The following is a 72,089-nucleotide window of genomic DNA, read 5'->3' as shown; positions in this document are numbered from 1 at the left end:
GTTAAGTGTCAACACAAAATCTTAAGGAACGAAAGGGGAATAGAAAGATTGTCCTTGGTATCAGCACTATTTACTAAACGTCACCGCGTGTGGTTGGTCAAGGAAATAAATATTGAACTGAGCCGGGGGTAACGAAAATAAACAAAAGTTTACTCGTGTCACATCCTTTGATATCAAGTTTCTGGAAAGCTGTACATTCGAATTATACGCATTTGTTGATTTTTGTCCCGAATCCTCATTCAAATGCCGCACTGTGGAACGTGGAAACGTGGTCTGCAAACGTGCGAACGTCGCCTGCGAACGTGGACTGCGAACCTGCGAACGTGGACTGCGAACGTGCGACCGTGGCAAACGTGGTCTACGGACACCACCAGCAAATTTTGATTTTTATCCCGAATTCTCATTCAAATGCCGTGCGTGTCATTTCCATTAGAAATAAATCATATCGTATTTATATTTGCAAAAATTAAGATTGACCCAATTAGAATGTCATCGTTAGTTACTAATTCTGAAATTATAAATATTCTTGGCTAAGAGACCAGGACGACAGATTAAACAGGTCAAATAGACGGATTAACAAGTTAATAATACGAAAAAAAAAAAAAAACGAAATCCCATTTATTAATACATTCAAATCATTTTCCCTTGTCAGAACTCGCAAGATATATGAATTTCGATTGATAAGTTGACGAAATACGCGTGAAGCATTTCCGTGACGTAGCGTTACGTCACTGGGAAACCCGGAAAGGATAGGGCGGTATTCTTCCGACGAATATTTCCGACAGTATCCCTTTGACGCAAAAACCAGAAAGGAGATCCGGTAGGCTGGTTGTTTCGTCGAAGGACAAGATTTTTGCGTCGGCGTGCGCTGCCGTTAAAACGACAAATTATCCATCTTGTAGTACAAGGTTCCTCCACCTAACCGATAGAGTAAAGATTTCTGAAGCAGAGAGGAGGGCAGATCCATCCCTTCCAACGTTCTGCGGATTCTTCCCGGACAGATTTGGTGGGAGAGATGGCTGTCGAGTGGGAAACCCGGCGAACCATCGGAGGGGAAGTGGATTGACTTACGAGAGATTCTTGCACAAGTGCTCGCAATGCAACGACGAGAACCTCCCGCAAAAGGATTTACGACATTACTTTCATTCTTCCTCTAGAGATTTTGTCCGGGCCGATTTCTAAGGGCTCGTGTGCTTCTCACCGTCAATGACTACCTGTTTCCATTTCTGACAAGATTTAATTAACGTGCTACGAGGCTCCGATTCCTTAGACACCGTTTTAATACCGACGCTTGTTGCTTAGAATGACACGTTGAAATTGATATGTGTGATACGATTGTAGTGGAAAAGTTTAGAATCTGATTTGGGTTGGGTTTGGGTTATCGAGACGAAGTATTGTTTATTTCAATTATATATCTTCTACTTCTTGCCAACGATTTCATTTCGTTCTTTAAATTATCCTCGAATATATAGTATGATAAGTAATAAAAATGTTCTAATTTAACCAAGCATTCTTATTACCTCTTATTGGTAGTTTTAAAGTATTTTCAAATGATAAGATATGACGAGTAGTGAAATTATTTTAGTTTTCTAAGCAAGTAAAAGTATTCGTAGCTCTGTCCGTTATATTACTATACTAAAAGTATCCGTTATTATTTTATTTTCTAATTTTTCACGTCATACGATAGTTGGTGTTTTAATAGAAATGTAAAGTAATCTGAGTAAACGCAATCGCAACTACCATAAAAATGAACAGGAAGTTTCATTAATCAATCAATGTTGAAGTAAAGTCTCAATCAAAACTTATGCCAGAGAAGTTAACTCAAACTTCAATTTGCTTTTAAAATTGCAACATTTCGAATCGTAATAGCGTGGTACCAAAATGGCGCACGCAGTGGGACGCCGCTAAAAATTATCGGATACGGATTCTTTTATAACTTATAATAGTCCTATGATGAAATGAAGTATTAACATATCACGGAAATATTCTATCTCGTGCGGTGATCACGTTATATGGAAGAATTCGATGTTTAGACATCTGGGAACTTGAGCAACATTGAGGCTGAGACAGACTCACTACCGACAGGGTCGATGTCCGGCGAAGGCCGCTAACGACGCCTAATCTTTTCCAAGAAGTTGTCACAACTCGCCGCTCTTCTGGTATCGAGCTACGTTCAGGATCAGCTTAAGCTTCTCGATGTACTGTACTTGGAGTAACTTATAACTTATCCAGTGAAAAACTAGCAGCGATTAACGTAATTTTCAAACGCTATTAATATATCGATTTCGTTCTTTTTTTTTTTTTTTCTGGAAAAAATATAAAAATTGACGAGAATAAGAACTTAGAGCGTCGTTTCATTTCAACAATTTAATGGTACTTTCTTTTTAGAGAAAGTGCAGCTGTTCTCTGAGATGCGAGGTATATAGTATAATAAACGGAAAACAATGCGTCTGTTATATGTATTGTATATTGTTCCTGAATCGACATAATTCAGATAAGAGTGAGTGATTGGTATTATATCATTTTTATTAAATAGTTTGAATATTAAAGAACTGTATTTACTAATTTCATCTGCTAATTAAAATTTTGTAACGATATTGTATTCCAAGATCTAAAATGATTATGATTTATTATAATAAGTTTTTATAATATTATTTTCAACGTTTATTAAAGAATTTAGCGCCTCAAATTGAATTAAATTTTATTTCAAATATTATTAGAGTAGATTTCGAGTAAAATTTTGGAATTTTCTAAATTAAAGACGCGCTTAAATCCATCGATATAAAATTAATATAAAACATTAATTACGAACGTTACCAAATCTATTTTTTCACGTTACTATCCTAAATCAAAATAGCGGATTAGTAACATCCTCATGGCAACTAATGTCTTGTCATTTCATCCCTAATCTATTCTACATGTGTATATCTATTTACCTTTTTTACTCTTTGCAATCCATCAACTGATTCGCCATTTTGTCGCGATGTTGTAATAATAATGGCTACCTGTTATACATTTCCAGTAAGCTCGCTACTGAAAAAGTATGGGCTGCACTTGGAATCCTTGTGTTGAGATTTCATTTGCATGATACCGTCTTGGAACACGTCCAACATGTAACAGAATTCTGTAAGTAATAGAAACTGGACACTCATAGATATATTCGCTATTTTCAAAGGATACACAATACAGATTGAAGTGGTTAGGACAATTTCAAATCTGCCTTTCGAGCATCCTGGTCCAGGTACTGATCTGCTGGAGGCTGATGGGGCGTGGCACCAGAAGATGCGGGTTCTGCCATTGGCTCGTACCTGTTAAACCATTCACTGGTACAATTGCTCTCTCTACTACACCGATACTGTAACTTTATCGATCGCTTCACACTCAAATTGAAAGGTCAAATAGTGCTGCTGTTCCAACCAATGGTGATTTTTATATCTCTTCGAAAGTGTAATTCTACAGCAATTCATCTCAATTTGTATGGAATGAGACGATATATAAGATATTCTTTTAGACCCTTAATGTTACCAGACTAGTTTTCGTTCTTTATCTGCCTTACTTATCTGCAGTCGTGCATAAATACAGCAGATAGATATCAAGAGAAAAAGTAGGCAAGTGCTTATGTATATCTTCACCTGCATCTTTTTAGTGCACGTTCAACTTTTGAAAGGAATTCGTTCCACGTACGAGAATGAAATCGTGGAAGGCATAGCCTGGTTCCGCGTAAAGTGTCGCCAATTCCAGCAAATCATGAAAATTCATAGGTATCGCTTTCACGGAACGAATTACGAGACAGCCTGGTAGTTTTTCCACGAACCAGCTCGAGTGAAAGAATCGAAGGCAAACCTGTTGTAAAAGAGTCGTAGTAAATATTATTTATTTATCGAGTCTGTCACTGACGATCGGTTGATGGAACTTTAAAAGATAGCGTGTAGGCTAAGAGGTAGATTTTGTCATCAATATCAACAAATCCATCGTCTTCCTCTATAGTCTTGTCTTATGGACTCCGGAACATACAGAGTGTCCCAAGTTTAAGCGATCAGGAAACAAGAAGAAGAAGTTGCATAAACATGTGTCTGTAAACGTTTTATTACGTTAAAAGAAGTTGATTTGTATTTCCATTTCAAAGTGCCGCTCTTCGTTTCAGACACAAGCTTGTCATCATAGGGAAATCGAGTCCATTACACTTCGAATTTCATGTTTATCTTGCTGTTGCAATTGTGAGCAAATTTATTCAATGAATGAACCATTAATCTTTTCTATTGCTTCTTGTCGCGAATTAATTCTTGTACGATACACAATCGCTTTCACTATTCCCCACTGATAAAAGCCTGACGATGTAAGATTTGACGACCTCGTGGAACAAATAATGTGTTTACCCCGACCAATTTTTCACGATGTTCTTCTAGTGCCTTTAGGTTTCGTATTTTTGTTATAACTTTTTTATAAAACGTTAGCAGACCTATGTTTATATAATATCGTTTCATATTACCTATAGAACCTACTGGAGACATTTGATCGTTTAAACTTCTGGGGCACGCTGCATAATTTAAGCTTGATATAATCATACGTTTTACGACTGATAATAATGACAGATGTTTATTTGACAACGTGTAACCCCGTTGAGCAATGAAAGGAGATACATTACGTGATATTGATTAAACAAACAACGAATCTTTGATTTCTGGTAGTTCCCAAACAAAGTTATTCTCAAAGAGGTGTTTACATGAACTGCTTCCTGTTTGACCTCTTAATCATGCTGTATCAATTTGGTATTAACTCTTTGGATTATATCGCGCGTGTATAAATATGGATTAGAAGAAGTCATATAATAACGTTAGTATAACGTATTTTAATAATTTAACTTATGATAAAGGATACACAATTTTTTGATGCAACATAAAGTATAAAAAATGAATTCTATGCAACATGATATTATGAAATTGTTACTAACAGTATAATAATAATAATAATAATAAACAGAATAATAGTTTTAGTCCTATATTTGTTAGTTTAGGATTTTATAAAACTAATCTTCGAAAATTTCTGAGAAATTTTATCTTTATAAATAAAGTTTCTAATTTTAATTAAAGAAATTATAGTAAATTTTAAATTAAATTACGATTAACACGCCTATTAATTTCCAGCTGTCTGTACTTAGAAATGTCTTTCGTTTTAGTTCTCGTGCACGAATTGTTAGGTATCTGCAGGTTCTTATTAATAGATACACATAGAGTCGACCGTAACAGTTTAATTTCGAACGAACTCTTATAGTTTACGAAGTACTACGATAAAGAAAGTAATTAAATAAACTTAGTAAAATTAATACTATCCATTTACTACTTATTTTTTCAAATACATATATTTTATTAACTTTTGCATGACAGTACTAATACAAAATATTTTGATCATATAACAAATAACTAAACGGATCTGAAAATTTACGATTACTTTAATATTCTAAATTCAAAGTACTTCGCATGTAAAAATCACTGAGACAACTAAAATATTGATTTTATCAATATCAAACTTATTTCTCTCATATATGTGGTGCGTGACGTGATAATCGTCCCTCTGAGATGCATCATTGTATGAGTATTGAACTTCTGTTAAGATATCAAACGTTTGATTAAGTTAAAAATAAAACTAATCGTCAACATAACTTGATGCAATTTCCGTAACAAATGTTTTTGGCGTAGATAGTAAGTAAGGAGCTTACATCTTGCTCCCTGATCGTTATATAAGTCACAATTTACATCAACTTGTATCCAATTGATACAAAAAATAAGAATACGTGATATGTATAGAACATTTGTAAAGAACCTACTCAACTTAATACGTCATTTAGCAAAATGTGCTCTTAGTTTTTAATAATGAATTTTCAAAAATTTTATCAGGAATCTAATAAGAAAAAATTAAACATGATAAGATAAAATCATAATAACCTAATATGTAGGTACATTACAACACTACGAAGTTTAGCAATTATGTTTAATGACAAACAAATATATATATGTAGGTACATTCCGTAAGAGCTGACTCAAATGGCATAATTTAGTATCCTTATCTGTTAGATTCTTATCTGTTAGCATTGTTCATTAGCCATGATTTGTAATTTATACATGTGATGTAAAACAAATTTTACTTATCATATTTCTGCCGAATTTATATGGAATTTACGATATTGTAATATTATGTAATTCAATCTAAAAATAATCTTTATTCCATCGAGAATAAATTTTACAGGTAAAAGCATATATTTTGTTAGATATATATAGCTGAAAGTAAGACAAAGATCAAGAATAATGAAGTTACGTTGGAGGCTTCATTTTCATATTTGGAAATATCCAATACACGGGAATTTGCCAAATTCGCAACCAGATAGGAATGTACAGGAAATTATTCTACGAAAGATTTATGATTTTCTCGAAAATAAAGCCTCCAACGCAATTCTGTTGTTCCTGGTTTTCGTCGTATTTCGAGACATAAAATCTGCCTATCTTCGTTTCTACTACAAATTCAGACTGTGTTCATATACATATTTTTAGAAATAGTTTTTCAAAAATAGACTAACGAAACGTAATTCTAAAATAGTTCACACATTTAGTGATCTTTAATCGTAGACATGAAACAATCTATCAGATTCTTAAAAGATACGAAAAATTGAATGCGTAATATGATACATCAGTCCAAACTTTCTTCTTAAAATTACACAGTGAATTATAGTTCATTATTTATTACCTAATTAACAATAATTATTACCTAATTAATAATTAACATAATTTGACCGAGTAATTGATGCAACATTTAAATATAAGAAAAACCCAGAAAGACACTTTTCACTCGTTTTAACCCCATAATTTTCCTATGTTCCTACTTCTATGAGATCAGCTCTATATTCCTTACCCTAAAAACAAGAAAGTCGAATTTTCAACTGAAATAACGATATACAAAAAATGTTATCATATCGCGCATTTTCCTAATCACAATTCATGATTCGATAATTGTATCGTCGCTCAGATACCGTTATATTAATCAAAATAATCAGTCGCGATAATTCAATGTGTACCTGGTAAGTATCAAGGTTTAAGTAGATAAAAATCGAAAGGAAAAGGATGAAAGAAAGGGGGGAGGAAAAATAATTCTCGCGGAGTTCAGGAAAAGCGTTCACGTGAAAGGCGCACGCTCGATTTACATGGAAGTAATAACGCCCGCGCACTAATTTGCATGCAAATAAAGGTCGCCAACGAGAGAGCGCAGACGCCCCACTCTCACGCGATTCTGAACACGGTCGCAGCAGAACACATATCTACATAGTGGCGCGGAGGAGGCACCTATGTGTACGTTGTTACCAATACGACGCTAACTTAGACCGATATGCACAACCGTCCGCCTTGTTCTCGGTGATCTTTCACGACGGCAGTTCGTTTCTAGCATCGTTCGCAACTCAGCTACGCGTGATCTTCCAAAATTTTCCGGAAACCGCGTCGCGACACGTGTCTCGAGCTTTTCGCCGGATATCCGTCAGGTAGGACAAGACAAGCCGAAGTGGTGGCCAGCCGTTTAACCAGCTTAGTGTGTCGTTCGCGCTTCTGGCACCGTTATTCCGTCCTTGAAAAGATACCAGTCTTACAAGAAGCATCTAGACATTGAGAAGCCGCAGTGTTCGCGCGATCGTCAGATTCCATTGATCCGATCGATTCTTGGACATTTAACCAGAAACACCGGTGTTTGAATACGTGCTTGGGATTTATCGATCTCGCTGTTCGGATCTCCCATCGAACAACTTCTCACGGTTCCCAACGGTATGTTGTCTTTAATATTCAGTTTTATTGATTCATTCGTGTTTTGTTTTTATTACATGTTCTACCAAGAGATATATGAATGAAGGTTATGAAAGTAGTATTATGAATGCAAGTCTTTATGCACGCAAGTAACGATCGAATGTTCTTGTTCATAGTAGATGTTTGATAAAATTATCGCCTCTGAATACAAGATTCAAATAGTAAGTTTTAATAGATAAGTAATTTATTTCATATCGTTGTGTTATCAAAGAGAAGTTCAATGAAAATCTCGAATTAGACATTCCATAGTAGGCTTTATTTACTCGAAAGGAACGCCCAGCAAGTTTTAAGGTTAGGATTGTTTTATAAGTATAAGGATAGATACTTCCTGGTAGTTAATTTGTTTTTAGATCACAGCCGTGTAGTTTATTCTGTCTAGTATGTTTAGCAACGTGGTAGGTGTCGGTTCACATCAAACGAACACGCAATAGATATTAATAGTCTGTTCCTCGTTATCGAAATTCCTGAACTAGAAAATCGTCAAACACGATTCCATTCTTTGTATAGCATCGTAATAATTATTGCTACGTGGATAGCGTAGCTATAACAGTGTGAACGTATTATGTAAGAGAAAGTCCTTGACTGCCGGCTGCAAATAACCTCTACTTCCTTCTACGATCGTTACGTTACGTATCGTAAAATCGAATTTATCAACGCTGCCATTAATTGAACTAGATTTGGCTTGGTGAGAGATTCTATGCAAGATATCAACTATCGATTGTATAACAACTACATTTTCGTGGTTCTTTGCCAACAGGTATCGCGTACACTTTCTGTCGTAACATGTGACGCAGAACGCCGAACGCGTTGGAATATTAAACGAGTGTAGGTTTATGAATTAGTTTCGTCATATGTTTTTATACGGTGCATTGTACTCTAAGTTTAATACCAAAGCTATGATTTGTTAGACTATAGATCCTGTTTATTAAGCATTTGAAAAGCGAGATGCACGCTGCTGCGATATTAAATTTTTTTACTATTTGATATACCATGTATTACGCAAAAAAAGAACTATGTTTATTGAATAGATAATATTTATTAATACATAAGTGTTTTGATATATTAGAAGAGAGTAGTACAAATACGAGAGAATTCCAAGTAAAGTGAATACGCGAATAAATAAAATAAATCTCTGTTTAGCTTTTCTTTTTTTCATTATTTTCATGACATGAATATGCATAAACATGCACAGATCGGTGATTTTTTATATTAAATTTTTAGTATCAAATTTGTACCACTTCTTTACGACCAATCCAATAATGCTTTTGGATATTTCACTGATGTTTTTAGATGTTTATCTTAATTTGGATCTTTAGATTTTTTTATTATTTATATCAATAATTACTACTTATTTTCTTATCAACAAACTGTAAATTTGAAATGCCGGACATTTATATCAAAAATTATTTCTTCCTTTTTTGTTTGCAAAAGAGCGTAGATTTGAGATTACATGTTTCTAAAATATTTTACTGGCAGTCAGCTGCGTGTAACTGCTTCCACACGAACGTCACAAAAGAGACATTTATTGTGCTAATAAAAATGGCCTGAATACCAACACTAAATGAGATACAGCAATTAAATGCAATCGTCTTTTTTATGCTTACATAACGCGGCGTTCTATATTATACAGATTAATATTTGTGTAATATTGTACATTAACATCGCAGACATCATCGATATCACGGATTAACATTATCACCATTGCATACGTAGTACATGTGGTATACTTTTGAAAAGTGCGATATTGTCTATATTTCTACATTTCTACGTACACATACCTATCTTAACCATTATCGATCCACGAGAAATAGTGAGAGAACTAGCCACCTAAATGTAGTTCGATGTATATAAATAGAAGCATAACAGAGCGATTTGTCAATTATAAAATTTTACGTAATTTTTTTAAATGAACCGACACTTTTATTCAAATACATAGGTATACTGTTACGTAGTATTTTTACTATACTATTTTATATATTGGTATATAGTACTTTTATATCATGAAATCGTTGACCAAGTTTAAAACGATTATTGTTTTCTTTCTTTTTTAATATCATTCAATATCAATATACAAATTTATGTCAGTATTAGAACTGGAAATATAAATAGGAAACGAAGTACTTACGTAAATTTTCAATACACAGAAATCAGTCGGGAAATGTCGTTTAAATCTATGTAAATTAATGTCGAATACGAATTATCTATGACGTAAACAAGCCCTTCCTCTTCCAATGTTCAAATTACGTAATTTACATATATCATATAATCCTGATCGTCTTTTTCCTTCTGTTATGGTTACTAGCATAAGCATCGTAACCTTGAGTTGAAGCAACACTTACAAGCAACATATTTTCTACTTACACTTACACTTTAAATCACTGCCGATGATCAATCACTTAACCATCACTATTACACTATGTACATACTTCCATTGAGAAATTACACACTATCGAATCGTCCACTTAAAGTCTATAACATCATCGCGTTTACTAGTTTTTATTTCAATTCATGACTATTATAATAATTAGTGTTACAATGACGTTTATACATTATTATACATGGACTATGGGAACTATTGAACTTCAAAATTAGTTAGTCCTGCACTTTGCAAAATAGTCATCACAATTATAGTACTAAAATTTTTAATGCATTAATAATTTTTATAATAAACTGCTTATAATTTGCTTATAATTCGAAAGTAAAAATTCAATATATAAATAATATATATTGTATACGAAAATGAAAAAGTTATTTTAATAAAAGGTGGTAAAGTACAAAGTAACTTGAAACAAGTGTAACAATCTATCTTTAACATTCTTGTGAGATCATGCTATTTCGTGGTATTGTAGGACAGTATCTATCGATAAGAATAATCTTGAATAAGTCTTCATACGTATAGGTGTTTACGTAATTTATTGTAACAATGTTAAAGAACTAAGAATATTCATTGTGTATTATAAAGTCTTTTACGTAATGTAGATATACTGAATAATTTCACGTAATATCGATAACATGCTTTTTGAAAAATTTGTATTTCTTATATTTTTGGTAAAAATGGTACTTTTGAAAGAATTACCTAATCGAGTTAATTTTATTTTTTAAGTACTTCGAGCCTTATATAAATACTCATAAATAAATTATTGTTGATAAAATTCATCTTGCAACTTGATTTGTTTGTTAGAAATCAAAATAATGTTATCTAAAAATTTGATAAACTTTGTATATGTATAATACATATAACGATAATTAACATAATTAAGATAATTAAAATATTAACATGAAAAGAGTTATGTGCACATTCCTCTGAAACTGATGTACTCAATATGATTGCTAAAATTGGCTCAAACTCTTTTAGAGGTCGACGCTAAGTCTGAAATCGATAAGTCGAGCCTGACGTAGTTACGTTAGTTGTGTCAGTTATCGAACTGCACTTTAATTTCAGTTTTACTACTGCCAAATCACGGGAAATATTCTTTTGAATTTGTGTACGGCCACAAAATGTTATATAAAGCGTGTTGTATTGTATTATATTAGCTAACGAACAGACGTAATACTTCAGGTAGCTTTCTACGTCGTTTCCTGTTTCCAAAAGGCAGTAAAGTTTTTGCAATACTTAATATATATTATTAAGAACTTGATACTTTCTGAAAATCAAAATTGCACTTATTTTATGTCAAATCAAAGTACGTATTTGTATTACATTGAAGGGTAGAAATTGGAAAATACATTACAACAGGGCAAATATCGTGCTAAACATTTTTAGTTAACATTAAAATTTTTTTAATAAACGAGCGTTAGACTAGATGCAAGATATTAAAATGATATATGTATATATCTATGTACATCATTTGTATTTAATGACGAATTTGTTTTTCTATGTAGCGATAAATTGCAGTTGGAACTGAAACTAAATTTAGTTACAAATACAACTTCCTCTTGTCATTATCATTTGTCAGAGTTGAAACTATATTTCACGTAAAGAAAGCATTTGGAAATGAAGAAAAATAAACATTCCACATTCATTCTCTATTTTCAAGTTTAACTTTAAATTCAGTATAAATCATGGCATTGAAAGAATTTTTTCTTTTGGGCGAATATCCATAAATATCGTGCTGGTATAATATAGTGCAAGCAAAATATTGTTCTAGTAATGGAATTTAACTATTATGTACAAATTTAGCTGTAAGCTTACAATTTAGCTTAATCTTACGAATAGAAGCCAAATAACATTTACACGGTAATGTGATTTACACGATATTATATTTAAATTACGTTTATTCTTTGTAATTGAAGGCAACATAAAGCTCAATCTTCAATTTTTATATTATGCAACATTGAACTGACACTGTATCGTGTTATTCAAATTATATATTTCTAGAATCCGCTCATAATTAGGTATATTTATAAGCGAGTTATTTCTAGGAAATTAATCATATTTTAGTTTTACCTTTTTCATTGATAAAATATGCTAGAACTAGTGCGCTTTCAGTGCAAGCATCTATTCAAACTCATGTATGTCACGTGCATACACAACCACGTGGTTTTTTCCACAGTCGATACAGAAGAATCAGTCAATCGGTAAAGAAGTTCGCTATAGTTCAAATTATGTGCACTATCATTTATGCTAATATGCGTACCTTCTGACATAGTATGTATTTGAATCACTATTTCTGTGTAGATATTCAAGCGGGTTAATCATTTCTTCTACAGATGTCTCCATACATGCGATCAATGTGATTAAGCTGTTTTTTATTTTTATATTTGTATTTTAAATTACACGGTAATATTTGTTAATGTAACAACATTGCGATTAACCATACAATTGCTTTTAACTTGTCATAATTTATGTAAAGAAAGTATATCTTAACCATAAACATAACTACAATTTAGTGGGCTAAACTGGAGTAGTAAACTAAACTAGATTAGAAGATAAACATATTTTATTTTTATTTAGTTTATTTAGTTCTTTTTTTTGTTAAATAAAAATAAAACGATATTATTAAATGAAGATACAGATAAAAATAGGGACAAAAATTAACGAGAAGTGTCGTACGGTTTTTAATGACACAAAATACATACTTATTCCATTTTCATATATATTTCAAAATATCTTTTAATATACGATAATTTTCTAAATTTGAAGTTTTAAAATTACATATAAATTACACACACAGAGAATGAAAAATCTTATCCAACAGAAGATGACTGACAAATGATCTATCTAACGTTTGGAGCTATACTTATTTTTAGTCGACACAATTTTGCATGCATAATTTATAAGAGTTCAGTATAAAGTTTAGAAACAGTTAATAGTTGCATGAAATTAAAGACTATTATATCACTTATTCTTTTCTCTCTCTCTCTCTCTCTCTCTCTCTCTCTCTCTCTCTCTCTCTCTCTCTCTCTCTCTCTCTCTCTCTCTCTGGATCCGTAATTGAAGAATATAATATACATATATAAATACTTATAGAGATGAAATTAGTATTAATTGTGCTATATTTATCACCAGAAAATATGTGCCCAGCTATTTTAAATATCCACTCATTCCTGTTTTACCACTGTCCTGCAAATAATGAGACACGTGTGCCACAGGATATCACGGTAACAGGATAACAGTATACCGAAATATACTGCGCGTACTACGATGAAATTCAACCGTGTATTTGTATTTTATTCACGGAGATGTAATGCGAGAAATAAAGCAGGACATTAAAGAAACTAACCATCGCATAAACTTGTGCGACAAGTTTCGTTCACACGACACTGACAACCTCAAGTTCAATGTAGAATTAAAAACAGCTAAATTTTCGTGGATATCTTCGTAGCTTATATTTCGATACAAGCTTTGCGATTTACTTACAATCCAAATTTTTATTAATCATTTTATACGAATTAATATCATTTAAGAAAAAGTATTCTCTTTTCTCTTTTTTTAAATAGATTGCTTACTATAATACACTATTAGCGATGCAGTTGAAATTACTGATTAAATTTCACAATTTTTAAAAAAGATTGATATGTTTTACAATGTTCCTCAGTTATAATACTTCACAAAAATTTGTCAAATTATCCTTTACCGAAGAGCAACTAATATCAAAATATGATCTAGCAATAGAAATCAGTAAAATATTATTTTACAATTAAAATTTCGAAAGTTTGCAATTGCCTTTTATGTTTATTGTTCTGGGACTATGTATACAGAAACCTCTTCTACTACTCGAGAGAAAAAATTAAATGAATCATGCCGTAGAAACGCGCATATCGCACAAATTCCTATTGCATTTGCTTGCCATCGAGCAGGCCGTGGAAACTTAGGTGATAATTCTTCAAAACGTATAAATAGATCTATATACGGTTATATGTAAGACTGTAGAGAGTATAAACAAGTAACTTAAGGAGATCTTGAACTGATGAAAATAAGTTGTACAATATACATATGAACACTGTTATTACTTAATCAAATTGCTGACTTCATCTGAGCATTTCTGCAATCTTAGATGATTCTACATCTCGATTGTCTCTAATCCTAGTCTCCGGTTACGTCCAGTATCCAACTGATGCATTCTTTTCAAAAATATCACTACTGTACAATAAGTTTTATTATATGTGTGATGGAGATTATGTAATGAAAAATTTGCTATTATTAAAGTATGTAATATATTGCTTTCCGTTAAAATATATAACGATTAAGAATTCATACTATTACATATGCATGAATTTTACGTGTTTTACGAGTTTCTACTCTACATTTATCTCGTGACTCATTCTTCGTGATAATGACTCACATATGTTATCGTATGGAGACACAGATACTTCGAACCTGCTTCATTCTAATCTAATTCATGAATTTTTTTATTACATATTGTTGTATCCATATCTATGTTCTGTAAATACTTTCTTTGATATTATTCTGCTCCATTTTTAGCAAAATAATCGTATTACATAGATACATAAATATTTATAAGATTGCTGTAATCAAAATTATCATCTATCTATTATGTATGTCATATCCTGTAAAATTCCAATGCATATTGCTATTATCCACGGTAGATTTCCACGTTCGTTTTCATTCGTTTCTCTAAATCTGTGCCCTCTATTTCGTTTTAAAAATTTGTTACCATATATTTGATAAAAATTGGCGTTATCCAAATTTATTTATTTCAGCTTTATCTATTGGCTTTAACACTAGGTCTATTGTACTTGATATACATATTATAAACTCGTTTTAGAAATTTCGAACCTTATGACTATAACTTAATTTACACGTATATTTAATGTTCTTATTTCACTCTTTAATATTTCTTTAGCTCCTTAACCTGTTACCTATTATTTTCTCTTATTCCCTATACTTATAGTTAACTATAATTTATAGTTAAAAAATTCCACTAACTGAACGTTTATGCACATTCGTATTTTTATGGATGCAATGAATAAAGAAAAAAAATAGAACCCAAATAGAGATTAGTTTCATTTTTTGAATATTATAACGAATACTATATTAGCTTAAGATATTTTGTATATCTTTAATCTTTACGTGTTGTATATATTCTGCATATTTTAGCATATGGTATAAATGCATAAATCTTAAAAGCATGAGTAGTCTATTTTTAACGTGCGCCTTGTGCACAAACTTCATGCTATGTAAACAGAAAAGCGACACATGTTTTCGTGTCAATCAGCAAGTCAAACAATCAGCCGTCTGTATAAGAAATCTCCTAACATTTCGCAACAAAGATAAGACACTTTCCTCGGGGAAACACTCGAGCCTTACGAAGAGAAGCTTAAACTTATAATACTATCGGATAAAATTCGGATTTATAAGCGCCTATAGAACTTGATCTTGCCGGTAGTTTCGGCTATTAAACGCGTAGAGCAAGCAAGCATCGATGAAGTCCGCGAATACCTGGCAAGTACGAATACCGTAGCGCCCTCCTACCAACGTAACGAATCAAGCGGCCGACACTCATGGTCAGCAGGCCAAGGTCAGCGGTCTTTGCCGCATTGTCAGATAGAGAGACAGAGAAAGAAAAAAAGGGACAGATAAAGAGGCAAAAAGTAAGAGAGAGGAAGCAGGACACGATACATAAGCGCGAGACACGCGTCGTGTGCACACGTATATGATACGCGAGCGATGTGTGAGCGTGGAGGGGCATAGTTGAGAGAGACGCACACGAGCGCAATCGCGGCCTTAAACTTTTCGCACGCACGATTCCTTCGTGTGTCACTGACCACATGTTGCGCGCCAGTACACACGAGCGCGCGCACCCACGTGTACGAGTCTCCGCTCTTCCACGCTCGTGTCGCCAGTGAATAATACGCAGTCCGCCTTAACCGTGACCGAGTATCAATGATATTCGGTTGATTCTTTTCTTCTTTCATGCACCTATAGAGTTTCCTTCGATTAGAGATAACTAATTTAGTAGTTGGATACTTGTATTGTGAGAAATTAACTAATACACTTTGTTACGTAAAGTGACTCTATGATGGTTAATTATATATTTTACTTATCAGTTAATCGGGTTATCTCTTAACGAGAAACCTTTATAATTGGACTGCGTTATAGGTATTTATATTTGCATTGATATCTATGAATTTTCGCATTTTTTATGAATATATAAAGAAATGAAATCTAAATAGGAATTTATTTCATTCTCTGCATGTTCTAACGAATGTTTTATTTCGCATATTTTTGCAATTTTGTATCCCCAAATTTCCTGTAAACGGATAATAGTCGTCAGTCTATTTGTGATCATAGTATTAAAAGTTTTAATCTTCACAGATGTAAATGTGATATAACTTATTATAAAAAAAGAAATGTGTGTCAAAGAATATTGAGTCTGTAAGTAAAGAAATTATTATGTACGGAGACTGGAAATCCGGCTGATGAATTTACTCGTCTTTCTTGCTTAAGGGGGCATTCTCCTGTGAACGTTGCAAAATTTAACAGTTTTCACGCGACATTTTTTTCATGACGGTGGTAGGATCTTTTCAGATACAATTTTTAAATAAGTGATTATTGCGGGCGAGATAACACTGTGAAAGGTTAAAACCTTAACAGGTTAAAAATGGCAATAAATAATAGAAAAATACTGAATATCGAAATCAGAATTATTCTCTTACATCAGAAAGAAACAAAATATTCCATACGGTATAAGGAAGCCTAATTACGTAAACGAGTGAATAATCCCGTACAATTAAGTACATACGTATACGTATACGTGTATGCATTTACTCATCTAGACACGTAAACTCTCAAAGGAAACTTTCATACATCAACGCAAACAAATCAATAAGAAGCTTTTGAATTTGCTTAATCATGTAGGTAAAGTTCTTTAAATTACGCTAAAGAATTACGCTACGTTCCATTAAAATTTATAACATTGAAATAATATCGTATAAGATGCTCTAATTAAACATTACAAACCCTTTTATCCGAAATCATAGCAGTCATTGACATTAACTTTTCTTTTTCGTCAAGAACTATGTCGTGTCATTTTGATGGTTCGTTAGTTCTATTATCAAACCCTGGTAACCTTGAATTATAAAAATGCGCTAGTTTTTGTAGAATTTTCCATCATGCTCGTTCGTGCGATGAAAATTATGCTCGTTAAAGACATTTTTCTGTTATGAATGAAGCAGTTTTCTATTAGCGAAGGCCAATATCACGAGTTCTAGGTACTAACTATTATGACGTTTGCAAACGTGACGTTGACATCATCAAAATTTCCACAAAGGCCAGCAGCAAAGGTATAGAAAAAATAGACCTGATTAACAATTCTTAGAGACGTTTCTGTTCGAGATCGCGATCGATCTTCCATTCACAGAATCATTTCCAGAATGAAATTCCTACCGCGTTATGTGCGAAGATGGAAAACTTCGATTCATTGTTTAAAGGCATAAGTGAGAAAAATTAAGCTACCATCTGAGATACATGGAACATAGTTCATGAAAATAGTGGAAAATTATGTTTTTGACAAAGTTTACATTTAAATAACATACATATATACAGTATCGTTGTATATACCTTTCATTTTCATTAATTTAAATATTTGTGTTTCATTCATAATGTTATCATTATTCATATGTTATGGAGGAAATGAGAAAAGACATTTCAATAATAATATAATATTTCAAAATTATAATAGCAAGGGAATTGAACTTAAAATACAAAAAAAAAAGGAATCTTATACTTCATTCAATTTCTTAAAAAAAAAAGTATCTTATTTCTGTAGTCATTATTTTCTTTTACGTTTGAGAAGTTACATATTATAGAAGATACGTATGTAGGTATATTATTTTTCGAACACAAATTTGCACGTATTCAAGATGCAATCGATCGATTTATTTCTCATGTCGAAGAGAAAAGATCGCTCAGTGTGTGAATTTGGAAACCAATGATTCATATTGGCCTTATTACGTTGCACTTTCACTTACTCGCAACTGTCTCCACTTTCACGCTGAAAGGTGTGTTGCAGTGATTCTTTCAGGCCATGTCTCGCAAGTGGCACTGCTCTTAGTGACGTCACAACGATTGCTCTTACATCTTGCTATGCCATTTTTTCCCGGATTGTGTCAAGAATCTGAAAAATCTATTAACGTCGAACATATGATTTTCCACTAATAAATCCAAAGTTTTGTTAGAATTATTTGAAGTTCTACCAGAAACAGAGAGGATTCGCGGAAACGTCTCATTTTTCCTTTACATTGTTTCATAATGTGTAAGAATTCGCTTTCAATCTGATTATCTGTTATGAAATTATCACAACATCTTAGAGAATAGATATAATAGTATGATAGATGAGAAAAATCACTTTTTAAAATTATTTTAAAATAAAATATCGGGTTAACGTTCTCAATCTATTGTAATTAGTATCTTAAATCATGTAATTTTATAATATGAATTAAGTCAGAACTATGAAAGAAATTTTCTTCAAACGGAACCAGATTTCTGAGAAAAACGTCATTGAAGATTAATCGAGTACGCATGAACTTAATTGACATCACAGATATTCCACGATAAGTTGCATATCAAACTTTTATACTTATTCCGACAATTTTGTGTGTTTCTCAAATATATCTACTTTTAACGTCATTGGTTAATGCAAAGACGCGTACGTAAAAGATGATATGAAAAGTATTGCAAGGAATACCTTGGATCCGAAAGATCAGCAATGGGAGTAATATTCGCTTAGTTAGGAAAGATCTCCGGTAATTGAAATCTTTTTAAAACGAACATATCTAAATCAAACTTTAAAACCACGAAATCTTCTATTCTGCATGTAAGACATTGTTCACCATCAAATGCGTCGTCGTATTCATTAAAATGCTGTACTTCGAATATCACCAGAAATAAATGACTAATTTTAAAATAACAAAATGGAACGATTTAGTGTTCCGTGATGATTAGTGTGTCGTTCGAACGGTCAAAGGAACAAATTCTGAATACTAAATCTGAGCGTGATTTGTGTTCCATCTCCCAAGCGTTCATAGGAGGATCTAGAAATCGATCGACCGAACTAACGGTTGGAATTACCGGCGCGCTTCGTTGTGCAACCTTCTTGACGTCACTCGGTCGTTACACTTGCTTGCGACTGATTCATACACGTCATGGCGTTGCGCGCCGCGCTCGTCGTCTTCTCTTCCTTCACGTTGCAGGAATATCGCCGCGGAACGTTTCTTGTATCGAGCACCGATTTAGTTTGTTTCTCGACGAGCTCGTCTAGAAACGCGCGCGCTATTTCCGCGTAAACGGAATACTGCGAAAATCGAACGTCCCTCTGACACTGTAAATGAGACAGTAATTAATTGGAGATGTCGTTATCAATCTGTTCATTTTTAATTAACCTTTTTTTTTTCTTTTTTAAATGTTAGGTAATTAGACAATTTCTGAGAACAATGTTCTGTATAATACACACGGCTAAAGTAGAGAATTATTATGAAAGTATATATGCCTTTAACAGCTTTTTAAAGAGTTTAGAATAAAAAAAAAAGGAAAGTTGTTATTTATATAAAATACCAATCCGTCTTTGGAAATAATGATTTCAATTTAATTATGACTTGATTGAAGATTGAAATATTTGATGTTGGAAGCACAATATAATATTTTATTTCAATTGATATTAGAGATTTCTATTATTATTATTGATTCTATTACGAGTCAAAATACTGTATACTTTAATTCTATGTTAGAATGTTAGTACAAATTGCAATGCTTTCGTACTTATTGTCACTTTTATGTGAGTGTCAAAGTATTAATAAAGCATTGGTGGTGTTGGAAAATAGATAGGAATACCTATTTCTTATTTCGACAGCTTAATTTCGATCACAAACTGCAAAAACGCTTTCAAATAGGCTGATATAAAAATATCAATAAGTAATCAAAAAATGCAGAACATTTTTTATGACTACATCGACAAGGAAGGTCAATGAATCAATTGACTTATCGTCAATGTAATGGCGATTTAATTCGTGTAATTCCTACAGATAACACGTACACATGTATCAGGCACTTGTTCGATATGTTTTTAAATTCACGAAAAGAAATCAATGATAAGTGCTCTGTCTGGTGTAGGAAGTATCTGTTTTTCTTAGTCAAATGAAAAAAAAGAGGTCAGTATTGTGAGATAACGTGCGTCAGATCACGGACGCCGTTAACGTAATAATTTATCCAACATATTATTCAACTCTCGTGCGTATGCGCGCACATAGGAACGTGTCTGTGTGGAAAAACTCGGGATTTACCGTGGCGAACATTTACTTGCACTTGAGCTCCCTAGAAGATTCTTACTGTACTTGTACTTTGTACGACATTGCATAGCATACCGGAAAATTATGCATTTGTGATAGAGGAAATGTACACTCGAGATGTGTGGCATATTCGAAAGATATTGTCATCGTTCGAAACAAGATTGATAAATTTACTTTTCGATCATTGTTGTGATTCATGTAAAATCCATTTGTTTAAGTCCTTTGTATATATATGACAAGTGGTTTCAACATTTATTCGTTTTTTTCAAATTAATTGAAAAGTAATTAGTTGTACGTTACCTTCTTTCTTTTAATTTTAAGTTTCTTTCTTCTTTCTTAAATTTCTTTTAATTTTTTCATACAAGGAGAAATGATTTTTCTTCGAATTCTTTTATTATACGATTATCAGATGAAGGTATGCTTTTTATTATTTTTATTTGAATAAATAATTTCTTAAATAATTTCTAATTCTATTATGAAATAGGTACTTACAAATGTCCTTGGTTGAAATAAAAATAAGAGCAGATGCTAAGGAGTTGTAAAAGAACTTAGATTTATTGTTTATGGTTAAAATGTATAAAAATTTAAATTATTTTCAAAGTAAGAATCTTAATGATCGTACATTATTGTTGCCTTTAAAATCATTAAACGTCATGTTCGCTTGAATGGTTGAAGTGAGTTGTAGCGTTTACAGAATATCCGTCACCAGAAGAACGATTATTTGCCCAGCATAAACTTAAAATATCTGCATGCGTATGTTATTTGTCTTCGGTAATTCTACTTCTAAACTTGTAATCGCCCGACAGTATTGCATGTAAACAAACACTTAATGTGTTATCATAAGTTATCTGTTAGAACTCTTCGATGTATAACTATGAATAAAAAATAAAAAATATATAATGATAAATAGGAATAAATGATACGATAAAATTTTACAAAAATAAATTTTTGCCACAATCAAAAAAATAAAAGAAAGAGAATTCAGTTCTGAAGATATTAAATTTTCTATAAGCGTATAAACATCCGCAATTTAATTACTGTATCATCGATATATCTGGATAAACAATTGTGAACTGCATGCAAGTGTAACTGCAAGTAAAAATAGCCATTTCGAAAGCTACATACTACTTAAAATGAAAGAAAGAGCTGAAGAATTTAGGTTAACGTAAGCGAGACATCTGATGCAATACAGACAAATGTTTTGATAGACAGGTTTCCTATTAAGCCTTCGGTTTAGTGTACAAAGCATTCGCTTTTCCATTGAGAATGCAATCTGAACCGAATCCTACAAAAAGAAAGAGAGAGAGAGAGTGATGTGACAAACAAGTGGAAGTAAAGAGAAGATCGTTTTAGGTGAATATAATAAGCATTCACCTGATGAACGAAGGTGCACAGGGAAACGGGTCAAAACCTGCACAGACGTGCGTAAGAACAAACGAGGAACCAAACCCGGTATTCCAAAGTAGGTCGATGGTATAGTGAGAGTGTCCTCGTAGATCGATCGTGTAACGCCAAACTTTTGCTCTCCGAAGTAACGTTATTGCCAACGTGGAATCAAACTGATTATCTTATGCTTCTAAACACAGTGATTTTGATAATCTTGGCTAATTTGTTAACTAATAATATTAGTGAATTAACAAATAACGATAGTAGATTTCTATGACCACAAATAGCTTCTCATTATTTTATAATTTAAAGTGGAATAAGGCAAGCAATTGATTTGTATAATTTGAAAAATTCACTTGTACTTTTTTTCACTGTTGTATATAAGAAAATGTATTAATAATAATAACTTTTAGTCAGTGACTTGTCAAACCTCGCTAATGACTAGGCTGCGGACATATATGCAAATTCATATTTTTATGAATATTTATATTTGATTAAAAAATCGGAACTTAGGTAGAAGATTGTTTTCTACCTATCAAATATTGTAAGAGGTATCATACTTTGGATGTTTGATATGTTTCTGCTTGTTATTAGCTCTCTGACTATTTTTTGAATTTTTAAAGTTCCCATAAATTCATAGAATGCCGCAGTTTACTAATAGTATTAGTTCGGTTGTGCAAAGGAGTTTGGCAAACTCTATTCACAACCTAAGAAAGATTTCGAATTCTGAGTTAGAAAACTGAGAAGATTGCATCTTCTTGTCTTTATGTGATTTCTTATCAATTATATATATATATATATAATTATATATAAAAGTATGAAATGGATGAGAAAAACTAATCTTATTATAATTGACGATAAACGATTTATTATAATTCCGCTATGTATCATTCTCTGTCGTGTACATTTTTTCTTTATACAGCACATTAAACTACTGTTTAACTAATCGCAAGACTTTTATCAACTAAAACAAGCAGCTACCCATTCCGCTGCCTTATCTACATAATATAATGTCGTTTATAGACCGTAATCGCTTCATTCAATGGATAATCATATGCGCTACGTTCAGTTTAAGAGGAAGATGATCTGGTTACTGAGAAACTCTGTAGTTGGCTTCTCGGAGTCGCATAATGACTCAGCAATCGCGTTGGGGTTTACCTATGGTCTTCTTCGGACCGTGAAGCTATTATCCGCGGGAACTCGACGCACGTACGAGCCGTTTTCACACTCGTTTAATCGCCAGCCATCACGCGGGTCAATTTATAGAAGTTACACTTGCATAAATATGTTTATATTTTAGCATCGATAAAAAACCCTTTGTTACACAATAGAATTTTAATTTTTAATTTGTATTCTACGTCAAATATTATATGCATTATGGAATGGATTTAACGATTAGCTACAATCAGCATAACAGGTATAATTATGGTAATTTCCTTATAAAGGATAATATATAAACTTTTTGCCCGGTTCTTATAACTTGTCATATGAAAAGTCTTAATTCTTAATATGCTATACACGTATATACATAGTTAAATAAATTTTCAACAATAAATTGTATCTATGCTATTTATTTGAAATATGTACATAGATAAGAATGTATATATACATATTCTTAATGTAATAATATTCCTTTCACCAATGACATGCTAAATGATACTATTTTTTTTTTTTTTTTTTTAATAATTATATTACATTTACAACTGGTGCTCTGTTGAACGAATCAGCAAATTTGATAATGTGGATATTGTGAGCGTGCGGATAACACTCACTAGTGACATGATATTAAATTACAAGTTGTACAATTCAAATTTACTTTATCTTCTGATAAAGCTGATATGTATTTGCATAAACTTCCCGATATGTGTAACCAATTTTACCTTATAATTACACATACGCTTATGTCACACACACACTTCTACATGTATTTATAATTACACATTTCAAATAATAATATGCAGTGTGTGGACATGAAAAACTAAATATCCAAAATTTCGAAAATAACGTTTTATTAACACAACAAGTCTGCTGTTACTATAAACGTTAACATCTTTGTGTTCCTGCTTCGGAAGTATTCCAAGCATAAGCACCCAAACATTTAAGAACATTAGGCAGTCCTTTTAACATAGCGTTTTCGGTCCGCTGTTCCTTTCCTTTTTTTTTTTTTTCTTTTTGTTTTTTTCCCACAAAAAACTAATTTCGAAGAACGCGAAGCTCGTTTCTCGTGAGATATACATATTGCAAGCAGCTCTCTTCGGGCATAACATGACTGGGCTCACGTTCGCGACAAAGTTTATGGTCGGACGAAAAAAATGATACGGGTATGCTAATTCGCCACGCGAACCAGTAATATTGAAGTCAGGATCGTCACGCGTCACTGACCGAAACGGTTCGGTACGAGACTCAGGATGTTAGAACGGCGATAATTCTCGTTGACACGGGACGTCGCGGTCGTCGTCAAGTGTGAGAATCGTGGTTACGATCGTGGATCAGTCATTCACGACGGTAAATACATTTTCGAGACAGGAAAATATCGTTGCGAATGTCGTTAAATATTCTTACAGTCGCGTCGTAGACAACGACAAACGGGAAAGATCCTTGTATTTTTTCCATGTCACCTTCGGCCGAGTGACTGGTCACCCAGAAATTATTGCAACTTCATATCGAGAATGTTGTAACGCTATAACGATGGGACGTAACCTCGATCGAGAATCGAAGGTGAGTTTCTTCGGAAGCGAATGACTCGAACGGAGCACCGTTTTTCCGCTGTCGACCTACGAGACGAGTAAGCCGATCTAAACTTTAAGTGTACTTTTTATGATGGTCGAGAAAATTATGGTTATAAATGTATATTGCACGATTTCCTCCTTCTCTTTCACCTTGGTATGGAAATTATGTCGTCGAATAGAAAAAAGGCTATACGAATGAAGTACAAATAGATGCAGTCCAATTCCTTGGTATTAGGGCATTATGAAAACCTTTAAAAATGATCATCTGATTCAAAAAATTTTATTATGAAAGATTAATATTATAATAGTAATTTTATCAATAATATATCAACGTCCATACAACGAAGTTAATTCTCTTCGTGTCTATGTATGACTGACTCGTCTTTTGATCATCGTTTTGATCAATTTCGACATTCGTATTATTATTATATATTAATCGTTTCTCTTGATTTTACAGTGGAGATTCAAATTTTAAGTAAACTACTTGTAGTATTCATCTACTCCATACATTTTGTTATATTCTTTATACACAAAATATCGAACAACTCTCCTCTCCACTCAAATTTCCGACTACGTTTTCAATAAATTTGTTTAATTTAACACTCGTTTAACACTTTTGTACATAGAAACAATGAAATTATAATCGTGCCATAATCGTTAATTATTTCGGTGCGATCGTTTCAAAGTTAATCGTTAAAAGTTAGTAACACGCGCAGCAATGATATTGATCATGCGAAGAGAATATAAATTGTATTAAATTATATTTTATTCGTGTACACATATCTTGGTCAATCGGTGAGTTGCACAAAATGAAAGAAATTGGCGTCAGGCGGTCACACCGGAACAGAACTGTTCAGGACACGAAATGTTTGTAACGGGACCTGATCTTGCGCAATAGTCCAAAACGAGAGCCGATCATGACTAAACGTGTACCGAACGTGGGCCCAACACGTGGACATTCCGGACGACCGCAGAATTCACTTACAATGATTCAGAGCATACCACCAAGATCCGGTGTATAAATTGCGAAATGTTCCATTTTGATTTTTGGAACATCTAAAAATAATAAATTTTTGATCTAATCAAATAATCAACTTGTTTCTCTGAAGTACGGGCAAATGTTTAGAGACGTTACTGGCAAACATTTATTGAGTGTATTTTTCGCACGTTAAGCGCACGTAAGCGAATATTCTTTGGCGAAACCATTAGAAGATGCCTCGTAATCGTGCTTCGTAAAGCAAGTTGATATATAATATGAAAGAGAAATTGTAACAGGTAGTATATTTATGTATGATAAAATTCTAATATTTTTATTAAAATTAACTAACTGGTAACATTGGAATGGTAACAGTGTATTTTCTCTTTATCTATTATTTAATAATTTAATGATGCAATTTGTAATTTAATTGGTAATTTGTGTTAAATACGTGCAAGTTAAATGAACGTATGAAACAATGATTCTGGACAATGTCTAATATTTCAAACTTTAAATAAGTATTCAAATATTTGGTATATTTAGAATCGAACAAATGATCGAAATTATTTTTAGATCAGTAGCCAGTTTCATTGTACATGTGTTGTCGTGAATCACCGGGATATTCCCTAACTATTTTTATGAGGAAATTTAGCTAATGTAAAATGTAAAAAAATGTATATTGTATGTAGTACTTGAAGAAGCTTATGCAAATGTTAGAATACTTCAAAGAAATTTTGCAAAACTAATTCTGTAGAAAACGAACCAAGAGGTATACCAGAGAATGTAGTGCATAATATTTTAAAACAAAAAATGCAAGATATTATAATGAGAGAACTAATATTTCAAATAAAAGTAGACTTTTACTTCTAACAATTACTCGTTGAATGGTGCGAACAGGAAAGATAAAGAGAATAGACAAATGAATTCTGCATGAGTTATATGATATGCAAAAGTTATGGCAATTAAAGATGACTGCTTATTTTGCTGTTTCGAAGAAATAAACAGGTTATATTATGAAATATGAGATTCTATACCTTCGACTTCGCTCTTATGGATTATTATCTTTGCAAATATTTTCTTAATTTATGCATCGATCATTTCTATAAGTATATTTATAATTAAATAGAATTAATATTTATACGTGGATGAAATATTCAATTAGACTGCCGATATTTATGCACTTATGGAAAATATGGAACACACATATTGTGCAAAAATATACAAGGTATTTAGAATATACATAGTACTTATTATAATATTTGCATTACATTTCGTGGAATAAATCTCTATTTAAAACCCATTTCCTTAACTGTATTTACACAAATATGCATTTGCATAAAGATCTAACGACAAGATAAGAATGACAATGACATGAAAATTATTTTAATTAAATATACAATCTTTGAAAAACTTCGTGTGTTTGAAGTTTTGCTTAAAAAAACATTTCACGTGCATTCCACTACAAAATGCAAAAGCACATAATGGGTTGCGTTCAGAATCGAAGGTAGTGTAGAAATTCATCCAATATAAGGAGACCGTTTAAATTGTCGCACGTTAGAAATGACTCGATACGCGTTCTTTTTTTGGATGCTAATTTCCATATTTGTCTATGGCTTTCTGTTCTAAGTAGAAGTCACATAACGTATTCCTAAAATTTAGTAGGCTCTTATTGAAAAAGATACGACCTCGAAACCGCAACTGTCTGTGGAATTCAGCCTACTCTTGATGAGAATGAGGTCAGAAAAGCGTTTCTTCCGCGAGTAGGTTCGTCGATTCCGCAAGACCTTCGGTTTCCGCGTCCGAGACATTGCTCCGAGATGAATGGAACATTCCTGGAATTGATCCGCGATGATTCAACTCCAGGACGTACAAACCCGTTTACTACGTCTCTCCTTCATGAACCTACCCCGAAAAAATTTAGTTCCTACCTGTATATCTAGTGAAATGCCAAACTCTTTACTTCCACCGGAAATTCCAAGGATTATAATCTCGGTCACGCTTTCTCAACCCTTATATAGGCAACCGCAATGCTGCGGTTATACAAGTTAATAAATAAAAGCTGGAAGTTCGAATATTTAAAATCTTTGCATAAATTTCTTTGGAGACTAGGAAGACACAAAAAGAGGACTGAAAGTAAACAATTAGAAAGGAATACAGAAGTGGATACGAGAGAGAAATTAAGAATGAATAATGCGTGACTGAGGAACAAAGTATCAATGGCACGCAGTTGCGTAGAATCTGCTCACTATCAGAGTAACTGCAAAGAGCGTCGTAAAGTGATATTCATTGAGGAAGAATATTATGACAAACCGATACCATAATAGCTTTTCTCGTTGAATGGTTTCCTGTTACGTTTCAATGCATTTTTAATAAACAACAAACAACTCGCGAAATTGTTTTAGATTGTATTAGATCGTTTATTGTTAATAATAACTTATGGACTTTATTTTGAACCGTTCGTTTCTCACAAAGTAATTAATGCAGCATAATTATATTTATTGCACGCGTGTTCGATACACCAGTAAAGCATATGGCATCGTTGCTTTGATTCATACATCCCCGTCACATCAAGATAAATAATACGAGCATCAAGATAACCAACAATTTTCTAAATAAAATGACATGGATAAAAAGTCGTAGAACAGGAACGTCTTATTAAAAACGTATTTATCTCGACGATTTCTCGATATTCTTTATGCAGCTCCTAATTTTACGAACAAACAAGTTAGCGTTTCGTGCAGTTTGTCATGCTCGTCGTCGAAGACACGCACGAAGGATAGTTAAATTCCTGTGAACACGATTTTAAAGTTGATTCGAAAGCTGATGAACTTCCTGTATTATATCATTGATTCAATCGATACGACTATGTAGTCGCGTTGAATGAACGTGGTTATGAATGAACGCACGATGTCCGGGCACGTGTTGTTGACGGTAGCGCAATCGCGTAGGGCCTGTTGGCAATCTTATCGGAAGCAAACGGCTGTCCGAATGGATGGAGGGAAAGAGAGAACGGAAAGCGATGGAGGAAAGGCAAGAGAAAGAGTGGAAGAGAGGAAAAGAGGAAGAAACGTGGGGTGATCTGAAGGAGAATGTGTGGCACGATGCCACCGAGGTGGTTTCGTGCACAGGTGCACCCTGTGAGAGGGTAACACGATATCGTGCGATCTTTCGACCTCGAGTGAGGATCCGCCATTACGACCCTGAAGGGCGCAGCTAGCGTACGCGATGAATCACCCGGAGGAAATGATGTGCACATACAGACGCTCCGAGACCGACAAGTGTAAGCCAGCTTGTGTGCACCGGCCTCTCAAACCACGCGCCATCGTGAGAGCGTTCGAGAGCTTATGCTGCACGTGATCGCGACTCCTCGCTATCTTTGCCACCCGACGGATATTTTTGCGCTCTTTTGCTTGCGCACATAAGCCTTCGCGTTCTTTTCCTATTCGATCGATGAAGTTCCATTCGACACTTTATTTCAGGTATATCGTTATTCATTGTAATAATCCATCGTTATTTTAACGCCAAAATTATGATTAACGAACATTAGATCAATGAACTATTTACGATTATTGGTTTTAAATAGAAGCTTTAATAATATAAATCTCTAACAAAATCTTCGAAACGTAGTTTCGTTTATGATTACGTGATTAGTAAGCTTGAACTTTGTTTCATAATTACGACGTTCTTTTATATCTATCACGCGTAATTATAATGTCTCGTAACTTCGCTCATAAGTATAAATACAGTTTGATTTTCAATAATAAGGAACTTATTAGCAGTAATATATCGTAATAAAATATACCATTCGGCATGACTGTCGGTTTGTATACCGGTTTGTGCACAACAAGTGGAATAAGACAGGAACAAAATGTCTGGTATTATTAAAGTAGTTTATATGAAGCTATATTAACAGTTTTGCAAAAATGAGAAACTAATTTTTCCAGATATTTATCCTCTTTTTCCTCAAAATTATAGCCTCCCACTTTATGCGTTAAAAAGACCATAGCTTTAATTATAAAGATACTACTTTCTTTCCCGTGTCGATTATAATTATACCTGTGTATCTAAATATACACCCGTGGCCAAGAAATACATAATTATGATAAAAAGAAACAGTCACTTCTTCACACGTCGGTATTCCAATGAACGCAAGTATGTATAGAATTATAAGCATTATATATTGTTATGATAATGTAGTATGAGAACATAATAAAATATGCAGTTGAATACCAAAACAAAAGCTCCGAGAAGACTGGCTTTTCTCAGTATGCAGTGTCAAGAAAATGCAAACGATACATGATTTACAAATGCCATTCGCACGGCTGTCCCAGGCGATGCACACTCTACTGAAATACAGGGTGATTACGGGGAAACGAGCGCAACAGGTGCCGTGTTGTCTGCACTGGGAATCTTTTATAATCTTATCTCAACACCTCAGCCCCTCGATTTCATGGTATTTCTTTCAGGAGCGCCGTGCAAAATGAGACACAACGACATAAACTATCAGATTGGTGCATACCTATGGTATACACGATCTTTTTCAAATGAAACTTTGTTAGTTTTTTCAAACTACGATATATTTGATCAATTGTTGGTGGGCTAGTGTTGAAGGTCTAAGTAAACAAATATAAATAAAGATACATATATTTAATTAAATAAATATATTTATATAATATATACAAATATGGATATACCGAGACGTTAGATTCAAAGAAAGGACGTTTTTTATGTACCAACCTGATATTTAAAATATAATCTACTTCTATTAAAGTGATATATAATTTTGTTGTCATCGGCGCTCTTTATAAGTGTATAAAACAGAATTAACGAACAAAAAATAACGAAAACAACAGGAACAATTTTTGAAAGGTAGAAGAAAAGAGACGACTTAATTTCGCGTATCTTGATCAACGAGTTCAACATCTAAGAGAACATGATTCAAAACCTGTGATTAAGGAACAATATCTGCATACTCGAAGGATGACTACTCTTTTTCTCGCTGACCATTTATTACCACAGCGGTAAGCCTGACGCGTAGAGTAACTAAAAGCCGCAGGATAAATATAGGGATATTCCAGGATAAAATGCTCCTTAGTGCATGACGACTATTACATAAAGCTTAAAAATATCTTATTATGTATCGTACAACGTTTCAAGCGAATATAAAATAGATGAAGATACTAATGTACTTCGATTTCTTGATATTACATTTTACTATCTTTTATACTTTATCATCGCGTCCTTAAACTCGATTCTCATGTATTTGAATGTTTTTTATCACAAATATTATTATTTGTTATAAACATTTGATAATTTTATAATGTCCAAAGAAACTAATTTAATTTCTATATTTTTTTTTTGTTACAGAGCCAACTCAAGGAGCTTTCGATTTAAAAGAAAGGTAAGTCATAGTCATATAATACAATACATAATAACTGGACTGTAAAGCTGTATAAAAATTCATATTCCTCTGAAGTTAATTAAAAGAGTAGTGGAATTTTAAATGAAAGTTTGTTTCGCCATTTAAATATCGTAACGAGTACTCCACTTTGGATATTTTGTATAATTTTGCATATGGTCTACGTTCTATGCATTTCTGCTCTCTTAATTCGACTCGTCAAGATACAAAAACTGAATCATCAAGGAGTGGAGAGTCATAGCTACTCGTGGTTTCCTGAGCTGCTGAAAAATATCCGAATTACGTGACTAACTTTGAATGCCTTTACCAAATAACGGCATATTCTTTAAGAAGGGATAGTACGTAATATGTAAGTTCATTCATGGAAATCACAGAGATTCGCAGTGACGTAGCTTCCATGACGTTACATCGCAATTCCAGTAGGCGGACTTCGTCATCGTAGTAAAATTTTTCACCTACGCGAAACTCGTAAAATCGATAGCATATTACACTTGAGCATTGTGCAATCTGTGTGCTACATATGAGGGATTTAGAATTTCCAAGCGATAATTCTTCTTTCAAACATATCAACATTTGCGCGTGCTTAGTAAAGACAGTAAAATTAATATGCTTTGCCGTTTACAACTCTCTTTTAACTTTCCTAGAAGGGTACAGCGTAAACGATTCATTTAAGCTGTCATAAATTGTGTGAAGATGTATAAGATCCACATAACTTAAAACTAAACTGAGTCTTTCAAGACAGTTAACGCTAGAACAACTACTGTCTAACGTATATTTAAATATGCATTGTACATAAAATATCCTGGTCAAAATTTTATAACGAGAATAAAATAGATACGTACATATAATCATATTTTAAATTAAATGAAAGTCAATGTTAATCGTGCAGTAGCAGCATCTGCATAAATATGTTCGTGTGTTTTGGGCAGATTTAGTATTTCTCACATCAAATATTTATAGTTCTAATTCTTCAATGAGAAATTTATTTACGCATTTACCTTGTAAAAATTCTTGTGCATAAGAAATGCAATATATGAATAAATAGTGGAAAAACTATTTTATGATTAAGGAAAGAAAACTCGTGATTATATAATTGTAAATAAATTCTATCTAATTTTAAAGAATCATTCGTTTCATAAAATTAGGAACAGTTTCCTAAACAGAAAGTCATAAGATTTTGTAAAAAAAAAAAAAAAAAAAAGAACGTGCAGACTATAATACTTTGAAATATTGGATGAAGCATATCTATACTGTAGAACATAAGCCATTTATAGGCAAGATGTTGCAAAGGCGATATATTTCTTTCATTTACAGTTAGAGGAAGTAGAGGAATAAACGTGTAAACGAGCTAATTACAAATTCAGTATATAAGCTAAATTCCATGATGTTTACTTGCATTTTAATTGCAGTAGTTCGGAATATGTAATCAAGTGAGATCAAGATTAATAATCATTCTTTTCTTTCGTGTTCGCCAATCCACGATTTCAAAGATGTAGAACTCATACATAAGTCAACGCCGTACTATTTATAATACTATGAATTTTTATAGAAGTTGGATTTTCTTACGAAATTTTACACATTTTTTATATGTATAAATTTGTTATATACATATATTATCGTTATTTCCATACTGTATGACTGCAACGTACTTCGTATAGAAGAAACTTGAAAATTATATTAAAATTAATATAAATCACATGTCGTTAGTAATTCTAATTTTGATTTAATTGATATCGTAAAATAGCGTTATATAAACTCTCTACTCTAACTTTTCAATAACAAATCTTTATGCTTTGTCATTTATGTAGCTATCATCTCTTCGTGTGTAACTTTAAAAGATTTGTTCTTCTCACCAGAATGCGTCATGATAACATTGTGCATCAGCTAAAAAAGTCTGCTATTCTTAGGTCGAGGAAGTCCCTCGTAGTGACGTAAATAACGTAATTTCTGTGAGGAAAGAAACGTTACTGTCCGGAAGCGGACGTGTGATCAGACTTATAAGACGTAGCCTTAAAATCCCTTTCTTGGAAAAATCTTCCGAAAATAAGGATATTAGCTGGACGGAAATGAATTCTACTTTCATCGACGCTTATAAAATAGAATAGGTCAATTGTACTTATTAAACGCGTGAATAATCACATCTGTGACTTTCGTCATGCGTAATTTTTATCATAGAGAAATTATTTTGCAAGTATGTTTTTCTAATTAGAAGGATTTAATTAATAACGTAATAATGACTGTCCAAATTCTCTGTATTTCTCCTCTGAATACTTTAAAGGCCGTATAACCTTCGATATGCGGATATAGATAAAAGCAATCGATAAAATTAATTTTGCGAGATCGATATCTCCAGTAAAATTAGCTGTCGTTATTTTTCTTCTAGAGAAAATGCAACTTCACTGTGACATAATTGGAAAATCCTCGTAGCCCATTGTACTTCTAACATACTCATCGAGAATAAAATCGTTCCTAGCAATCGACCGATCGAAGAGCGATTTTAGATATTCAAGAATGGCTGGTAGGAGTTTCCACGTGTGTCATTGTGCTTCCGTGGTTTCTAGACCACATAAAACTTTCCGTTATATAGAAAACACTTACATAAGTAATTATTCATTGCTTTTTATAACGTTTCGAAAAGAACGATACTCCATGCACAAATATTTCTTCGTCAAACAAGAGAAGCAACATAATAGATAGCCGTTAATAATAAAAAAGAGCTGTTTGCTTTACTGTTACATCTTTGACTCCTGCGAAACTTCATTAGACATTTGGACCTAACAGATTCTTCCAACTTCTAGCTATTTTATATCAAAACAATGATTCTAGATTAGATGAAAATGCCATAAAACGGCATTTAGTATTGTCAGATGATACTAACATTCCAAAATCAACAAAAATGTACTTGTCTTGTGTCCCTTTTCTGTGTTGTTCACATCTCAGTAGCAGCGAATGTATTAATCCACGATCTAAGGTATTGCAAAATTCTCAATTACCCTATAAACCATGAAACAATACGCAATAAGTATCTGAAACTTATAATCTGCATAACAATCGTGTCCCTCTCTGGAGCTTGTGCATTTTCTAGATCGCAAGTGAAGGCACACTTGCGCAAAATGGAGCGATGTCGATTGGCTGATGATTTCGCGGGCATACCAGGTGGATGAGCATTTGCAGTGGGTGCGGTAGCTAGATCGCGATCGGTCGAACACGCTGATCGGCCTTTGGTGACAGAAATGGCCGACAATTATGCGAGCCAAGCCCGCGAGATGAGCTAACGCACGCGGTCGGCATCGCGACGGACCCGTAGCCGCTTTCCCTGGTCTTCTCTTCGCGCGGCTTCGTGATCACGCGCTAAAAATAATAGCAGACAGGCACGGCCAGACGAGCCGAAGGCGAGTGTGAATCAATCGCCGGAGGAAGTAGCGGCTCGCGCGGTTCCTTACTGCCTTACTCATTTACGACTCGGCCACTACGATTATATACATATATAACGCCGATTTTGACTGGCGATTTTGGATGCACTTCATCCACCGACCATTACACCGAAGTCGAAACTCTACTTGAGATTCGTAAAAATAGCTGTTCATCGGGCAATATACGTTGTACGTTTCGTTTCGTTTCTCGTGGCGATAGACTCGTGTCTGTGCAATTCTATGCTGGATACGCATCGATCATGAATGATGAATCTTTAGTGCAATTGGAAAGCAATTTTCCTTATTCTAATTGCGATAAATTGCAGAATGTTTATATGGTTTTATGCGGAAAATTATCCTCAACTCAATGTCCTCAAAAGTGGTATTGAAAGAAATTTGCATTATCGGTCATCGAAAACAGCAATTTACTGCAATAATACAAATGATTACGTTTATAACTTCGATCATACTATGAGTTAATAACATTCAATGTCTTGTGGGATAGCACTCGCTTAATAAAGATTATTCAACGTTCTCCTTATTACTTAATGACATACGTAGCAATAGACTTTTAACAAAACACACGAACATTTAATGCAAACTTCTACACCGATACTTATTATTCCTGAAGAGACATCACAATGGATATCATCATTCTTTACAAAATTTCCTTTGTCCTTTTTGCTTACCATGATAGACAGTCCGGGAATTTACATAAGAGACGGAATCTAATCATATTTTCTTTAATAAGTATTATAGCGAGTACTTTATTTTGCATATTTTTTATATCTTTTAATACTATACGCATACTGAGTATTTTTATACCTTGAAATCTCCTATAAATACATAAAAATGGCCAGTTTGCTTATCAGTATACACACAGAGTCGGGAAACGAATTTTCATTAACGATCGTTTTAATGCCGAAAGGACAATGTATAATGCATATTTCGAACGTCGTGCGTTGAAAGACAAATGAAGTTTAATTTTAAAGCTTGATTGAATGGATTGCAACAACTGGCTGATAAAGCGCGATCGTTCAAGGATGTGTTTCCGGTTTTTACGGTTACACCGCCTAAAATTAAACCCGCTGATTTAAACTGAGCGCCGCCCATCATCGTACAACTTTAAACTCGTGACATTGGTTCTACGATATTTACATACAAGAATCTCTCTCGATGACTTGTTGATTCTCTATAATCTCGCGATTCCGTGAAGTAGTACTGGAATTCTTATATTCCATGATTTACCATCAATTTTACCGATCTTGAGAACTTTACACGTCGCTGGCTCTAATAATACCAGAATCCATCGCTAAATAAGTATAGAATACTCACATGTACACATTTGGAGTCGATAATGACTATAACAGCGAACAAACGAACGTTTGTGAAACCATTAAAACGTTCTAGTATTCTCGTTAAAAAAATAATTATCTTGGTATTTATTTCTAGTACTCGTATTATTTTTCATATATAATATATCTTAATATAATTTCAATAGAACAAAGCCATTGTTATATTATTATATCCATCGTTGAATTACGCTGTTATTAATTATTTTTGATACTTTACCGTGATTATATATATTATAGAATCAGTTGATTCTTCTACCACTATAACCTTTTCGCTATGTATAAATTAGTATTGCAAGCATGGTAATCTAGTGGACAAAAGCACAATAAAACACTGCGGTACAGACACATTGATAAAACATATTCTTTGTCACAGACGTATTGAATCGTTGTATTAATTTACATCTTCTTCATCGCGTATTTACATCTCATTGTCAAATTCAAAACTCCGTGTATTTTTACGATTCGTGTATTACGTCGACCTTTTTTTCGTTCAAGAAATAAATGCTATAAGTTGTTCAAAATGTTTAACTTCGCGGATGAGTTAAAAATCACGAACTTTGAAAAAAGTTTTCGTGTTAATTAGTGTAAAATACGTATGTAAACGTCTACATACCTGTGAATATGTATAGCACACGTCAGTATATATCGTGGTGGGCAATGAAAATTCCATCAACAGTGAACATGTTAATCTGCGATTTATAAACATTTGGACGAATTCCTGTCGGTATATGATCAACATCGAAGCCATTCAGATTTACATCGATTTCGGTAAAAGGATCGGCTAGAGGCTATATCGCGGGAAAATTAGCCACGTGTTATATATTACTATAGAAGGGCGTAATGTCATAAAGGTTGTCGGTATTCGCGAGGAGTACGATTTTCCAGTGGCTTGGCTCAGCTGATCGGCTCGTGCCGCGAGAAAAGACGCGGCAGTGCGTGTTAGAACGTGCGATCGTGCAAACGACATTCACGGTCGGATAACGTACGTCGGGTGAAATGCTCGAACGTGATCGCGACGTGAATGTTCCATGGCGTGGGACTCGTCGCCTGAGGATCTACGCTGCAATGTATCGTGGAATGCCGCCTGTAAGTCTTACTAAACGATGACCATTCTTTCTACCTTAAACATGCCGAGAGATTACCTTACGTACGTGTTCAGGTGGAAATGTCGATGTTTGTAGGTTGCGGCAAAAACGAAACGATATATCTGTTTCCATCGAATCTGCAATTAATTAATTTGAACGAAATATAAACATCGAACGGTGAGAAACTGTTTGGTGAAAAAATCTATCGATCGAAAATAATTTTATGTATATTCGTATTGTGTTTGTGTGTATACGGTAAACATTACAGACGTTTACGTACATTCAAGAGAATAAAATAGATAAAGTTTGATCTGTATTAAAACCAATTTGGCCTAATTGAAGTTAATGAATAAACAAAGACACTTAATCATTACAAAAATAATTTATTGTAAAATTGAGATTAATTATAACGTATAATTTACTTCTTACACTCTTGATTTTCTTCGACCTTTCACTTTTATCGAGATACGTTTCAAACGATTGATTTAACGATCTGTGTAATTATATAATGTTGTAATAATAATAATAATAATCACCCCGGGATTTTCCTAAATTTCTTTCTAAATTTAGAATGAAATTAAAAAGTTAAACTTGGGCACACAAAAGCGACTCTGTTTGTCTACAAAACTTGAAAGGAAAATAAGTATTATCAAAATTAAGCAAACACTATCTAAAGTAATAAACACTATAATGACAGCATACATAAATTTGTACTTTCATAATTGCATATGTGCATAAACGCTTGTGTAAATACAAGTATTCTCGTGGTCGGTCAAGAACGTCTGTGTGTAAAAACACAAAGACGCTAATCACTCGTGATAGGTTAACAACGCATTAATTTTTTTCCAGTTGCGACTTCTCATTATGGTATGTACGCATCAGCAAGAAAATCAAGTCGTGCAATGTAGAAACAGAGTCTAGTCGTTTCAATAGAATCGTCGAAACAAGATTTATATAAAATTGGAAGATTCTAACGAGATTACAAGGTACATAATTTAATACGAAAACAATGTGATTCTACGTATTCATTCCCAGCGAACTGTCACTGTCTTTTGTTTACCTCCTTTGGCGTCGTCGTGTTTTCATTGATATGCGTGCGCGAGCCAGCTTCGTCAATTTACTATCCTTCCAATTCTCCGCGACCGTTGCATCTACAAAAAATTATCGATCCTTTCGAATGTGAATTAATCTCGGAGACGTTTTATGTCACGCGGCCATCCATATGGCAAGTAATTTCTCGGTGCGTCGCAAAAAACATTCGCTGACACGAACACACCGATAAATGAACGCTGATTTCACAGCCCAGAAAATTCTTAAATCACCGCTGCCTCGATGCCGACCTCTCTTCATCGCACCGGTAAGCGATTTTATTTCGTTTCAATCTAACATACTCTGACCTGCGCTTCCGTTCAACTTCGTCCAAATTAGTCATGTTACCTGCCTTCAAGTAGTTGGCCACTACTTTACCAGTGTAAACCTGTTATGGTATTATACTTGACCTGGAATGCACTTTTTAATATTCTTCGTACCGATTCCTTTATTCTTATCGGTCGTATTCTGTCCCATATAATACTCAATAAGTTAACAAGATTTAATAAGAAATTCATTGCAAATGTTCTATAATTCGTTCACCAATAAAGGCATCAAATCCAAAAAGAAATGTTTTTTTATCCATGGCATTTGTATTTAATTAATCATATCTCTGCCAAGCGATGAACATTAATAGACATATTACATATGAATGTTCACTGGAGGTATTATAGTGAATACTACTACACGTAATTAAGCTGTAAACAATATCGTTGCATATAAATCATAAACAAGTTGTACAATTAAGCATAACATTAGCGTTACACGCGACTATTGAAGTTCATGTACCAATAGACAAAGTTAATAGCAAAATCTATATGAATACCGTAATCGCGTGAAATTTTCTACTGATCACTATCTGTATCTATACTGATCTATACTGATCTATGTGATCACTGAGCAACAAAGAAACGTTCAGGAATGGTAGAGTGGCAAGAATGGTTTGGGAGCAGAATCGCGTTTGCGATTGACCCGCTATCTGTTTCTTTGGGTTTCATGCGGCCGGTATACCTCGGGTATTGAATATTGCGCCAGGCAACGAGAGTGGTTCTGGGTGGTCCTTGTGCGGCCGAAATGTTAAGCAGAAAGGGCAAAACGGACAGCAAGACGATCACAGAAAGAGCGAGATAAAGAAAGAGAGAAAACGTGCAGGTCCCTATTGGGTTCCCGGCGTGCCTTTCGTACCCCTGGAATGTGGCCGATGTCTCTATCCGCTTCTTGCAGCGGCCGCGATCACGGGGACCACACGAATCGATAATTGCCTCTTTCGAAAAATTGCTCCCGCCTTTTCCACTTGGACCAGTTAAACGTCGTTTTTCTGGGCAACGCGTCGGTACGCGCCTCGAATTCACTCGCGTAATACCGAGCGCGAAAACCTGATCGGTTGAAGAAGCGAGATCCAAAGTACGCGGCTTCTGTCATCGGGATGTTCCGAACCGGAGGGTCCAACGAACTTCGCTGTCGAATGTCGTCACTCGGTCGAATTAGTCCTCCTTATACATATAACAATAGATGTTTGCACTTATTTGTTGAGCTGGAAGTAATGGCGATAGCTTAACAATAGAATTATACCGATGATCTATAATGTGTGTCTAAATATTTTATACATGAATATTTCGAATTATAACGATGCAGTTGAACATGAATTATTAGAACGTAGATTAACGAGACGATGCATTATTGGACGAGTGAATAGAAAATTCACAAGGAAGAAATCGTTGTGTTTTTGCTTGAAAGCTTTGGCTCTTGATTAATATTAACATTTATAAAGAAGTTCAGAAGGAATGCCATATGCAAACAAAGTTCGATTCCATATTTGTGAGAAATTGAATTGTACACACATGTACAGAATGCACTTAATATTGAGAGTAGTGAAACGAAGTGTTCGATATAATATTGAAAGACCAAAGGAATCTTTACTTAGGTTCGTTATTCGTACTCATAGCAGCATTACTTCAGCATAACGTATTAGACTCGACTATACGGCGAAAAAGAAAAAAAGGAAAAAACGAAATAAGCTAAAAGGATGTAAAATTAACAACATTATGCAAACGTAAGTATGGGGAGGACAAACAGGAGTACGAACGCGCTAAAGATGCTCAAAGATGGTAACGTTAAATGCACCGATGTTCATTGCTTGTCAACGAACATGTCATTTACTATATTTAGAAAAGATGTTCGTCGCAAGAAGAGGTACACGCGAACGTATTCTCTTCCCGCATCGTTTTTCAATATTATTTTATAACGATCTTCGAACGAACTAACGAACGAATCCATTATATCGACGTAATGTTTCACTTAACAGTCGATGGTCAGAATGCATGATTCCGACTATTCTCTTTCATTTCCATCGAAGCGATTATCGGTTATGATGACAGACATTACGCGATAATGCGTGACTACTCGCGTAACAGCGTGATACCAAATTAGGCTAATTTGCATAGCTAACATACACCATGAGCGTGGATCGTGGCAAATGTTAGCAGAAGATGAATTCGTCACGCACCGGTTGCGTATGTCAGCTTCCACTGCTTATTTTCGGAAAAACACTCGTATTTCCTGCGAAACAATAATCCATGTTGACTCACTAATCAACCGGCTCGAACCGCACTGCTCTCGTTCCTCCGGCTTCTTTTCGCTTGTCCTTTTTTTTTTTCTATTTTGGCCAAGCGCCACGAGGAACGCGTACGTTTTCTGGGTAACGTCTAGTCACCACTTAAACTCAGTGTAACATATTTGAACCGGAAACAAAATCCTGCATGCAAATAATCAAACTAGATGTCCACGTGTGACGCACACGACTAATTTCTCATAGCGACGATGACAGACAGATTTGTAAAATATGTACTTACGTAGTTGCTAATTTTAGTATAAAAAGTGATTCGTCTCGTGAGATTTATTGTAATACCTTCGATCGAATATGCTTGCGTTATTATTACGAGCAGCAGGAATATGTGGCACAACTTGTTTGGCGAGTATGTTGCAGTAAGGTCAGTTTTTCTATTGTAAGTCAAGGAAGAAATGATACTAATTACTCGGAAGTCGGAACAAAAAATTAATGTAGCGTATTTGAAATAAAGTTGTCAGTACAACAAGTAAATCGGGATAAATTAAATGTTATACTAGCTTGTATTATGTTCGTATGTAAATAAAATTGATACCAAAGGATTTTTAAATAATCCATTCACATTCCATGTGCAAAGAGAAATTCTTGAATCTGAATAGTTTGATTCAACACGTTTTATAAGATACGAAGGAACTTGAGCAAAGTTTTGTGTAAGAAGTTAGATTCAAGTAATTGATGTTCAAAGAGGTTGGAACAAATAATTGAGAAAAAGCTACGGCCAAGAAAACTGCACGTACAAACTAATAATAAATTCGATAAAAATTGATTATTAGAATTTCATGAGTAGGACGCCGTTTATATTCTATATTTTTAGAGATAATTCAATGTGCTTAAAAGAGGCAAATAATGAAAATTCAAGATTTTCTATTAGCTTTGTAACGCGGTATTTGCGCTAAACGCGCACTTCTACGTTTCTTCTACAATGTTCATGCCGCGTGCAGCTACGTTTTCCCGTTATCATCGAGAGTCATGATTCTGATGTGATAACTTATATTATGTATACATAACAAGAATCATGTGTATACGTAGTACGTAACTCAAGATTGCTCGTGAACCTACTGAAAAATCTCGTGAGGGCGGTCACGTACACCTTACTGTTTAAATTAACATGCAACTCCTCGCAGAATGTGTCACTGACAAAGCTCACACCTGTTTATTATTAATCGTGGAAGATGTTAATCAGAGTCCGATCAGCACGCCAATAAACGATGCCGACCATTATAAATACACAGTTTTACACGATTTACACGATAAACTTGCTCATCAGTTTTTCCATGTTTAAATTATTTTTCCATTTCACGTTGTATTTCGGACAATTTGGAATCAGCTGATTTTCTTCTAACTTTCTAATAAACTTTAAACTTGCGTTTACATCGTTTACTCTTTTGTACCAATAGAACATTCTGACAATGTTTGTCTATCATAGAAAAAGCTAGGATATCCTTTATTCGTCTTTAATCTTGCATTTACTTCCAATGAAGGTTGTCTTGTCAATCTTTCAAGAATCTAAAACAACGTGATCGTGAAAGCTTAAAAGCATATGATACGTGTTCTCGATAACGACGAACTCCGCGTGATCGCATTTATAGTTCCGTTAAACAAACATATAGTCACGTATCGTCGTTGCATACTTATAAAATTATCATATAGAAAATTATCGTGGTCCACCTGAGAATTTTAGATACGGTGTGAATTCGTAGAGCGGCAAGGGCCGAGCTGAAATACCGAGCGTTATCGAGGCCGTGAACGATTGAATCATGATGTATGTACGAGTACGCACGCGACAGTCAAGACGCGACTTCCAGGAGAAGGTATTAACAACGGTTCGAATTGGCACGCGTACTTCCCCAGCAGACGACCTGCATAATCCTACAAGAGTTGAGCAATGGTAGAAAGGACTGGACGATTGTCGGATTGAATGGTTGAATTATGTACTTAATTACACGGCTAATATTCATCCCTTTTATGATATGACATAATGAGTTTTGGTTGAATGGGGTTGCTTACATTACATAAAAAAAATTAACAAATTTCTCGCAATAATCGAATAACGGAATTCTATAAACCTTCCTGTTATTATCAATTAAGCGTAATTTTGTTCTTAGATATCCAGATACTTTATAACTTCTTTGGGGTGTATAATGGGAAATATATTTAAAGGAATTGGATATAAAGGTAATATAAAATAAAGAATGAGACGTTATGGGAACAATAATGCACTAAATTTCATTTATTCATTATAGATTTTCTCATACGTGAAACAGAAAGGAACAGTTTTAAATTGAGCGCTATTGCAAATTGTACGTAATAACAGGATTCTACAATCGTCAAGACAATTTCGTTTAAATTGTTCGTAAACGTTAATTATTAAAAAATATAATATAACGGTGTAAAAAGATAATATGGTACTTAAACATTTAAAAAATTGATATTCAGTACACCTGAAATTCTCATAATATAAATAAGTTTCATTTATCCTGTTTTAATTTCTTCAATGGTTCAATTCGTGTGGTTCAGATGTAATACTAACCAGAATGGCTATCATTTTATTATATAACATAGTATTCTAATGTATCGGGATACACATGCGTAGTCATACACGAGGTATTCCTCGAACAGCGTTTCTTATGCACTTGACCCCGAAAATTAACGTGACGTAGACGGCGTAGACGTCTGCTTTCGTAGGCGCGAAATCATTTCGCAACTATTGGCGAGACCGCCGTAATCATTGCGAAAACTCGCACGTCATCCCGTTAACCAGTTTATACCATAAACCAATAGCGGCGAAAGTAGAAGAAAGGCACGGGAGGAGAGGCTGGCCTTGATTCGAAATTCGTCCCTTCTACTTTCAAGATCGCTTCTATTTTTACCGTAAAATACGTGCTTCACGAGATTTTCGATCTCCTGTGACGTCACACACGTAATAAAAAAATGATTGCGTTGTTACGTGGTATAATCCGTGGCACCATAACCTACAAATCGTTAGCCCGATCGTTCTCACTCGTAACGTGATTTCTAAAGCGAGTGTAATAGAAATCGCTTAGTCATCTAGAAATCCTTTCTCTATCGATTCTTGTACTATAACACGCACGTCAATTCAGTGTTAACTGTTAATATTATAGTTTGAACTACCTACACCTGCGTTGTGCGAATAGGGAAATTTAAAAATTTAAAAAGGGCAATGTTAAAATGAAGAGTAAAATGAATTTTAGACATTATATTATTGTTTATATTGGGTTATAAAATTGTACACAGAAATATAACAATATTTATTATATCCATTAGGTTATAAAACGCGAGTAACTGATATTTTGAAAATTTTTATTTACACCTCTATTGATAGTCTCGAGATGAAAGACTTACTTTTGTTTAGATATGCTTTTGTTTATCGATGTATTTACTAAGAATAAAGAATCTTACTGTAAATAAAAGGATCACTGTCCCATATGAAATTCTAGATACTTAGATACCGATTACACAATGACTTATCAAAATCACACAATTAACACGAATTTACTAACTCATTACTGAAAAATATGACGTATGAAAAGCTTCCGGAAAAAAATCTGGGAAATAGATGTCATTGTTTTTTGACCTATACGCTTTTGTCCTACCGAGAAAGATCGTTCGCTCCTTTTCGGAAATAGTAGCGTTCGTCACTAACGAAGCTGTTGCTCGTCCCTCCCTTCGATCTAATGGGGGTTTCACGCAGAATTACGATTACGAGATACGAGTAAGGGAAGACTCGGTGAAAGGAAACGTGATCACTGATTTCAAGTGAGAGGAAAAAGAGGACACAGGGTAACTTTCAGAAGGGGAAGGTTTATTATCGAGGTGGGCCGATCGCACACGCGAGATGAGTACACGGTTAGGTGAACATGCAACTAATTGATCTGAGATTTAACGACATCCACATCGATAACAATTATGTTCTCAAACATGTGAAACGAAACAGAGCGTCCGCGTAGAAAGAAAGAGAAAGAGGATATTAGATAAATCGTAGATAAAGTCGCAAACTAGATATTATCGTTTCTTTGATACCTTAAAGACACTAGACTTACAAATTCTAATAATAATTTTTTGGTTATAATCATCTTCTTATCTACGGAAATGTTTTTTTATCATTTCATGTATTTGTATTTGTAAAAGCTGGAATTAATATCTCTCTGTTAACATTCAATAATTATAGAAGTTTTTGATTGATAAATTACTCGGTTAACAGATAAAAACGCATGTAGAAATCTCGACAATGTTGCTATTATAATACCTATAAATGTGTGAAACATCTATTGCATTCTGGCTTCGATATAGCGACGAGATGAGTGATGATCGATTACGAATTCCTTTGAGAAGGCTGAATCAAGAAAAACCTGTATTATCACGAACGTTCATACATAGAACACGTTAATAATAGATAAGCAGAAGTATAACTATGCAAATGAGTCATTCAGTTATGATAAGTTGGTTTTAACGCGTCTAGCGAGAGGGTAAGATACTCCGCTAAAAGAATCGACGTAAAGCGCTCATTGTCATTGCCATGTTCATCGAACATTTTGCTCGATACGTTCGTTATCATCAGAATCTCAACGGCAATTAATCCATGTTGTTGCGCGGGCATCGAGATGCTGTAATTATTACTATTATCGTCATCTTCTCTATTATTAGCGTTGTTCCACCGTGTTATGTCTACGGAAACATGCTTACCGTGCATAACCGCGTACACACTTACACACGAGTACGCTTACTCTGACGTAGTCAAAAGTCACGAGCCACGGTTCTCGCTTATTAATTGCATGTTCGAGAGGCCGAACGTTCGTCTTTGCGTAATGGATGCTACATGCAAAAGTCTCGACACGGTGGCGACATGCCTTGGATTACCAACGACCACGATAATTAACAGAATCACGCGTACAACACAGCTAATGACGCACACGTTCACCTGTGGGATGCCCCCTGCCACGGAAAACTTGCTCTCAGAAACGGATTTATTTATAAAAACATTAATGCACCGCTGATTCTTATGGAGGAAACGAACCAACTAACGACGTGTCTTCTGTTCCGAGTACGGAAAAAGCGCTCGCGTGCCAACGACGGAACGTTCTTGCAGCTGTGAGGACCTAGCCTTCTCTAGACGACATACCACCGATGTCTGTCCTGAGGATCAACCAGGCGTAGGATGTAAAACCGCGTAACTACCTCTGCCTTTTAGACGTTTGCACGCTCGGCGAAATTTACAATCGTTCGTTAACATGCTGACAAACGGGAGGAGAAGGAAGATTCGGTCTATCTACTTTCTTTCGCGTAATGCAACAGTTACGTAATAAGGAAGGAGTAGGTTCAAACTAACGGAGAAATCAATCTGACGAAACATTGAAATGAAAAAAGCAAAGATTTCATATTTACGTCTAAGAGACTATAAAGAGCAGTATATAAAGAGTGTTAAATATGGGAAATTAACGATAATCTTACGGGTTTCGGATCTGTAGAAGAACCATTTGTTTGTTGGAAAGGAGGAAAATAAAAATGCAGCATCCGTTTGAAGGACGATGTCCAATGATCTGTGGCAGATGGTATCACGGTGCACCTGTGAGTGGCGCGGTTAGAGGAGCCGCGGAACGTGCCGGTGTAGCATCGAGCTTCCAGCGAGCTGATCGTGAGGCGAAGACGAGATCGGTTCGTTTAGATGCCCGGCTCCTACGATGTGAAAAGTGGGGGTAAACCGATGGAAGGTGTTTAGTGGGGATAGTTGGTCGCTCGCGGGGAGTTATGAATGAGTCGTGGAGTCCTGACCCACGAGTGTCACGTGGTGGGAGAGGCGGTAGTGGTGAGCGTGAAGTAAAGGGGAGGGATGCGATCGGAGGCAGGAGGCGGTAGAGCGCGGCGGAGGCGGAGGAGCAAAAGGAAAAGAAGGCCGGGGGAAGAAAGAAGAATAGAAAAGAAGCAAGAAGTAATGAGAGAGGAGTGCGAGAGAGACGAGGAAGGGGGGGAGGGGAGAAGGAGAGAGAAAGAAACGAGAAAGCGAGTGATCAAGGAAGGGCAAGGATTATAGTGGGGGTACTTAGGATTGACCGAAAGCGGGGTGTGGGCCACGTGCTTCGGTGCCTTTATACAATCGTATATAGGCACCGGTCGACCGAGTGGCCACTACCATACACTGATAGTCATACACTCAGGCCGCACGAGATAAAAGAGGAAAAGAACGACGTCGCGTCGGTCGAGGAAGAAGAAGGAAAAGAGGAAAGAGAACGAAAGAGAATACAATAGATAGAGAAGGAACGGACAAGAGAAACGACCTACCGACAAGCAAGGCAGACAGACAGAAGTCCACCTTCCACTTCCATTCCCTTACGCAGGTTCACTCCTACTATAACGACGAACGAACAGCCTGCCTCTGCTCGCTCGCCTGCCTATAGCTGGCTTCTCCTTCTCTGTTTCTATACCTACCTACCTACCTACCTTCTCTGCGCCGTGGTTAACTCGGACAGAGGCGAGAGGTGATACACTCGATACAGTCAGCCAGACGAGGGCGACGAAGACCTCAGTCACCTCCTGACATTCGGTATGGTACGACCTTACCCCACTGGCGTGCAACTAAGAAGGTATCGCCAAAAAGAGGGTTGAGAACGTCCAAGAAGATCTCCAAGACACGAGATCAAACGAAGACAGCCGGTGAAAGGGATAATCACCCACGAACAAGAGGCAACTGGGAAAAACCGAGAATAGGGACGCTAAACGAAAGAAAAGAAAGCATCTCCGCTGTTACCACCGCTACCACACGAACCACCCTTAACGGTGTACCGAGCCGCTGATTCTTTTTCCTTTCCACGCGAACCTCCCCGCCACATTCTTAAGCACCTACCGCTCCCCTCCTCCTACCATCTTCTGAGACAGCTCTCATAACCCCCTTCCCCCCTCGTATAAGAATCAGTGCATCGCGTGTGTCGGGACCAGTGCCAAACGGCTTGTGATTCTGTGCGGACAGTTTTTCAAGTGTGATCACACGTTCCACCCGATAACCCGAACCATCGGCAACTCCTATGATTTAGCCAAGAGCGTGGGCTAAATCAGGGTCCTGTCTTCTAACAACTCGTTATTTGCTTTCTCAACGATACCGCATCGTAGAAAACAGACGCTATCTATTATAATAACAGTGCATTCTCCATGCGACTCGTATCTGTCAACTACGTAAATACACGCTCGATGACAGGGTACCACTGACCCGCGCCTTCACGCAGCCAGTACGGTATACATCGGTGCTGCGACACGCGAGGATAGATACGTCTCGCTTGCTCCTTGGCTGCCACGCGCCACCGCGAGTGCCTGCGTGCGACGAGAGTGATCAAGTGCTATGCGAATATGACAGTTGAGGAGGATACGACGATCGCTTACGATCGACAAATGACAATGGAGGCCATTCTAGTTCGTGACCAAAGGACCACATCGCACAGAGTTCTTGACCATCGTACCTCGTCGAACGGTCTAAACAACACTACTGCGTCCAACAACATGACAATGTCCAGTAAATGGTACAAACCTATTTTGGATAAGAATCCATGTTACGCAGCGGATGTCGCTCCGAGAATAAAAAGAAACGATCAAACAAAGAGACACTTATCGTGTGATTCGTGCCCTGTACCTGCTTTTTACGACGATCGAGGGATACGATCGAGATACAACGCATCCGTCACTGCGACCACGTGGCTGAGTAAGTCCAACTACTTACTACTGAACACGATGATGTTTCGATACCAACGATTGCCAAGAAAATTTGCGCGGTAACTGTTCTTTCTATATGTTTTTCTTTTTTCTTTGCATAATTGGCAACATGATATGTTATATTGGTCTAAAAATTTATCGAAACTAACGTATTTGCCGCGTCAAAATGCAACTTTGAGCGCTAATGTTTTTTACAAGCACGATTCTTTTCTATTTTATTCACGCGCAATGTTTAAGGCGATCTGTTGGGACAGATGGCAATTTTTGGTCATGAATAAGTTTTGTAGAACGATTTGACATTGACGAAAATCCCGACCTACGTTTCATTTCATGGCAGGGAAGCAAAAGAAGAATTTTCACCAGATATTCATAACTAATTCGTCAAGAAATGTCTCACTGCGATACTTCAAATCATTTCTGACAAAATTTGTGGTCACGGTCAAAGGGCGAATATCAAGCAATTAGTCAAGAAATCTTACATTATGCTCTAGATTGGACTATTTTTATTTTTTTATTTTTTTTTTTATATCTTGACCAAATGTTTGTTGTCAAAGTAAAGATTACGTCCTTTTTCCAGCTGCAACGTGTACTCTAAATCTGTACACTTTGAGATATTCTACGTTCGTTTCCACAACTAATTTACATATTTCTTACATTAATAACTCTAACAGCTCGTATAGCGGTCGTCGTCCTTAACAGATAAATCAGTTTACTCATCATACGTGTAATTGATACGATATTTTTAACTTTTCTTTCGCTCTTTAATCAGTTATCTCAAGAATAACACTAGAAACTCTATTCTTTGATATTTATTAAAACAAATCGGTTAATTACTTTATGAAGTGAATCAGCTAATAAATGACTACTAGTGCACTTATGAGCCTAGTATCGACTAAATTTACATATATTTTTTTATCTTTCATCTATTGAATTGCACCTCGTAGACACTAGTCAACGTACAACAAATAACAGTTGGCAAAAAAACATGTATTGTTATATAGGTGTCATTTATTAACGCTCTATGTCTCTGTCCGTTCAATGTGCAATGTACATCAACACACCTGACGCTGACTCACGTAAAATCAATACTTTCTTACGTAATGATCGTTCAGCATCTTTCCCGGGGTCTGAAATCTTCTTCGTTTATTCGACGCTTTTACTTTTATCCATTCAACGCTAACAGGACGCGTTCACCATGATAAAACGAATACAAACGTACCTTGTTCTTACTATTTCCGATATTCTCCAAGCTGACCGTAACACGGAGAAAAGACTGTTGCAGGAGATTCTGTTCGTACAAGGATCACCTGTTGCAGTGTGCTTCGACTCGACGTTAACGACAGTTAATGTGATATCGATACGCGTCACAGAATTCGACTTTTGAGATGCATCATAAAAGTGGGAGATAATACACGCGTTCTGAAACTTCAACGTAGCAGTTACCACGTAAACGTGATCATATAATGTTTTCTTCTTTTCTTGATCCTTTGTCCCTACTGACATTCTCTCTCGCGGTTTGACGTCACTATTGAACAAGTCGATGAACGCATTAGTCATTCTCCTTGTAACGGTCCTTCTTATCGATTCTTCTTTGCTCGTTGTTTCCATCGAAATTCATCTGATTGCATATATTAATTGTATTCTTTTCCATTTACAACTGTTCTCTAACGATGAATTACGTAGAATGGAGCGCGATATAACTAAGCACGATGACAAATTTGATGCGAAATCGGTGAGAAATGTGACATCGATTCGAAGAGCGGCGTACGCGCTCGACACACCCACCTGTTGAACACTCGCGAGTCTACGGAGAGTCCTGACTGATGCCGCGCGCCGGTTCGTAAAATTTTCATGCGTCATGTTACTGCCGTGTTCCGTGCAACAGTTCCCTAAAGCTATACGAAATTGAATAATGCGCCATTCTATACGCAATTCCACTCGTTAACCGGTATATTTTTTGAGCACAGGTATTATTACACGAGAAATGACAAATTTAACGAAGATGACTAAACGGTAAAATCCTTGTCGATAGTATATATATTACGGTAGAACCTCGATTATCGAAAGGCTGATTAATATAGATCATTAGTTAATAGAAAACTTGAGAATTATAAGGAAAACGGGAAAATTAGAACACAAACTGAAAGAAATTGTTACGTTTCCCTTTGGAAGCTTTTATTTCTGTTCATACCAATAATCGAATCGTTTAGAAATCAGCCTGATTAATTCCATAAATCGAGAAATAAAGGAAAGTGTTGCAAAGATTATTTTTCCTTCATTTTGGATTTTTTTTAATCGTGTATTTGCATAATGAAACTATGAGATTTATTCTCAAACTCTCGTAAGAAGTTACATTCGATTATTCGAACAACGTCTATTACGTATAGCAGTTTGGAGAAGCAAGATTTTTCCGTATTTGATAATATTTCTGAAACGAATACCTATCATACCAAGACTAAAGACAGAACGATTTCTTTCTACGTAAAGAGTTCATTTGAAAAAACGTAGAGACATTTTCAATGTACGAGTTACTTCATCTTCGTCGACTAGAAGGTTACGTTCGACTAAAATAAGAGCTGAAGATATTCAGCGTGTATGGAACAAGATTCTATTGATCAGGACCAAGTGATCAGCCCTGATTTCGAAATTTGTTCGGTGTCAAAGTATGTTGAAGTGAGAAATGGCAAACAAGGAACAAGAATAGTCGGAAAAGGGCGTGTAATAAATCGGCGAACGTATAGGTATACTTGGCGCGCATCGCGACCTACCGCAACGCGCTTCGGTCCGGGCACGAACACGATCAGGTTGATAAGGGGGTGGCGGGACGGGCGTAATGGGGTATAATTGTCGCGAGCAATGCGAGGACAGTGCGTCATTACCGCATTTTTCACCATCTTCTTGCCGACCAACAGCAGAGATGCGCTTGCACCGGTGTCCACCGGCTTTGCGCGCCTTACTTTTTTCCACGCAACCGCGGGTTCTCAGGAATTTCGTTGGAACGCCGTCGCCGAGCGTCGTCGTTGAGGTAGGTCCTAGCTGTACCGTCTACATCGTCCAGGCCACACGGGGCGAAAGTACAAAAGATGCGAGCGTCGACCGTTAGATGACCGCCTACCGAATATCCGCGGTAAATCGCGCGATTCGATGAAGAACACTAGACCGGTTCATTCGTCACTCGTCTAGAAGTTCGTTTAAAAGTTTCATTTAACTCATTAAGAAGTAAGTAAAGAAATAATATGTAAAAGTTACGTAAATGCAACGTTATCGAGAAAACGTAAATGAAGTAAATTAGTGTCTCGTTAAATTACGAAAACCGTATTAGGATTATAAACTCAAGTCCGTCATACTAATCGAGCGTACAAAACGAATTTCTATAATTTGAAGTAAAGATTTTGTCATATCGTTATAAGATACTTTGATATTTTCAAAGTTTCATTAAATTGTAGGATCTAGATGAAGGAAGAAATAGCAATAAAGAAGACATCGATCAAATTATTGAAATTCCTTCTTATAATTGCTACATGAATTTAATAACGTAAATTGATTTAAAAAAATTAGAAGGGAAATTATTCCTTATGAAATGTTAACACGCACCAATTTTTGGTTGCCTACATAAGAAATAAATAATATTTATCTCCGAGATAGCCGAGATATGTACATTGTACATACTGAGTTTGTGAACGAAGCATATCGGATGATGCATTCCAGCTGGCAAGGTTGCACGTTACGAGCCACAGGTGGCTCTTTGAGTTTCTTACGGCTTAAGAATGCGATCTTGCTCGAAAGAGCACATATCATCGTAATTCCCTTTCCGGACAAATTTGGCCGGCACGGAGGACATATCGTATGGCAATTAACTTTCAGCGGTGTAAAAACGCGGCGCAATTAAAGAAACTGGAGAAAGTACACGATGCGTATACGAGCGACAAGTAAGGAAATATAATCGTAGACGCTGAGATCATTTACCTCGACGATGGGAACTTCTGTACGGTAAAAATACTTGCCGCATTATTCAACAGACTCTTTTTCCAAAGTATGTACACATTTCTTTGGGCATGTTTTAACTGAAAATTGTAGACTCGACGATATCGTTTCCACGCTGCTGCAAAGATCCTAATTGCGCCGTTTAACCGTCTTAATCGCTGTTCTGCTGACTTGACTGTTTCGAGGCTGTTTTGCCGCTGAAATTCACCGAAACGCGTAAAAACATTCGCGCGTGGCGTTTTCTGCCGTATTGCATTCGTATAACGGCGTAATTCAAAATACGTCGCAATTCAAAATGCATCGTAACGCAGAAAGAAATTGTCTGAAGAACATGCGCGTGTGTTTATCATCGAGTTCGGTGCAACTGCACGTATAAACAAATTCACGTGATTTCCATCGAAACTTGCTGCTGTTTGCGAATACGTGATTTGTGACCTATGTATCTATCTTCCAGGGAATTCCAATCCAATCTGTCCGATTAGAGTTAACACGTGTGTCTTCTAATTTCTTGTCACACGTATCTGTCCATCGAATTATCGAGAATGAGTCCGTCGTTGTTCATGTGAATCGAGGCTTTTAACATCCGAAAGGAGATTCGAGGATTATGTTAGGTATGTAGTAGGAAGAAAGGATATCACCGTTAGACACGGTGCACACGACGACACGGATTTCATGGTTACTTCAGGGCGCAAACTTCCCCGCGGCAAATTACTCTCTCACTAAGACGCGAAACGCACTTAAGAGCCGCTTATTAATATGCGTTAAGTGTCCGAGGTGTCTCCCTGCCCTCCTCCTCGTTCCCTCCTTTTCGCTGTATCCTTCTTTCTCTTTCTTCGTCCGCTTATTTTTCTCCTTGCGACTCGAGAACGCGTCCGTCATGCGCGTTGCATCACGCGTAGCTGCACATTAAAATTAAATTCGTTAGCGCCCGTACGATCGCACAACATACCTACATTTTCTAGTCCTTGATACGACCGTTACACACCGGCCGATAGTTTTTCCAATTCATTCGCGGCTAGTCTTTAGCGTATTCGCGAATATCGCCGCGAATGAAAAGTAATCGCATCGGTGATGCATCGAAATCGTGCTAATTGGCAGGTAACGAGCAAGCGACAAATTGAAACTGCAAATGATAGAACGTCGAGCGAAACGGTTGAACTTGACAAACGACAAAAATCCTCTGCGTTGATATTCTCGGCGATCTATCATAATATTTGATCGGTGTATTTTAATGTATCACGGTTGACCGGACTTTGATACTTCGTTGGCAAATAACGCTGTTTAGACAGATCGGCGGCGTTTATATGCGGATATCGGAACGATTCTAGCGTTACAAATCAAATATAAAGGTATTCGCTTGAAGCGTACATACTCGTCAGCGTCGGGAAAGAAAGACGACGATATTTAAACGAAGGAAGAGAACTCGTACGCGGTAGACTGCGGTGGTTATACATCCTCCGAATGCGTACGCGACTGCTGATGGTTTGTCGTCGTAGCGGTGCACGTGATCCCAGGCCCCTCATCAAGGGTCGTAACTCGTGAAATAATGCGACGACGAATTCGCGTGGATGTAATTCGACGAGCGGTGATCCCGAAACTGCCGGATGATCATAAGACGGCCTCGATCGAAATCTACCATTTAGGCGCTTACTATCGACGAAGACAGCATCGAAGGGTGGGGGGAAGGTAGAAGAAACAAGCCGGAAGCTCCAGGATGATTTCTCTCGAGGGCATCCTCCCCAAGAGTCTCACGTCAAATCGTTGATTACTACCAACCAGTGAGCTGGTTCTTATCTTCTTAATACATGGACAATTCCGTTAATAACGTACCGCGGCAGTTATCCATGAATTGGAAATAAGAGCAATGGAACCGAAATAAGCCACCGATACCAACGAAATTAACCCAACTGCTTTTTCGACGTTTTCATTCTATTCGATTCTGATGTACTTTGTGTCGCCATATATACGAAGACTCTCAACATTTAACTGGCTACTAGGTAATCCTTTAAACCAACTCTAAGACCACAGTTGGACGATTACTTTCTTTACCGATCGAAATATATCGCTGAAAAGCGACCGATAAGATAGTTATTTCATAGAAATCTTATATCGCGTTGATCATGTAATCATTTCGTTGTTCAATTTCACTTTCAGGGTTAGGTAGTCTTTTGGTGACCCTGCTCGTGGTCTCGGTACACAGCGCTCCGACGATGACCCTCGAGGGTAGACGACATAACTCTCCCCCGAAATGGGTGAATCCTTGTGGCCTCGCTGCCGAAGATTTTACCGGTGATTTGGACGTGGTGCAGCTTACAGACTCGCAGCTTCTGCAACAAGTTGTCCTTCAAGCGAAAACAGCACTGATGCACGCGGAACTTTTTCGTGATGATTACGTGAGTACAGATTGCTTGTTCATCTTCTTTCTTTTCTCTTTCATTTAGCACGCGCGCGCGCGCGCGTGTATACTCGTCGTCGTTCCCCTCGGAGAAACATTTTCGAAATGCTTCGAATATTTTTCGGGATATCTTCGGTGCGATCCAACTCGCGCGCGGTATCGCCGATCAGAGACGAAGATTAAGTTCATCAATGGTTCAATAATTACTGACGTGACTTCTGGTGAGGATCGGACGGGGAAAGGGGACATCGAGCGGAAGGCAGTTATGGCAGTACTTCCGGTCGTACGGACGTTGATCGTAGAGTCGCACAGACCTTCGAAAGAGATCTCGGACTTACGAATCGTCTTTTGTAGCCGCTCGAGAATATGCTTTCGAATTTGATATTACGCCGCTTTGTTTTCCTTCATAAATATCTTATACTAGTGAATTTTAGTATTATAAAATGTCTATCATCTGAGGAAAAGCAAATACATTAAACCATATAATACATATACGGAGAAAATGAAAGTGGAGCGTGCCATAGGTGTAAATGAAAACGAAATCTTAGAAATAACTCGAGGATTATTTATTCTCTAATATTCTATAAATTGTTTCATCGTTAACGATCTATTTTCACTCCTTGGAGAATATTATTCTCGAATTTGTTCAAGAATTATATTCTTCTAGCATGATTCTTTGCTATCTTAGTTATTATCTACATTTGCCGATTACGTTTTCCTTATTCTTAATTCATCGACTTGAAAGCAGATAAAAAGTAATTACTAAATATATAAACGATGCTCGTTTGGCAAAGTGGAAAAGCAAACTCTCTCTTATTTTAATCTTGCAACTATCAGATAAACGATTTCGATGAAATATGTAATTCTTTTCGTTGTTCACTTGCTTATATTCTCACTAAATTTTAATCACCGTCGTTATTTTAAAAAATAGCCTGCTCTTGTTACGTAATTAGACGGTGACAGTCGTCGATTCCGCCGTGTATTCGAACATTCGAACATTGGTTTTCTTGCAGGATGGATTGGAAAGTGGTCGGGATAAAATTACCCCGTTTCTCTTATTGCCAGTATTACGCGTAATTTTTATTGCTCGTAATTGCACATTGGAAATACAGAGTTATAATCGCCGGAAATAAAATTGTTCGAACGGGAGAAAAACTGTTCGATTTCAGTCGCATATCCGATATAACGATCATTGTCGCTGTTTGTCACGGTATTGTGTACCGGCAGGTAGCTCTCGGCCATGTTATTTTTTTTTTTTTTTTTTTTTTTTTGCGAATATCATCAAACATGTAAGCGATCTTTGGGGAAAAAAAATAGATTCGTGCGACCGCGCACGGAGATCCTTCGTTTCGAAAGAATCTTCCCAGCCCGATCGTGCCTTATTATCTCTAACCAAGGACAATAAATCACGGACCGGGTTCGGCCTCTCGTTGCTCAAGGTTTCTCTTCTGAAACGATCCGAAAGAAGAGACGTGGAAACCGCAGGATCGAAGGTACGGTTACACACGCGAAACTTTACTCTCGTTTTTTAGGATAGATTAAGCTCGTCCCCCTAGTTATACACCGTGCACACGTGTCGACACGATTCCGGGTCTCTATAACTACGCGTCCTTACGCGCCCGCCAAATTCTTAGACTCACCTGACTCATCCTTGACCATTCTACATGCGCTTCCTGTTTCTTCATATCATACACTGAGCGACTGTGGCGTGAATTAAAATATCGATTACACCGCGTACTCAAAATATTACTTCTAATAGATACTTAGCGAGATTGTTAGTGCGTCGAGCGAAATGATAATCACTGGTAAGTCACTGGCAGCAAAACTATAAATCTATAATGGAATGCGAGTTTTATAACACAGTTGGAGGAGCATTCAACGCGCGATTGGTACCGAATGTCCATTACTAAACGACGAAAGGTCCGATTCCTATGCTTATGCCGCTAATATTTGCCTACACGAGGCGAGTGTACGACCGCGAGAATTAGCATTCATCGCGTGCGACCATAAAGGGTATTTGTGTGTCTCTTCGTACGTATAGGGCTCGTTCCGCCCTGTGGTTCCACCAAAGTCACCGTTACATCATCGTTCCGCGATACTCGATACCGATGTTTTCTAAGTCAGCGCATAATCCGATATCGTTTGGTTCGCTAACGATCTTTCTCTTTCTCCTTCTTCTCCTCCTTCCCCTCCTTCGTTCTCTGTCTTATTCTGGCCCTTCTTGGGAAAACGAACGGCTTTGAACAGCAGGTTGTGCCATTTAGGAAGAAACGTGTTCTACCAAGACAGAATTATCTTCGTTCTCCTCGACATTTATCCAACTTTCTCAGAGCCAATCGAAGCTTCGGCAGGGGGCCTCTAAGGACGCTCGTGCTGATACCGATTCTAGGCGACGTACTGTCTGGTGGTCCAGTGACGTCACCGTCCACCTCGTTATCGTTTAGACGTCGACAGACACTCTGTAGAGCGTAGGAAAAAGGTAGATTAGCAAGGGATACCGAGAAGCAAGGAAGTTCGTGAGACTGATCGCTCTCGCATGCACACGTGGTGTGTTTTGCGATACAGTTTCGATCCGCGAAACCTTTGTGCGCGAACCTTGCTACATATTTATATCAGATATTTTAATCGATATAAGTGACTTTCGTTAAAATTTATCACGCTTAAAAATATTAGAAATAGTCGCGTATTAGGTTTAGGTGAACCGCTGGCTATTAAGTAGTATAGGAGATTTCTTGGTATTCGATTGCACGCTTCCAAATGTTTGTATTTTTAATTATTTCATCACAAGTCGTTTTAATTATTATTATATTATTTTACCACAAGTAATTTTATCATAATTATTTCGATTTTTATCGCATCGAATATCTATTAATGGAAAAAATGAACAAGCGAAAAACCATACTTTCGGGTAAACATAGATTTGTGTGACACGTCCTTGTAAGACGTTCGTGAGCAAGTATGGGTGATTACATATCCGATATTCTGTTCTTCGTAGATAGGAAGTCCGACGTCTACGAGTCGCGTATATGCGCGTCGGTACGTGAAGGAATCGGATAAAATATCGGAAGCGGAGGATTCCAATAAATCAGAATCGGAAGCTGCCCCTCCCCGCCAAGGATGGGGCATCTATACACCACACCGGCACTCTGCCTGCATACTAAAGCGCAGACCGGATATACAACCCGCCAGTGCATTTACTCACCTCGATACATTCAGTACGCACTACGACACGTATTTTCTGCTACTCGGTTGGCTGGATGTCGATCCGTACGGTTTCATTTAATGCTGACATATTTTTCAAATATGTAGGTAGAGAATCGTTTTACCTACAAAATATTACTACGAGTATCATACTTTGAGTGTTTTTTTATTATCTTTGCACGTTCATATGTGCCATAAATGCATAAAGGTCCGTAGCCTAATAATTATCGATTCGAACGTAGCCAATACGAACTCCGCCACGTTCTTTCAGTCGTTTTCGACTCAATTATAATTTTACCTAAGGTTAAAAAATATCTTCAGTTTGAACAAAATACGAAACAAGTCTTAGTGATATGCGCAATTTCAAATTAAACGTTCTCCTGAAATGTTAAAGATACTTTTCGTTTGAGCAAGATTGGAATATCAAAATTTGCGAGAATCGTAGGAAGAATGAAAAAACTAGACTCAGAACTTCCAAGAGAATTTATTCGATTCACCAGATCGTCTTACGAGACCTTTTCCCAGAAAACTTCTAAAAATTCGTAGATCTAGAAATATTCTGAAGCGAAAGTAGAATTAATCGAGCGGGAAAGTTTGAAATTGAAAAGATTTTCATTCGCGTGAAGCATTCCCTTTGTGTCTCGTGGAGTCGCGAGCACAGAGCGAGCCATTCGATCGGTTCGAGGCCGTCGCACCGAAATTTTATAACTTCTAATAAGCGGTGGAGCGGTGAAGCCGCGCTAGAAGAAAGACTGAGAGGCTAATTGATTTTGACGGGTCCTCGGGAGTACCACAGAGACCATACCTACTCTCGCCAGCCTACTTCCTGTCAGTTTTCAGCCCGGTTTTACGATTATTCGTGCCTCGGTGTGGCCGAGGAGACTTTTACGAGGCACAAAAGACCCGCGTCTCAGATTTGCTCGCCGCCAGTGGTTGTTAGCGACAATTCCTTTCATTCTTCGTCGTTTCTTCTCCCTTTCCTATTCGTTCGCTCGCTAAAACCATTTCGTGACCGCCTTCCAACAAGCAACAATACGAGAAACCCACGCATTTCACCTGACCTGCGGATATTCGCGATCCGTTCGGTTTCGAAATCGATAAAACACCACCTTTTTTTATAACTTCTTTAGTTCCTGTGGCTTGCAGCTGTATATACTGTTGACTATAAGTATTTCGACACAGTTGAATTATCGCAAATTTATAAAATATCGAACGAAACTCTTTAGTCCAATTTTGACCTCTGATCTTATCTCAAATAATCATATGCAGTTAGTAGATATTAATAATAAAAATAATAGTTAACATCAATTAGTATAGAGAAAGGATTAATAATTGAAAATGGCTGTTTGCTGTTCAGACCTTAAAGCGATTGAAATACGTATCACTAGCGACAATCTGAAAAGTTTCTATAAATTTCATGAAGCGTCAACTATTCGTTGCAGATAATTATGGGATTAGATCGATACAGGTATATGTCTCGATTTTTGGTTCAAATTTGCCAGAGCGTTTGATTCTCAATTAAGTAGAGACACTTTGTTCGATCACAATCATGAAAATATAATAAAAATGAGAGATTCGTGTTTAACTAACGAGCATCGGTAGAAATAAGCCATAAAACGTGCCGATGGAATTCCAGTAGATCATTTGAACACTTCAATTCGGGATGAAGCGGAAAGATCAATTCAGAAACGAACTTGTAAGAATACGTTTTAACGTGTATTTATTATACCGTTCGTTATACGCGGGAACCGTTCGCGTAAAATAATCATAAAATTATTTAATTACCCATTTCGGTGCCTGTTCATGAAGCCCCTCCGCGTATTGATGGGTTCCCTGGACAGTCAATGTTATACACGCTTGGTGATAATAATAGTTCGTGACGCAATCAATGACCGTTCGGTTTTAATCATCGTGTTTAATGTTTCCAATACAAAGTCTCTATTTTGAAAGGTATCTGTGTCCTCTCGAAGGGTTTCGTAATGATTTGGGCGTGGAAAAGGATCGATTACCGATCGAAGAGAACGACTAACTTTAAATACAACAGGCTCACACTGTTGTGTGAGCATTCGACTCACCGAGTGGTTCGTTTCATCTTTCGATTTTCTGCCGTTTTCTATTCCTGTTTTTGTCTTTCCGCGATACACTTCAAATTTAAATCTTAGGTACAGTGGCTCGCGAACATCTATGAATGTATTAGGTATATGTGTTACATACGAAACATTTTGAAATTTCATTAGCGTGTTACAGCGTTAATAAAATTTCAAAATATTCTACACAACACGTATACATAATGTTAACATTTCTGTGGTCATTGGTCAAATACTGTCATGAACTACTGTACGTTTCAAGATATTTGGAGGGTCACAATCGTAGTGGTGTAAGTCAGTGCTCTGCTACTTTTCATCAAGTAGAGTTCTGCGTTCGTTATTCTAAAAGTTCAGTATAGTTTCTCGAGTCACGAGAAAGAACGAAATTACAACTTAATTGTTTTTAAGTTTAATTTTAATAGTCGAAGTATTTACGCGAGGAAATTTAAATTCCCAAAATGTTGACTTATACTACTAGGATTTTCAGCCCGACATTTCATTCAATCCATATATGTTTCAAACTCTGCAAGTTACGAAAATAGAAATGCATTTCGACTTACTTCTTACTTCTTATTGGCTGATTAATCTCCGATTTACTAACTGTTGGTTCGTTTTATTAATAAAAAATTTATCGAAATTATTCCTGGCAGCCTCATAGTTCTCAGGTTGCCGCATAGTTCTCTAGTTGTTTGCTTGTCAAAGTATTATCGCAGTCTGCAGCTCGTGAGAGTAGTATCGCATGATGATTATTTCCATTCCTGGGCCAGATAAGAGCCTGGATAACTACGTTATCTTTGTGCGGGCCAGCTGGTCCGAGATGCGAGGTCGAAGACACATTCGATGATACAATAAGTGCTTATTTCAGCTTGAGACAGATCGATTTTTTTAAATCTATTTAAAATAGTAGTTTCAACGTGAAAGCATTTATAGTGTAATCACTAAGCGATTCAATCGACGGGTTTGATTATTTATCGTGATACAATGGCATACCAAAGTCAAAACTCTCAATGAAGCCATTACGAGATTACCGTATTTACAATTTATGTTTCAAGATTATAGAAATAAAATACGAAGGCAACGAATGAAAATTCCTGTCATTTACAGAAGAGAAATATTAACATTCAATACCAGCATATAATTAATGAAATATCTCTACATAGATTAGAAGGATTTTTCAAATCTGCCTCCGCGTAGCGTCTCGTCTTGCAAAATTCGAGTGAATCGATACAAACATTGATATCCAGTTGCCTATATGAACGTCAATGTTGTTACATCGATCAAAATATCAGGTTACTTTTCTATCGCAGTTTCGACTTCCTTTGGCTAAAGTCAACTTCCTTGCACAATCTCGGCTGGGTCATCGAACGAGTCCTACAATCCTTGGCCATTGAATTAGGATCACACCTGCACATATTTCACCTTCCTGATTACAATACCGATTACTAATAATTAGACACGATAACAGAGTATATTCATCTGCTACGAATTTTCTCAACAATTTAATATAATATGTATATATATAATACCCGAGTGATTAGCAAATGTTATTATTAACCACTCGTTCACGTAAGAAATGAACAACTAAAAAATGTTAAAAGTTCGGAGCGATTTTAATTCCGAGTAATTGACCTGTATCCGTACTGTACCATGAAACGAGAATTTTCGCGCGAAATGAGGCGTTTGGACGCGTGCCGGTGCGACCTTGTGATCGCGTTAGATCCTTTTATATTGGGTATGCGGCGCTTAAAGTTTCGCGGAACGTAGGCTGTAATGGAGCATCCCGAAGTCGTGACACGATACGCGCGAGGGCTTCTCCCTTCCTTTCAGCTCGTTACTCGACTCTGTAAGTACATACTCGTTCGCATGGTTCGTGATTCATAACGTTCAGACCGATGGAACCTGTACTTGGGTAACGCAATTAGCGGGACTAGCCTGGCGCCTGAGCTTCCAAGTAATTTCTTGGTAACGATCTAGCTTTTACACAAGCTGAGCCACCTTGGTATTCCCAAAAAGTGAACGACGTAGCTCGAGGCGGGCGCGTGCACCGTTCGCATGGGGACTCGCGATGCGCTTACTCATCCGTCAGCATGGCTTGTCCACGTTCCCATCGTACCAGGAACGAGGGATATCGAGAGAGGTTGTGCTCGTGAACGAGGCGCTGCTCCCTGTTTAATCGGTGACTAAACTCGCTAACCTGTTATTGAACCATACTGCTCCCATAATGAAGGTGCAGTGCGAAAATTTTGCATATATATGAACCAGTTTGGATACGACGCGATCGCGTTAACTTTCACAATAAAGACATTTGGTGTTTCATGGCCGATCATTGGTACCTTTGACGCACGAATATAGGGTATTTGCACGTCGCATAACAGTTAACGCGAAGAAAAATGTACGTTCTTCGTTAAGAACTTTGTTGCTCTGTGTACGATCTTTCATCGTCGATGCTGCTGCATACTCCGCTCTTTTTGTGTGTTTTCCTTTTTCCTAATCGATAAATTATCGACTTTGAATATAAACGAGTAATAAAGTCTATGCAAGTTAAGTTTGATGTCATTCGTCACGTGTTGTTTCATAAGGAAAACAGATAATGTTCAGCTAATATGCGTAATTTTTTTTTGAAAGGTACAAAAAGGCATCAAAACAACGCAGCTGAGGTAGTTACGATCTAGTAAATCTAATACGACGACTTTGTAAGTAGAATGAATACTGTCGGACACGATTTATTATGGAAGAGTAGATTCGGACATTTTTTAAGCTTTTTTTTTTTTTACTTTTTATACGTTTTCAACCGGGGGAAAGACGACGGGTGAAATTTAATTATTAGTTATTATATGGGTTGTGGTTGAAGATTCTGGAGAGAATTTGATTTATTTTTATATAACGAATCACCTGCTCTCAGATTGTACGATATTTTCAACCACACCTCGATATATAATGTCTTTTTATAATTTGAACATTATTTTAAAATATGTCATTTTTCTAGACAAGCATCATTTTAATCACACGTGCAATTTTTTTTCGTGATTTTACAGGCTAGAGAAACGTTCAACATCGAATTCGCCGATCTACACTCGTCGTTTAGAAACAGTCATTACGATTGGCTTCCCGGGAAACAGCAAATTCCCAAGCAACTAGGAGAACAGCTGGAGCAAGAATTTCTAGACAAATTAGAAGTATGTATAGATAGCAGTTTCTTCTTTTTTCTTCCTTGTTTACTTCTTTTTTTCTTCATTAACAGAATGTGAGTAGCAGAAATAAAGACAGTAATTAACGAAACGTTTAATTTCGAATGACTTGTTATTTAATATTCAATTAATCAAGTCATCATGCACTAAAGATCTAGTACTTGATTTACATTTATCGTCTTTATGAAATTGGTTCTGCTAATGCATTCTATGCTAATATAATCTCCTAGCTTTATACATTATTTTTCATTTACATGTGTTAAGTAGAAAAATTACATATTTTAATAATCATATCTGATATAGTTGTGTAACTATCAAGTATTATTAGACATTATGGAATTTTGTCATAGATTGAGTAGCAAAACTGACGTAATTAAGTATAGAATTTAAACAAATTTTCGTGAAAGCATTGAGAGTAAAAGTGGACTAAACCACATTTTTCTCTGAATATGAGCTTACAGTAACGATTTATTCCAATAAACTGCATTAATTATATACAGTAGAGGAATTAATTTTTTTCCAAATAAATTCTAGATAATATAACGAAGTCTCTGACTTCGAACAAAGAACATACTTTTATGTTCACCTTTAATAGCTAGTTACAAAGTTCGTTGAATATTAAGACCAGTCCATTTTTGCTGTTCTCTTGAATCAATTCAATTGCAAATTATTTTTCAGAGATGCACTTAAATTAAAAAATGATTTCTTGTTTTCACAGCTTGATACGGCCTTGATCGATACGTATGAATACATGCAAAAGTTTGCAGTGGGTCTAGAACAGGTAGTTTGGGATCAAGAAGATCTAAATCTTCAGTTTAGCAAGCAATTTAAGGCCACCGAAACTGCACTGCGAACGGTGAGTGTACATTTACGTTGAAACACTTTGTCTTGGAGAACACTAGTCTAAATTATGATATCTTATTTCCCGTTCCCTTTATTTTTTCCGATAAAAAAAACAAGTTACTGAACAGCTTTCACAATGGTACCATCTCACTGAATGCTATTAGCCTGAATCACGTTACCTTCTATTGTCGCAAACGCGATAAAAAAGATACTTCGCTTTTACGAGTTTGACGCAAAACTTACGCGACTAAACACTCGAACCTCATGAAAAAGTTTATAGCTTTATCGTCCGTTCGACCAATCTGGATCGCTGCTCTGTCCAGTCAACTTCCACTCGATTTCTCTGATTTCTTATTATCGGTTCTTTTTCCAGCCATTTAACATTGAGAGAACAAAGCATTATATACTTGGAATATTTTTTGATACATTTGTTACATTATACAACATAGATTATGAATTATTATGTATCCATACTAATGATCAATATTACACACTACGATTCTTTAAACACCTGTTCAATCCTTTATTAGTCTGATACGAGTCAAATCGCCGCCATGTAAAATATATATTTTTTCCGCGCGCGTTTTATTTTTCCTGCCAAAATTACCGCACCTCTCGTTGACTGTCTCTGTTACTCTTACAACGCAAGACCATTTGTTAGCCAAGCTTTTTACCAGTAATTAATTTATTACTCACTTATCAGAGATCTAAGCTATATCGCTTTAACATTACTTGCATTCCATATTTCAATGTTTTCATGCTCGTTCGAATCGAAACATCAATTCCACTGAATTTATATGGAATACGTCCACTAGATTGGTAAACATCTATCTATTCATTTACAAATCTAAGGAGATGTTCAGTTAATAGTCTGCGAATATTTGTCTCGCTTACGGAAAGTTTAAATATACAGAAATATATAGAATGTATGCACTACACAAAAATGTACGAAATATTTAAAGTATTGGTAAAGTATTCTCTGATTGTTCTTACAGAAGCGCAAATCATTTTCGGCATCCGCGGTCCAATTAACATTTGTCTCCTACATAAAAAGCACTTCGACGTTCATCAGAACGAACCATAACATTAGGAAATATACATTTGCAGGTGCTTTGCGAGCTGCAAGTGGCATTGGTGGAGCGGCAGCTATCTCCACGGCCAGACGTGTCACGCGACATCATGAAGTCGGATATTCGTGGCTTGGCATCTTCAGAGACGTTCCGCAGGTTACGCGACTGGGTAATCTTTCGGGACTACATGAACGGGCTGGAATACGTGGTGCAAGTGTTCGAGCACTTACTCCGCGGTCTGCAGTCCTGAGGATGGCAAGGCGGAAGCCGAAGAAGGGCTACCAGGCGACGACTCGCCCATCTCAGGAAACCGGAACAGTTCAACCTGGATGGCCAACTCTCGTCATGAGGTTGGAGAAGAAAGTGGGTAACGGGGGAAGAACCTAGGCATGCTCTGCCAAGCAAGCCCAGGGGCTACCTACCCTTCTCGGTTCCAGTGAGATGTGTCTCCATGGCGACGATCGGCCTATCCGTCGGCCACAGATCAGCTAATGATGCTGCATCACAGTGAAACCAACAGATATACCGTATCGTCGGAACGCGAAAGTGTGCGTGTGTATCTATATCAAGTTGACTAGCATGATTTTGAGACAGAGAATCGACGAAAATCGTTCACGAATCTCGTCAATAACATACACCGCCCCGTCGTTGATGCTCACCGAGATTCCACAGTGAGACAACCAAGGAGATAGTGTGAACAACAAGAAACAGAGAGTCGTACGATGAGCAGCCCATTGGCTTTCGCCGCCGTAGTTCACGAACATGTGTGAATATTACTCGATTTCGTACGCGCTTACACCTAGTACGCGTCATATATATCACGCGTGAAAATCCATGTCCAAAGTATAATTATTACATAGAAGAGGATCGCTGAAGATGACAGACACCAGTCCCGTGCAACATCTTACCGTTCCTTGAGATTTCCATCATCGAGCAAAGCGTTGTACTCTTAAGTTTCTTCTGATTTATCAGTTCTTTCACGTTTGGTATCGCTGCTTTGACATTGTGCTTTTAAATTACTCGTGTGCATCGATCGATTTTTAGAAAATCACTCATAACGTTTAGCATTTTATCGGCTTAATGATCCATTCTAATATTTTATACCGTTAGACGTAAATTTCTTTCTCTTTATTTGATAGAACGGTATCTAATTTTACTAGGTAATTTTACTCACATTTTGCTCTATGGTATCTCGCATTTAATCGGCGTGGATTTAAAATATAAAGGTTTATACAATCGAGCGAACTTATTCTCCTTGAGCACTAATCATCGATGATCATTCTGTCCATTTGGACAATGTATCAATGTGTTTTATCTTTCGAATAATCCTCCTTTAAAAAGGGAGTTGCTTCGAAAGTTTCAAAGCAGCGGCACCAACAAATATTTCACTGTCATTTTCATTCAGGGATTCATTGAGGAAAAAGACACGAACATGACGTGAAAGAAGTTGAGCCGACAGGGAGAGAGGAAAGGATTCAGAGGGAATCCGTCTAAACGAGCTTGTGCACCGCAACGGTATTATAACATAAGTATACAAGAAAATACAGTATTCGCGCTTTAATTTAGACTATGCGTGTCGTGCGAGAAGGAAGTAAGAGAAATTTCTGCGTATGTGCTATGCCGCGTGATATCACGCGCGAACCCTGAAGAAAGGTACAGCACGGCGTCGATTGAATCATCGACGACGAAAGAAAACAAATCTCTCGACGAGCCATCCGCGCCCACTCTTAATCCTATATAATAATTTATTGACTAACTGTAATATTATTATATTCGTATTTATTCAGATTATTTATTTTATTTTTGTAAAGATTTTACATGTCTGATTAACTGTATTTAAAGTGTCTAGTTGAGCTTAAAATTACCTAGAGTATAGGAAAGATACAGAAGGATATATATTATTATTATTAATTATTATTATTAATATTATTAGTAGAATTTTAATAGTATCATTAGGGGAAGAAGGAAACGCATCGACGCGGCCGACGCCATTTTACGTTACGCGCCGCGCTGCTGCTGCAACTCCCTTCGCTCGACGTACCTTTCAACGGTATGAACATTTAAAATTTCATAACGATACATACGATCCGCAACGTCCGTTCCTCCCGCTCTTTTTATCCGTTGTGATGATTTATTTTCAACGACTGATATTAAATCAATTTTATCCGGCATTGATTCAATGGGTGAGCTTTTACGACAAAATTTCTTTTCCTTCTTTATTCTTTTTTCCTTATTTCTCTTTTCTTTACTTTTTTTTTTTGTTTTTTATATATATATACATACATATATATATAGTGCCTGACACTTCCGTTTTTGATCTAGCGATATCCGAGACTGTTGTAGGTTGAACAAAACGTAATCTTCGATGACTCGAAAGTATTATAATTTTATCATTAATTCAACTGCATTTTATCTTCTGTACTAGGATTTTAATCTCTCGTAAAATTTGTTTATTTTTACTATCATCGATTTTTATTGAAACTTTACTCTTTCACTTTCTCTTTTTATTCCATACACTTTCCTGTCTAGAAGAAAGCGTCGCGTAAGGTATCACTTCGACATTTGCTCGAAGACGGTCGACTTCACAGACTTTTCGTACTTACAATTCGAAGCTTGGATACGGGTAAGCGCGCTCCGTTCCGCAAAAGAAAGGACCGCTTACATTTATTTTTAATTTTCATGTCATTGGCGGCCTATAAGCTTACCATAGATAGTTAGTATAAAGCGTGCAGAAAGTTCACGACTGGTCGCACTGTTCGTGTGATTTTGTAAAGTGTACGCGGATGCACGTTATACGAGACGCGCCTTCAATCCGATATCATCGTATCTGTGATATGCATCATCGAACGTCGCTCACACGACTAATTATTATCATCGTCGAATTGTACTAACTGATTTTTCCGAGTTCTGATTTCGTCGAAGGGGAGGAAAAGGAAGAAAGATAAAAGAGAATGTATCAAAAGAAGGCGCTTATGCGTGCTGATATAAAACAACATGAGAGAGGGAGAGAAAGGCCGATGTGTGTGGTAATATCGATCTCACGAATCGATCTCGAATGCGCATTTCATTTTATCACTGCTATTTTATATATTTTTTATTTAGTAGATCGTCACTTATTCTTTGACGATATCGATAATTTTTTTTTAGCTTCTTTTTCATTTTCTTCTTTTTTTTTTCTCTCTCTCTTTTACATAAGGAAGACTGCCATTTTAGTTAGAATCGTTCCAATCACCGTAGGATACGAATCTATTTAAAAATCGGACACGTTTGACATTCGAGAAGAAAAGAGGTCGCAGATTTGTAAACGCTAGGAAGGACTTCGGCAATTGCACGTATTGATCAGAAAGCAGCAGCGCAGCCTGTTCGAGCGTCGATTAGAAAAATAATCCTACCGATTGCCGATATGGATTCTGTCTTTTTATTTCTCTTTGAATTCGAATTCGATCAATCTTTTATTCGAATTTATTTTCGCGTCGAATCACCGCGCGCACGCTATTTCTTTGGCAAATTTTTTCCGTCTTTTGTCATTAGACGCGGTGCATTTGTGTAAAGATACGTGGAACGTGTCTGTTAAAAAAATGAAGGAAAAAGGAAGCTCATTTTTCCTATGGGATTGAATTGGATGAAATGAAATCGTTGATTCAAACGATTGAAAGAGTATCAGAGTAGGTTTCAGTGATGCGTTTCACGGGCACATTCTACGTCATCGATACGGGCGATATAAAATTTTGCGTAAAATAATTATCGATCGCTTGGTATATGTTGTACATAAACAGATTTGATGATATAGAAACTGCAAAGTATAATTATATATGTGAATATGTAATATGTACACGAGCCCCTACCCTAGAACGTCCGCTCTGTTGTATCATATTAAACCAAAGACAGTTCAACATGGTATATCTTGCGTTTCATTTCACTTTGGCGATACTTTCCAATCCTGTTGCGTATTTTCCTTCGTTTGAGAGATAAATTAGAAAGTATAATAAGATGTTTTATTTTTTAAGTGTTCAGTGTATCCAAATATCGAATATTTTATTATAATGCATGGTAATTTATTGGCGCGAACTCCAGTATTCTTGACAGTATTCTTATTATATTTATCAGGTGGAAAATAAAAGTTTTAATTTATATTTTAATTGATTATTTTTAATATTTATCGAACAAGAAAGAAACACGAAATCAATTAAATTGCTATTAAACAATATAAAAGTACAGTTATTGACAATTAGCGGTTTTCGATAAAACATCAACTCTCTCGTTCCAAATTTTCTTTTATTCTCTGTACATGTCCAGAATTACACGTTCGTAATTGAATAATGAGAATCTTTGTTATTCGAACGTTCTATTATTCGGACGTTATATATTTTATTAAAATATTATACCTAATAATATACAATAATTGTGTAATAAATATACAATGTTTATCTTTTTCTATAAAGCGATATTTCTTCACAATGATTCGGTGTAATCGATATAGAAATAACACAGATGTATTGTCAGGACGTTATTACACGAAATACAAAAATACAATGATTGCGATGCATTCCATAAAACTTTTATTCAATGACCGAGCGCGTCCATTGGACAAAGTTACTTTCCGAAATATTTTGAATAACAATCAAAGAATAAATGAAACCAGTGATAGCAGTAATGAAGAGGTATCACTTCGTTCCGTGGTATTTACAGCACCGGAAAAAGGCTTCTTAAAAGGTTGGAGGCTTAAAAGGAATGTGACATAAAAGAACTAAGGACACAGGTGAAAAGAATGATAAGTCACATTTCGTCGTCAACCAGTTCCACGTTAAAGCTAGATACCTTTTCGTTTCACTTTGAAACTTCCTGAATATTTAAAAAAATATAAATGACATTGTTTAATTACGTCAAACTAGCATCAACGACAAAATAACGTTATTCGTTTCTTACAAAAGATCGTAAACCTATCACCCATTTCACCTTTGAATCTAATCAGGTTTTTTCCTTCCTCGACTATTTCATATCGAAGTACTTCTTTTTTATTCAAATGACACAAAATCCAGAATTAACAAAAATAGAGTTTTAGATTCTAAACTTCCACGACGATTAAACGAAGGAAGTCGGTACGTTTCGCTTTGTTCCAACGTTCCGTGAACATTTCGATTCCCTTCTTCAGGAAAGATCCGAGACAAGATTGAAAGCTGAAGAATCACACGTGGTACGTGATCCAATCGTCGTGAAAACTCACGTTCTGAAACTACAAATATGAAAAATGAAATTATTATATTTCTGGCGTGGCTTCGTGTAACACGTTCTTCGGTTTCGATTTTCTTGTCATAGCGGTGCGTATCGATCGTCGCTCGATCCCGTTGCTGAATTTGCTAGTCGAGCAAGAACGACTGGTCGTTTCCCATGATCAATGGCCGAGTCGTTGTGCGTTCGGTGCTGTCTACGTCTTCGATGTTTGAGAGGAAACGCGTAAGTACATGATCATCGTCCCGGGCACGGCTCTGTCCCAAGCCGCCGTGTTTACCCATGCTGTTAGCTCGTTGTCATCGCTCTCCCAACTTACCTTCTCATAAGGATTTCCACTTCACTCGTGCTGACCGTCTGTTTGACGATCCCTGCCCGCCTTCCCTTCTATGTCCTCGCCCAGGTGGTTTCCCGAGCGCCGCCAAGGTGTCAATGTTTTGCCTAGCCATTAAGATCGTTAGTCCTCCTTCCTGTATCGTTGCGTATATTTGGTTGGAGAACGATCCTGACGATCGAATTTTATCATAATCACGCTTCGAGCAAACTAGCTTGTTCAGCATTAGTCGAATACGAACTTTGGAAGTAATTATCAAATATTTGGTAGCTGGGATTATGGTAATTGTAGAATTTCGTGACTTGTACCAATTTTCATTATTTCACTGCAATCTTTTTTAAAAGGCTTTACGTCTATCATCTCTGTTAAGCGTAAAAGAAAGAGAAAAAGCATTGTTTTATCAAGAAAGTGTTTACAGCGTTTTCTTCTTTCGTCGAAGTAAATGAAACTATGTTATTTTCTCAATTCGCTCGGTGTTTTAAATTTAACGAAGAAGTTAGATGGAGTTGGATTCCGGTAAATAACTATTTCCATCGTTTAGAGAATTGTTAGCCCAGATCTAACTCAAGCTTTTTAAGAGATTTCCAACGTTGTATCGTTTAAACTGAAAAGACGCGGAAAGTAAAAGGAATAAGAGAAATTACAGTATTGAACTCATCTCGACCGCAGACGATTACTAATAATCTTTTCGCTCTTTTATTCCCGACACGTTTAATAATAAGAAGACGTATACCGAAAACAGGCGCGAAAATGTGAAAAGAAGAGTAAAGTAGAAAAGTGAAATCGCGCGGTGATTCAGAGGAGCCGAGCGTGTTTTGAAATATTGTCAGAGAAGATATAAATATTCATACGGCCCGTTACAAAGAGATGATCGGAAAGCAGACAAGTATTTAAAGGTGGTTAACAAGGCGGCAGCGAACAGTGGAATCCGAATGGTCCGGCGCATACATACCGGTGGACCCAATGGCAGAGGGCCGAAAAGGATGATTCGCCGGTGTCTTCGCTGATGATGCAGGTAGGGATCGACGATCGGATCTCATGCGGCGAGGTATGAATGAGTCGTGAGAAGAGGCCAAAAAAATCGGTCGGTACCATGAATGGCTGGGAAAACTGCGACGTTCCCGCGGAGAATCCTACTCTCTCTCTCTCGCTCTCTTTCTTCATCTTCCATTTCCTTGCGGCTGTTCTTTTTTCGTTTTGCCCGATCCTCGATGACGGCGAAGTGCCGACGATCCTTTTGCACTTCGTTTCTGAAGCGAGTCCTGGGAGCGGACCGGAATCGTCTAGCCTCCGTTGCCGCGGGCAAATACTTCGGCTCCTTTCAGCTCGAAAAAAATAGGAGGCCTCGTTGTAATTAGGACAGTGCGCCCGCATGG

The 72,089-nt window shown here is 36.3% G+C and overlaps 1 protein-coding gene across 1 annotated transcript; it reads left to right on the top strand.

The window, feature by feature from the left end:
• Positions 1-44,912: 44,912 nt before the first annotated feature.
• LOC139987911 (uncharacterized) lies at positions 44,913-69,289 on the top strand. Its single transcript, XM_072004728.1, has 5 exons — positions 44,913-48,371; positions 54,521-54,759; positions 63,085-63,225; positions 63,956-64,093; positions 65,188-69,289. Exons 1-5 carry the CDS (start codon positions 48,023-48,025, stop codon positions 65,398-65,400), a joined length of 1,080 nt encoding a protein of 359 aa, XP_071860829.1. The 5' UTR covers positions 44,913-48,022; the 3' UTR covers positions 65,401-69,289.
• Positions 69,290-72,089: the final 2,800 nt, after the last annotated feature.

Source organism: Bombus fervidus, chromosome 6 (assembly GCF_041682495.2).
Source record: "Bombus fervidus isolate BK054 chromosome 6, iyBomFerv1, whole genome shotgun sequence".
Taxonomy (NCBI): domain Eukaryota; kingdom Metazoa; phylum Arthropoda; class Insecta; order Hymenoptera; family Apidae; genus Bombus; species Bombus fervidus.
The sequence above is the reverse complement of the archived record's forward strand: the minus strand, read 5'-3'. Positions and strand labels throughout refer to the sequence as shown.

What these genes read in the sequence shown, in the direction of transcription:
- LOC139987911 (XM_072004728.1), top strand. Translation starts at nt 48,023, where the DNA reads ATGACAGTTGAGGAGGATACGACGATCGCTTACGATCGACAAATGACA. An exon ending in CACTGCGACCACGTGGCTGA is followed by an intron (nt 48,372 to 54,520) that starts GTAAGTCCAACT and finishes TTTCACTTTCAG; the next exon opens with GGTTAGGTAGTCTTTTGGTG. An exon ending in CCGAAACTGCACTGCGAACG is followed by an intron (nt 64,094 to 65,187) that starts GTGAGTGTACAT and finishes ATACATTTGCAG; the next exon opens with GTGCTTTGCGAGCTGCAAGT.